General features: G+C 33.2%; 2 protein-coding genes across 3 annotated transcripts; both read right to left on the bottom strand.

Moving 5' to 3' along the window:
* Positions 1–21,428: 21,428 nt before the first annotated feature.
* LOC132254972 (uncharacterized) lies at positions 21,429–23,288 on the bottom strand. 2 transcript variants are annotated; one of them, XM_059742181.1, is made up of 3 exons: positions 23,167–23,288; positions 22,639–23,065; positions 21,429–22,154 (listed from the first exon to the last, which is right to left on the bottom strand). In XM_059742181.1, the coding sequence occupies exons 1-3, from the start codon at positions 23,255–23,257 to the stop codon at positions 22,148–22,150; spliced, it is 525 nt and encodes a 174-aa protein (XP_059598164.1). In that variant the 5' UTR covers positions 23,258–23,288; the 3' UTR covers positions 21,429–22,147. The 2 variants fall into 2 exon arrangements, with proteins under 2 accessions (XP_059598164.1, XP_059598163.1); XM_059742180.1 differs by having other exon boundaries at positions 21,429–23,065.
* A 21,545-nt stretch (positions 23,289–44,833) lies between these two features.
* Positions 44,834–57,127, bottom strand: LOC100255160 (uncharacterized). The gene is made up of 8 exons (XM_059742182.1): positions 56,233–57,127; positions 50,312–51,701; positions 49,186–49,674; positions 48,949–49,098; positions 48,232–48,330; positions 46,553–46,603; positions 46,021–46,451; positions 44,834–45,549 (listed from the first exon to the last, which is right to left on the bottom strand). The coding sequence occupies exons 2-7, from the start codon at positions 50,739–50,741 to the stop codon at positions 46,423–46,425; spliced, it is 1,248 nt and encodes a 415-aa protein (XP_059598165.1). The 5' UTR covers positions 50,742–51,701; positions 56,233–57,127; the 3' UTR covers positions 44,834–45,549; positions 46,021–46,422.
* Between the last annotated feature and the right edge of the window lie 14,962 nt (positions 57,128–72,089).

Here is a 72,089-nt window from a genome sequence, read left to right on the forward strand (position 1 = left end):
TGCTTTGGTGATCAAAAAGCTATCAAAACACCAAAACTTAACACAATTTGATTAGAATTGATTGCAAGGATCCTTAACATGCCAATTGAGTTAAAAGGTAATAACTACTACTCAAAAGTGTTTAAAAGAGTTAATTACAAGCTATCAAATAGCACTTTTTGAGTAGTAATCAGTATACTCAAGCTTCATACACTAGTGGTCCTATCTATGAATTGAACATAGATGGTATGACCGAGTATAACATACTAAGCTCCAAGAAATGACCATGGTTAGTACAACCTATAAGTTAAACAATAGACTACCTGACCATGCTGTAGCTCAGACAATTGTTGTTGGGTTCACAGGACAACTTAAGGGTTGGTGGGATAACTATCTCACTTTTGAGGATAGAAATGGCATCCTAAAAGCTTATAGGATTAATGAGAATAATGAAGTGGTTAAGAATGAAGATGGACAAGATATAGAGGATGTAGTGGCTACTCTAATTTATTCAATTTCAAAGCACTTCGTTGGTTTTCCTGCAAAAATCAAGGATAAGACTACAGATCTCTTAGCCAACCTTAAGTGTCTTAAGCTTCATGACTTTAGATGGTATAAGAAAGTTTTTCTAACCAAAGTCATGTTAAGATTAAATTGTAACCAATCTTTTTGGAAAGAAAAATTCATCTCAGGATTACCTAGGCTTTTCTTTGAAAGAATTAGAATTAAGATAAGAGAACAGTTTAATGGACAAATCCCTTATGATAAGTTAACTTATGGTGAAATTATAAGCATTTTCACTACTGAAGGAATTAAGTTACGCAATGAATTTAAGCTCAAACAACAAATGAAGAATGAGAAAAAGATCTACAAGAATGAATTTGGGTCATTCTGTAGTCAATTTGGTTTTAGTAAAAAAGAAACTAAGCCTCTCTCTAAGCAACAAACAAGAAGGAAGCCTAGCAAAGATAAGTTTTACCATAATAAAAGAGGAACTCATGCAAACTATAGGATGAATGAAACCAAGCATTCAAGACATGTCCAAATAAGGATAAACAAAGAAGCCCAAAAAAAGAAAGATGTCCCCTTAGATTCCAAGCCAATCATTTGTTTTAAATGTGGCAAGATTAGCCACTATAAGAAGGATTGTAGGGTTAAGCAAAAGATTAATAATCTTAATGTCCCAGAAGATTTAAAAAATATGCTTTGTGAGTTTTGTTAAAAACCTTAGAATCTGAATCAAGGATGATTCAGATAATGAAGATGATATTAATCAACTAGACAGTAGTGGTGAAGCCTCTAGCCAAATTTCTAGTGACCAAGAAGATTGTATTAAGGGTAATTGTAATTGTCGTCCTAAGACCATAAATGTCATAAGCCAAGATCAGGAACTTTTCCTAGATATTTTAAGAAAAATTGAAGATGAAAAGACTAAGCAAGATCTTTATGAAGTATTTAAAAAATTAGTTGTTAAGCCAAAAAGTAAGAAGATTGTAAATCCTTATAACCTTAATGATATATTAAGTAGGTTTGACCAACAGTCTCCCAAAGATATAAGCATTAAGGATCTTTATCATGAACTAAGGCAGTATAGGAAGGAAATTAAGGATTTAAGACAATTCACAAGTTTAGGTCTCTTTGACCTCCAAGGACAAATCAATAGAATTGTCAATAACCAGGAAAACCCAGTGGATGTTCCAGAATCTTCACAAGTTAATAATGACTAGATAGATGATTTTTTGAATACTGTTAATAGGGTTATCTTCTAGAAGTGGGAAGTCTCCCTTACTATAGTAGTCAAAGATAAATTTGTCTTTGATATTATTGCTTTAATTGATTCAGGTGCAGTTGAGAATTGCCTTTAAGAAGGTCTTGTACCTATTCCATTATGCGAAGAGACTAGTCAGTCTCTATTTGGTGCCAATGGAAAAAGGTTTGCCATTAAATATAAATTAACAGATGTTCATATCTGTAACCATGACATCTGTATTAAGCAAACCTTAAGGAGAAAGCCCTCCTAAGAATCCCCTTCTTAAGTTCTATTTATCCCATGTGGGTAGATAATCAGGGTATAAGAACAAAGTTTTTGGATAAGGAAATTCTTTTTTAATTTGCTAATCCTCTTGCTATAAACATCATTCCTTGTGATTAGGAAATTAATCTTGTTGGAATAGATCTTCCACCTAAGATAATAGGTATCCAACTCATTCATAACCTCATTAAAAATGATATTTTAAGCATTTCTTTTTGTATTTCAAAATTTCAAATTGATATTTTGAACTAAGGATTTTTATTCGTTTTCACATCTGAGAAAAAAATTAAGTACATAGCTTTTAAGCATGATTTAACTGATAGGTATTTTATTTTAAACTCTCATTTTCAAATTAAAGGAGAAAATTCCATTCTTAATCACTCAACTCGTGAAATTTGTAGGGTTCACGAGACCATGGCCCCTAAAAAGAATACCCAAGCTCCTAACCCACAAAAATCTCAATCCAGTCAAGCTTCTTCTCCCCATAAAATGCTTTGGAGTCAACAAGTTGAACTCGAAGAAGAAACAAGGTTTCATTCTTCTAACCCTATGCCCAACAAGATGATAACCTTGTACTATGATCCTACGGATCCTTCTAAGCCAATCAAAGCTACCCAATACCCAACTATTTCAGGGTCTCAAACCTTTAAGCAGGTTACTAAGGCTAATCCCTCTTAAAAGAAATTAGTAACAAGCTCCTCTTTTTCAAACAAACAAATCGTGGTGGCTGCCAACCCCACATATCTTTCAGCAAAATCAAGATATTGGCAAAAAGATTTAAATCAACCTCTTTTGGTTTTTGAAAGAGAGTTTTTCTCTGAAAATCCCAAAGAGATTGCAGCAAAAGATTTCATGAAAATTTTCATTATCCCTCTAGTGACCTTTTAAAAACAAGAGAATTTTATGAAGTTGTTCTTGTTGAAACTGGCTCTATTAAAATTAAGCATAACGTTGATAAATTTAGCAATTTAGATTTAGCATTTTCCACCTGCCATATCTATAAGATTCTTACTGTTAAATAGTAGAGTGGAAATCCCAATATTTCAAGGGAGTTCTCTGAACCTTCAAAACCAAGATTTTTTAACTATTGGGATTATCAGATAGCATGGTTCAATGTTTTTTTGATCCAAAATAGGGACTTCCATAATTCATGGATGTTATATTTTCCATCTAAGCATCAATTTTCCTCTTTCCCATTTTGGTTCCATAATTGGTAGACCTATTTGGGCCCATCCATTAAAATTCTTCCTAAGCCCGTTTTGGATGGCTTTGAGCTATTCAACAGTTCTTTTATTATCCCCAGGGAACTTTCAGCTTTTCCACCTTTACTATTCTTTTTCAGCAATTTTGGTCTTGCTTGGATTATCCAGTGGGATTACATCATCATTGCCGATGAATCAGCTGCATTTCCAACTCTTAGAAGGACTTTTAAGGCGAAATGGTGGGACGTGTTGAAAAATGATGCATCACTTAATGTAGTTAAGCAATATTTTCTCAAGCATCCCACACGAGTTTCAATTGGTAATGATATGTCACAATTTCTTCTTAAGAAACAGCAGCTCCAAGCCATGCGCGCAGCAGCAAAAACCCCTCAAGAATTCCGGAAAATCCTTGATGAAGGAAGCTCAAGTTTTTCCCAAGAAAACACTTATGCAGAGTCTGATAATTCAACAAGCTACCTTCCTAATAATGGTGATGACTGTGAAGGTATCCTTCCTCCAATAAGAAAATCCAAGTGATCATCAGCTTCATGACTTTCAAGAATATTTTTCCCAACAATTATAACATTGAAAGTAGTTTTGTCTTCCAGTATGTGACTCCACAGTTCAAGATTCAACCTGCTAGCTATTATTCCCGCCTAAAGCAAGATTCCTGGCCGAAAAGGCTAAAGTGCTACAGTAAAAATGTTATTGTTCACTTTTACTATTCATGCATGGGTTCACTATTCATAGTAGTTGGCCGAAAGCAAACAGTACTTTGTCGGCTACTTTGTACTGTTTTAAGATTCTTTTTCAACTATTTAAGGAGGCTTGATCCTCATTTGTAAGCATGTAAAAAAATTTCCATTTCTTATGCTCTCTCATCTTTCTTCATTCTCTCTCATCATGTAAGCCTTCAACCCAAAGCTTTCTTCAAAGCTTTCCTCCCTTCTCCCATTGTAAGATATTCATCTTCTTATATATAAGTATGTTTTTATTATACCTCCTATTATGGATGGTTTTTAATTGAAGTTTCATTTTTGTTTTATGTTCTTGTATGTCCAATCATGGATGGTTTTAAGTTTATGAACTAAAAGTTTGTGGTTCCTTCTCTTTAAATTTCTTTTTAAATATCTTGTGTATTTTCTGACTCCTCTTATTTGTTTTGAATTTTAGTATAATTCATGTTTTCATTGCATATGACCTTATCCTGGGTGTCCATGGTATAAGAGCCCTCGTCCTGATGTACCAAATTCAGGCGTGACACTAGTGGGAACTCTCACCCATGACCTAGAGATCATTGGAGCGAAGTGGGGCTCTCCGCCCACTGGTGACAGTAATTCCTCTGACAGGGTTTACCTAGGACTCTGATAGGTACCTAGATATGCTCTTGACGCACGATAACTCTCCCTTAGTGGTTGTATGGGCGATTGGATAAGCCAAGGGATGTGTGTGCAATAGTCTATTGGGTGTCTATGGTATCAAAGCCACGAGAAGGGAAGTCGGGTTTGTTTTGGGTGTTTTGAGCTATCCTAGGATAAGTAGTAGTGTGTTGAGGAGTGCAACACTACTGGTTGAGCCCTTTGTTAGCTGAGAATAGGCGTTTGTTAGGGCTATAAGAGGGTTGGGGTGACGTCTCATTAGGTTTTTCAATCTGCTATTAGGCTTTAGATTAAAACCCTAAAATGAGTTCGATTTTTAGAACCATGTTTAGGAGATCCATTGATTCTCAAGATACTGTTGTAAACAGTGAAGAGATCAATTATCCTAAGATCCAAAATGATTTAGATGATTGGAAGTTACCCAAGGTGTCTAATCAAGAAATTTATAAGAAATGAACCTTTAAGTTTTTCACAAACTACACCATTAGAACCTCTGAAATGTCAGTAAGTTTAGAACAAGATAATCAAATCATAAGACTCTTGGATAGTAAGTCCATTGAGAAGCATAAGAAAGACAAGTACAATTTCATACACTTTGGTATGATCCAAGTTGCAGTTAAGCCTTTGACAAGATTAGGTTTAAACACCTCTATTGTCATGTGTTTAAGAGATAAAAGACTTCTCGATTATCAAGATTCTATTATAGGAGCAGTCCAAGCTGGACTGAATGGTGGCTCTGTTTACTTCCAATGTTTCCCTAACTTCATAATTAGATTAAGAGATGCCGACATCTTAGATTCAGTTGTTCTTCATGTTAAGACCCATGACTTTAAGTTCAAGAAAGGAAACAATCCTGTTTCCATCATAAACAGGTTTGCCTATAAGAGCATAACCACAAGCGTTGGATCTGGAGCTCTTTGCACCAGTCTTAAAGGTGAGACTACTCTCTTCTAATCTGATGTGATAAATAAGTCCAACATCATTGTCCCCATGAAAATTAAGTGGGATGAAGTTGAGTTTCCAGAAATTTGACATTTTACTAATGCCGTTCTAGCCATAGAACAGAGATTTGAAAGGATTGAACAAATTGTTCAATATCCTGATGGATGAGGAGATCTAATTTTCTCCAACTCTTTCCGTCATTCTAGCAACCTTAGAATTTCAAACTATGAGCCCTCTCGAGCTTCAAGCTCATCTATCCCAGTGAGGACCACTAGGGAAGATGAAGGTACCAGTTCAGCAAACCCTAAGAACATTAAGCTAACAGGTGTTAGAATTCACACCAACTTGGCCAAACCCTTTTACACTGAGGAAAAGGAGTTTACATAGCAGTCACAACAGGATGAGTTCCCTCAAATGTCTCCTACATATTCCCAGATGATTAATACCATAAGCTATGGTGATGAGAACTTTGAGATCAACAAGGATCTCTAAAGAAAGGACTTTTATTCTGAAGTCAATAAGGAAAGAAAAGATTAGTTCCTTAGCACTATCCCTAAAGTCATTAGAACCATTTACCAAGAAGAATTCTATGCCTACTTAAGACAACAAAAGAAAAACATTAAGTTTTGGATCTGGTTTGAACTCTTCAAACAAGAGGAATATCTAGATTATCCCTGTAAGTATATTAACAACACCTTCACAAGAGCTAAGATATGGAAAACCAGTGATAACATTGTCATAGAATCCATTCATCCTCCTGAAGCTAAGATTGAGAAGGATATTAATGGTACCATTGTTAGTGCTTCACTTTTAAGACTAAGTTTGAAGATAAGGGAGCCAGTATAATTGATATTAGGAGAATCATGGAACAAAACAACTACACTAATATGTTTCTTATAACCCTTGGTAATCAACTCAATAGGGTTGAAGACCTTATGGAGACTCAAGGTCATAGTAAGAATTCTTTTGTTAAGAATGACAACAAGCCTTTGTTTAAGCCTTTTGAATTCTCTAAGAAATTCCAGGAAAACCCTCACATTGACCAAGCTTTCATTGATAGGATCAGCCAAAAGGTTAAAGACAACCTTATTATCCCTGAAACACCTCAACCTTCCCATAGAAGGATTAATTTGGTTAAGAAGAACTTTAGTCCTGAAACTAAAGATAACGGACTTATTAAGCCAACCAATGAACCTTCTAACCAAACAATTCCTAGAATTAAGAACCATTATGATAGCCAACCAAGCCAAAAATAGAAGATTGCCCATGATGCTTTAACCATCAAGGATCTTCAAGATGAAGTAGAACAATATAGGAAGGAAATTGAGGACTTAAGACAACCTGCAAGTCTAGGAATTTTTACCCTCTATGATCAAATTAATAGAATTGGTATTTACCATAGCAATCCTAATCAGGAAGACTTTAAAGAAATTCTTAAATCTTCACAAGTCAATAATAATGAGGAAAATGCATACTTAAATACTGTTAGTAGGATTATTTTCCAGAAGTGGGAAGTCTTCCTTACTATAGTAATTAAGAATAAATTTGCTATTAATATTATTGCTTTAATTGATTTGAGAGCAGCTTTACATTGTCTTTAAGAAGGACTTGTACCTACCCAGCTTTATGAAAAGACTATACAAACTCTTTTTGGAGCCAATGGTAAAAAACTTTCTATTAAGTATAAGTTATTAGATGCCCACATTTGCAACCAAGGCATTTGCATTAAGCAAACCTTCATTTTAGTTAAAGACCTTAAAGAAAAAGCTCTCCTTGGAGTTCTCTTTTTAAGCTCTATCTTTCCCACGTGGGTAGATGACCGAGGCATAAGAACTAGGCTCCTAGATAAGGAAATTTTCTTTGAATTTGCTAACCCTTCGGGGAAAAGAAGCATAAACACATTAAGGAATCAGGTGATTATGGCTAAGAAAAACCATGTTAATTTCTTAAAACAAGAAATTAATATGATTAGAATAGAAGATCAATTGAAAATTAAGAAAACCCAAGATGTGATAGAAAGCCTTAAGGATAAGATTATTAGGGAAGTTTGCTCTAACATCCCTAATGCATTTTGGCACAGGAAACAGCATGAGATAGAATTACCTTATGAACCAGACTTTAGTGAGAAAAATATTCCCACTAAGGCAAGATCGATCTAAATGAGCAAGGATTTGCTATGCTATTGTGAAAAGGAGATCCAGGATCTTCTTAACAAAAAGCTGATAAGGAAGTCCAAGTCCCCTTGGAGTTGTTCAACTTTCTATGTTTAGAAACAAGTTGAATTAGAAAGAGGAACTCTTAGATTAGTCATCAATTATAAGCCGCTTAATGATACTTTAAGATGGATTAGGTATCCTATTCCAAATAAGAAAGACCTCCTTCAAAGGTTAGTCAAATCCAGAGTTTTCTCCAAGTTTGACATGAAATCAGGATTTTGGCAAATCCAGATTGCATAAAAAGATAGGTATAAGACAACCTTTATGGTTCCATTTGTACATTATAAATGAAATGTAATGCCCTTTGGTCTTAAGAATGAACCCTTAGAATTCCAAAATATAATGAATGAAATCTTTAACCAGTTTTCCAATTTCATCATTGTCTACATTGATGATGTTTTGGTGTACTCTAATTATGTGGAACAACATTGGAAACATCTCAATAGGTTTATTGAGACTGTTAAAATTAATGGTCTAAGCTTGTCAGCCACTAAGATTAACCTTTTTTAGACTAAGGTAAGATTCCTTGGTCATCACATTCACCAAGGAACAATCAATCCCATTCAAAGATCTTTAGAGTTTGCTGATAAGTTTCCTAATGAGATCAAAGATAAGAAACAACTGCAACGTTTCTTAGGAAGTTTTAATTATGTGTCAGATTTCATACAGGATTTAAGCCAGCTTTGTGCTCCTCTAAGACAAAGACTTAAGAAAGATCCAGTTCCTTGGAATGAGGATCATACCCAGATTGTGAAAATCGTTAAGTTTAGAGTCAAGACCCTACCCTGTCTTGCCTTAGCTAACCCAAAAGCCTTTAAGATTGTTGAGACTGACGCCTCAGACATAAGTTATGGTGGAATTCTTAAGTAAAAAATTGATAGCCAAGAAAAGTTGGTTAGGTATACTTCAAGAACTTGGAATAATGCCCAACTCAACTACAGCACCATTAAAAAGGATATTTTAAGCACTGTTTTATGCATTTCAAAATTTCAAGATGATATTTTGAATCAAGAGTTTTTATTAAGAGTTGATTGTAAATCTGCAAAATCGGTTTTACAAAATGATGTTAAGAATATGGCTTATAAGCATATTTTTGCTAGATGGCAAGCTATTTTAAGCAATTTTGATTTTTGAATCGAATATATTAAAGGAGAATAACTCAATCCCTGATTTCTTAACTCGTGAATTTTTGTAGGATTCATAAGAGCATGACCCAAAAAAATAAAAAAAACATTTTAAGAAATCAACAGCTTACATGAAATCTCATTCAGCTTTATCCGAGAAATTCAAGCCTTTGTATTATGATCATATTGATGTCTCAGGATCTTGTAGCTCTGCCTGTGATCATATTTCTCTTAAGCATCCTTCTTCCCCTAACATGGATGAAGGAAACATTTCAGGTTCTCTACCTTTTGTGGACGATGCCTTTCCCATAAATCCATCTTCTATTGATACTAACCCCTTATCTATTTATAAAAGTCTTTGTGATTTGCAGGATAGATGTAGAGCTTTGGAAAGAAAACTAGAATTAGCTAACTTTCCTAAAACACATCCTAATAAGGATAAGCACCAAGCCTCTTTTTCCCCACTAGAGAATGGTGAGAATAAGCATTTCACCCCACTGGTGGATGTGAAAAAATTAAGCGAGGAAGAGTGGAGTTGCCTCAATGTAAGAATGTACTTTCATGAGAAACAAATTTTTTACTCTCTTAAGCAAGATGATGTTAGGCATCTAATCTGTGATAAAGCAAAAACTTTTACAGAGGAAAAGCAAGCCTTTATCTCTGCCTATCTTCAAGACCTTCACATCTATCTTTCGGCTATACCTAGTCTTAAGGTTCTGGGTTTAAAACTGGTCAAAGATATGAAGTTTGAAAACTCTAAGATGTGCAAAGACCTTAGTGAGTTTCTTCTTCGTCAGCAAGACAACAAGTAGTTTTGCAACTGCAACAAAAACTTTACTATCAACAAAGCGTGCATTGACCTTCAATATTACTAGCCAATCAGCCTTACTTTCAAGAACGAAGTTTTAACCCTAACCCCTGAACTTCTTCTTGACTATGGGTTGGTTCACCAGCTGATTTGTTCTGATCTTAGCCAGGCAAGCAATTTCGGAAGAAAAGTTAACTTAGGTTTAATTCAAGGTCTTAAGATGAACAAGAAGTTTGCGGATGCTATCATTATTAGTAAAGCTCATGAATGGACCTCTGATGGTAGTCTTCTCTCGTCTCAACATTATATTTCCCTCCATTACCAGAATAGGAGACCTACTCTTCTGTCTTATTAAGCAAATCAAGCATTGGAGAGCAAAGATTATTAGTAGGGATTTTGAGGCCTATCCTAAAAATATGGGATATATTATTGCTGCAGACTCCTTTCATCAGATCTTTTATAGTAAAAGGATTGATCCCCTGCCTACCAAATTCATCACTAACGATATGCAGCTACTAATGGAGCATAGTACAGATTATATGCTTCCCTAATACTCTCCACCGACAAGTCTTAAGCGTTTTTCAACACCAAAAGCAGTTTTGTCTTCCAGCATGTGCATCCACAGTTCAAGATTCGATTTCCCAGCCTTTATTCCCGTCGAAAGTAAGATTCCTAGCCGAAAAGTCTAAATTGCTACAGTAAACATGTTACTATTCATGCACAAGTTCACTATTCACAGCAGATGGTCGAAGGCAAATAGTTCCTTGTCGACTACTTTCTACTGTTTTAAGATTTTTTTCAATCTATTTAAGGAGGCTTGATCCTCATTTGTAAGCTTGTAAAAAATTTTCCATTTCTTATGCTCTCTCCTCTCTCTTCATTCTCTCTCATCATATAAGCCTTCAATCCAAAGCTTTTTTCAAAGCTTTCCTCCCTTATCCCATTGTAAGATATTCATCTCCTTATATATAAGCATATTTTGATTATACCTCCTATTATGGATGGTTTTTAATTGAAGTTTCATTTTTTTTTTTTTTATGTTCTTGTACCTCCTATCATGGATGGTTTTAAGTTTATGAACTAAAAATTTGTGGTTCCTTCTCTTTAAATTTCTTGTTAAATATTTTGGGTTTGTTCTGACTCATTTTCTTTGTTTAGTAATATACTAATATTGTAGTCCACTTGTATAATCTACACAATCTCAAGTCAAATTAGATGTTGTATGCTACATAATTTAGATTAGTAGTCCAACTATTACTAATATTGTAGTATATTAGCCCACGAATGTATATCAACTCCACTTGATCACATGAATGTAATTTGACTTGATATTGTGTAGATAATACAAGTGGATATATATGTATATTAAGTCCCCTTGTATAATCTACACAATCTCAAGACAAATTAGATGTGGTCCGCTACATAATATAAATTAATAGTCCAATTATTACTAATATTGTTACAAAACTACATGAAAGTTTTAGTTTTCCACTTTGTACCACATACATTTTGAACTATACTCATGTAATATATTTGTTGTACACATGACACACAATGAAGATGGCATATACATGACCTAGAATACACACATGCATACCAAAACTTGCTTAATATCAATAAAAAAACCTCACATTGTGCCGTTTGCAACCCATAATGAGAATGGGCTTTTTTTGTGGACTTAAAAAGCAGATATTAGACATATTCCATAAAGTGGTCACTTTTAAAAAAGTAATAAGTGAAAACAATGCAATAAAATCAATACATCTTTTTTTTTGTTTTTTTTATCTTTTATACGTAAGACTAATATTTAAAAAAAAAAAATCATTTTCATTTCCATTGTTGAAGCAAATAATAAAAATCATTGTCCAACAACAAAGATTGATGGGATGGGCTTTTAGTGGAAGTGGCATAAGCCCGTTGAACAAAAAAAGCCCGCTAGCTTTAGTGATGACACTAGAATTTTAAGAGAAAGAAAAACATGAAGAAGAGGGTCCATTACCCTTGTTTGCTTCCCTTACTAATTTAAAACATTAAGTCTTGCCTCTTTTGCTTATTCTCACCTCACTAATCACTATACTTGCATGATTTGGTAATCTTTTCTCCCTCTATAAACTTTTCCAATGCGTTCCAAACTCTTCCCATCAATTATCCATTGCCCAACCTACATAGGATTGTTTTTAGTAAGAAAGTGTAAAGGTTGAAGTCATCCTACATCGAAATGAGACAAAAAAAAAAGGAGAGTTTCCTTATGCTATAAAAGGAGGCCTCCACCCCCTATATCATTCATCCCAAAAACTAAAAGGCTTTTATCATTTTGTAAGTTTTTATGTTCTCTCCTCCTAATTGAGAAAGAGGTTATAATTTTGTTGGATATTTTTCGATCTTATCCTATAGAGGTTTCCTTCATAATTAAGAGAGTTTTACCACGTAAGTACTTTCACTGCTTATCTTATTTATTGTTTAATTTATTGCTCTATGTTTTCTTTTTGTGATTCTATTTTCAAATAATCAATGCAGGTATCATTTCATAATAGTGGTATCAAAGCCATGTTTAAGATAGTAGGTGGTTACTTGTGTGGTTAGTACATGTCTAGGAAAGTTATGTCAAAAGAACGATAAGAGCCTAGGGAAAGTGGGTTTTAAGTAGGACCATTGTGATCCCTCCACTTTCTTGGGGACTTTCTTAGTTTATTTAACACATACACTTACTACTATTTCGGGTTAATGTTTATTGTAAAAGTGAAACAAATGACAATGAAATTTGAAATAGAAAAATTCAATGAGAGTAATTTTTGGGTATTTGAAGCATTTACTACCTAGTTTACTTTTTGATTTCTCTATATCAGATTTTCAATGTGAAACCTGTATTTTGGCCAAAATCCACCGGGCAATTTATCCTTTACATAAGAATAAGAGTGATGTTCCTTTTAGCTTAATTCATTCTGATGTGTAGGGACCATCCCCAAAATCTACTATATTGGGTTATTGCTAGTTTGTTCTCTTTGTTGATGATTGCACTTGAATGATGTGGCTCTACTTACTGAAAAACAAAGATGAGGTTTTTACTGTCTTCTATTCTTCTCACATAATGATTCAAACCCAATTTTCTGCCAAACTCAGAGTCCTTCGCTTTGACAATGGTGGTGAATACATGAATCGACAATTCTAGGAGTACTTCCAACAACATGGGTTGATACATCAGACCTCGTATCCCCAAACTCCAGAGCAAAATAGTGTAGCAGAAGGTAAGAATCACCATATTCTCGAGACCACACATGTCCTCCTATTAGGTGCACATGTACCTAGCTCTCACTAGCCTGATGCAGTTATGACTGTCATGCATCTCATCAGTTGAATGCCATCCCAAATTCTGGGTTTCAAGACACCTCTACAGGCCTTAGTCGCAAGTATATCAGTGCTTCTAGCTACAATGCTTCCTTCTTGAACCTTCGAATGCGTTGTCTGCATTCATCTTCACCACAACTAGTGCACCAAACTTGACCCTTGTGCTCATCGTTGTCTCTTTCTAAGCTATGTCACCAATCAGAAAGGCTACAGATGCTATGATCCAACAAATAGGAAGCCCTATGTTACTATGGATGTCACCTTTCTTGAGTTTGAGATGTTTTATCATCCATCAAATTCTTCTTTTCAGGGGGAGACACATAATGAAAATTTAAATTGGTTCAAGAACATCCCACTGACTACAGAGCTACCAACTACCATGGATATGGACTAGACTATAGAGCCACCAACGTCGACTATTGAGACACCAACTCTAATTATTGAGACACTCCCTCATTCTACAGTACCTCATGACCCAACTTTTGAGAATATTCCTAAGGTAAGTTCTCCTCTTGTCACAAAACATTTAATTCATGATGGCTATTAGTTACCTTCCATCCACAATCATGGAAAACAACCAAAATGCTACTCTCTGGATATTGAGACACAAATCAAAGTACCTGATTGCCAATTATGTCTCAACAAAGAAGCTTTCAGAAACCTTTAAAGGGCTTTTCTCATGAATTATTAGCGCATCACATTCCTACAAGCGTAAAGGAGGCTCTGCAAAACCCTAAGTGGGTCCAAGAGATGAAGGTAGAAATTGAAGCATTTTTGAAAAACAAGACACGAATTCTTGTCTCTTTACCAGAAAACCACAAGACAATGGGGCGCAAATGGGTATTCTCCATCAGATACAAGGCGAATGGGTCGATTGAGCACTACAAAGTGAGACTTGTAGTGAAAGGATATACGCAGACTTAAGGAGTTGACTATATGGAGATCTTTTCACTTGTAGCCAAGGTGAACACTATAAGAGTCCTTCTATCCCTTGCAGCGAATCTTGACTAGCTGCTACTCCAATTTGATGTAGATAATGCGTTCCTCCACGGTGACCTTGAGGAAGAAATTTATATGGATATTCCCCCTGGGTACATTGAAATGTTTGGCAAGACGGTGTGTAAACTGCAACACATCATGTATGGCTTGAAACAGTCTCTACGAGCTTGGTTTAGATGCCTCAGTCTAGCAATGAGGAAGTAGGGTTTCAACAGAGCAATTCTAATCACACTCTATTTCTAAAGCGTCGGCAAGGTAAGGTAACAACACTAATAGTGTTTGTAGATGATATGATCATCATAGGAAATGATACCAAGGAAGTTGCAAAACTTCAAAAATAGTTGGCAGTAGAGTTTGAAATGAAGAGTTTGGGTGGGTTGAAATATTTCCTAGGAATTGAGGTGGCTCAATCTAAACGAGGCATCTTTCTTTCCCAACGAAAGTATACCCTCAATCTATTTTCAAAATTTGGATTTCTAGATTGTAAACCGACAAATGTTCCAATACAACAGAATCATAGGCTTGGAGAATACCCTTACCAGATCCCCACTAATAAAGGTAGATATTAAAGACTGATTGGAAAACTAATTTATCTTTCACATAACTAGCCTAATATTACCTATGCAGTCAGTGTAGTGAGTCAATTCATGCATTACCCAAGTGAAGACCATATGAATGCAATGACTCAAATTTTGAGATATCTTAAGGGAACCTCAAGAAAGGGAATTATGTTCTCAAAGAATGGGCACCTAGAAATTACAAGGTATACCAACGCTAACTGGCAAGAAATATCTCTGATAGGAAATCCACATTAGGCTATTTCACATTTGTTGGAGGAAACCTAGTAACATGGAGAAGTAAAAAACAAAAAGTAGTAGCACTATCTAGTGCAGAGGCAGAGTTTTGAGAAATGGCTAAGGGGTTGTGCGAGTTACTCTAGCTGAGAAGATTGTTGATAGAAATTGGCTTTCCTCCTAGTTACGAGATGAACTTGCTTTGTGATAACAAAGCAATCATTGATATTGCCCATAACCCAGTCCAACATGATCGAACTAAGCATGTAGAAGTAGACCGACATGTTATCAAGCAGAACTTTGAGGCTAAGATAATCCAATTCCCATTTGTCAAATCAGAATACCAACTAGCAGACATCCTCACTAAGGCGGTGTGCAGTAGATATTTCACAACTCACTTGACAAGTTGGGCATCAGCAACATCTATGCACCAACTTGAGGGGGGTGTGGACATGAGTTGTATAATCCCTACATTACAAGCATAAGTGAAGGGATTGGATCACTACAATCCCTCCACTCTACTGGGTCAACTTTCCTTAGGTATTTCTAGACAAATTTAGATCATATATGGGCTCTATATATTAAGCTCCTTTGTAACCATTTTGATATTGCAATTGAATATATAGACCCCATTATACGAAATTCCCTTTCTCGTCAACATCTCAATCTTTGAGCATGGGGTTAGGATCATTGCTAGCGTTGGTAAAAAAGAACCAATCTGAGGTGATGAGATTGTGTGGCTATTGAGCTTGCATCAAAAACCAATTTCTGATATTGCTAAACCAGAGCACTCTCTTTACTTTCAATGGAAAACTAATCAGTAATTTCAATGTACAACTTCATCACAGATTCAGCATTCTGCTTCCACTTAAAATTAGAATTATGACCATAGGTTTCCTATTCTTCATGATTAAGCTTGAACTCATGCCTTTGAAGACAATAAAATTTTTACAAGCAATCTTGTCAAAGAATTTCTAGTTTCAGCATTTGTTTCTGGTTGTGAAATGCTTTCAAGCTTGGAGCTTTAGAATCAAAGCAGTTCCCAAGATTTTTATGCTTCAAGATTTGTCTTCCAAATAGCTTCTCATACTTGGTAGAGCCATTGGTTTGGTTAGATCAAAGAATCTCCAACAATCCATGTGATCATAGCATCTCCTAACTTAAGGAAGTGAGGATCAACCTTTCCAAACTTAGCCTTGACCTGCTTAGAGAGTTCAAGGTAGCATTGTTGAACAATGGTATGTTTTTTTGGAAGAGTTGCAGATTGGAAGAATGGGATCAACTCTTCTTGCTAGTATGGTCTTGTATTTGAAATTGAAGAATATACCTAGAGTCACAATCATCAATAGACTGATCATACCTCTCATATCGCCATTTCCCATCTCCATTGTTTATAACCTTTTTGTTTCATTGACAATCACCAATCACAATGGGGCATGTTGTATACCAAAAAATTTCAACTTTTATGAAAGAAACAGTTGCATAGACAGTAACCCAATCTAGCTTTTCAAAAGTTCCTTGCCTCTCATCTCTAATTTAAGAAATAATCTTTCGAACATCTGTTCTACCCATAGTTATTACTTCTCTAGAAATAGAGACAGAAAGGGTGTTCCTTCATTTCTTGTCAAACCATTCTTTAAGCTTGTGAGCCTATAGAAAATCTGTCTCTATGAATAGTTGGCTGGTAGAAATAGTCCTCATTGCCTTCCCATTGTGAATAGCAAGGATTTCAGTGTCACTAGCATCAACCACTGGTATACTTGTGGCATTTTTGGATCCCTTTTCGGACTCATTTCTCCTATGATTTCCATACCCAATACATTAGAATATTAGAGAATTCATTACAATATATTTTCTTTCTATTTTCAAATTCTTGTAATAAGTTGTAACTTCCTATTTTTGTTGTAATCCCCTAATTCTAGGATTGTTTCCTATTCTTGTGTTTTAGGTTTTGTGTATAGTTATTCATTCTTAATCAATGGAAAAGTTAAGTCATTGTTTCTCAATAATCCTCTCTCTACTTCAACATGGTATCAAGAGCCTAATCTTCTTAGGCGTATTTTCTTTCTTCTGTTTTTTCCTTCTCCTCGATGGCTTTCGGTACATCATTTTCTTCCACCAACGATCCTATCACCATCCAAAACTCCCAAAATCCTCAACATCCCCTCCTTACAATGAATCTCTCAAATATCACCCAATTGTCATCCACCAATTATCTCACATGGAGCCTTCAAATCCAATCTTTTCTTGAAGGTTATGGTCTTCATCACTTCATTAATGGCACTCATACTCCACCACCATCCACTGTCACCATCATTGGTGTTGCATCCTCAAATCCGGCATACACAACCTAGAAGCTTCAGGATCGTCTCATCTTTGACGCTCTCTTCGGTGCTATCTCCGTTTCACTACAACCGCTTATTACCTAGACCACCACTTCCCTTGATGCATGGCAAACCTTAGCCAATACCTATGCCAAACCATCTCGTGGTCATATTAAACAATTAAAGCGGTGTACCAAGGGCTTAAAATCAATTAGTGAATATATGCAGGCGACAAAAACTCGTGTCGATGAACTTGCCCTTTTGGGGAAGCCAATTGATGATGAGGATCTTATTGATCGAGTTCTTGAAGGACTAAGTGATGAGTACAAACCCTTCATTGATGCAATTAGTGGTCATGATATGTCAATTTCTTTTGATGAGCTCCATAAGAAACTTCTCAACAAAGAAGCATCTCTTCAGACCACTCAACCACTTCCTCTATCACTACCAGCAACGAAAAATCCTACAACCTTTCAGAATAGTCCAAATTGGCATCCACCAGCCACCACTCCACAACAACTAGGCCTTACCACTGCGTTTTCTCTTCATGATCAATGCCAACCCAAACTTATTTGGGTCATTGTCAAGCATGCAGTATTCAAGGACACACTACCAAGCGATGCCCGATGTTTCGGCTTGTCACTAATCAACAATCTCCGACACCTCGTCCTCAAGGCACTCATGGATTATTTCTTCATAAGGCAAATACACTTTCTCTTCATGCCTTGTCAGATGCAGATTGTGCAAGCAACAAAGACGATTATACCTCTACAAGTGCCTAAATTATTTATCTTGGTCGTCATCCAATTTCTTGGTCATCCAAGAAACAATGTATAGTTGCTCGGTGATCCACAAAGGTTGAGTATTGATCAATTGCCACTACTACTTCAGAAATCAATTGGATTTGTTCCCTTCTCATAGAGCTTGGTGTCACTTTACCTATACATCGCCTATTATCTATTGTGACAATGTTGGTGCCACCTATCTCTATTATAATCCAGTCTTTCATTCGCGCATGAAACATGTGGCAATTGACTATCACTTTATTTGGGATCAAGTTCAATCAGGTGCTCTTGGTGTTACTCATGTTTCCTCAGCAGATCAACTTGTTGACGCTCTTACTAAACCGCTTCCACGAAGCCGCTTTCAAGAATTACGGATCAAGATTGGCGTCTCCTCGGGAGCTCCATCTTAAGGGGGCATATTAGAGAATTCATTACAATATATTTTATTTCTATTTTCAAATTCTTGTAATTAGTTGTAACTTCCTATTTTTGTTGTAATCCCCTAATTTTAAGATTGTTTCCTATTTTTGTGTTTTAGGTTTTGTGTATATATTGTCATTCTTAATCATTGGAAAAGTTAAGCCATTGTTTCTCAATAATCCTCTCTCTACTTCAACATAGAAAAGGAGCACTCAGTAGTGTCATCTACGTCAGTCTTCATGGAAGCTGAACCAAATTCCATATTTGATTTTGATAACAACAATTCAGATTCTTCAAGGTTTTCAGAGTAGTAACTCTCTTCACCAGCAGCTTATCGGCCATAAATATCGAGCTTTTTCAGAATTGAAGAAGACTTCTGGCTAATTGGCCCATATCCCAATTCTCCATATTGAGCAAGGTCACAACTGATGCAGGAGGAATCAGCACCAACAAAATGGTGTACATTGCCTGAATCCATGCAATTTAGATGCTAACCACTTAAATTCATGAGAGGCTTAGGATACATCCAGTCTCACCTGAAATCTTTATTTTGCCTCACATGCACATCTCCCCTCCAATAGCAGTACACGAGGAGTGAACAGACCAGCTGAAATCACTGTATCAGGAGGTAGAACATTCTGTCTAAAATACCTCAAGACGATGAGGAAACCACTCATCCTTCTACTTCTGATCTTTCTCAGGAGAGTTGTGGTATAAATCAGAATTAGCATTTGCCTTTCCTAGGGAACGTTGGTTTTCTTTGAGCCGTGCCAGTAAGTCTTGACAAGTCAAGCTAACATCTCGCAGGGTCTCTCAGGGTAAAAGAATTGGGTATGATATATAAATCCTTATTGAAAATTTTTAAATCATCCTTTCACCCTCCTCTGGTATTTCCTATTGGAATTTTGGTTTTCCAGGCTCTACCTAATTGAAATTATAAATAGCTAAGTTACTCTGATCCTCTCCCATTTGTAGAGAACAAGTGATATAAGGCATTCTCATTTTCAAAGTGTTATCTCCCTTTCTCTATTGCATCTAGTGGGCGGCTTCTCAATTGTGGGTACATGTGATTGGCTCTTGCAGTCTTTCACTATCATGGCATGATTGTCTAGAACATTGTGAGAGAACCTTTCGAGATCGTCAATTTTTTTTCTTCAAACCTCATATCAAGTATGTAAGTGTTTTTAATTCAATAAAATTACATGCTTGGACGTGATTGGTAGAAAATGCATAATTGACGTTGTAATTTTCCCAGTATGCAAGAGTTTTTGTAAACTCTAAACAAGATTTTTATAATGTCTAGTTTAATATAATGGTTGAATTGTGGTCCAACCAACTATTGAACTCACAGCTCTTAACCTAACAACTTTTCTTATTAAGTGGCCAATTGGGTTGGAAAAGTTTGTATGGATGTTGCTTGTAAGGTTAGTTATGGAACATACAGCCACCTTGCCCAAGCTGAAATGCTAAGAGTTCATTGAACAGTTGAAAAAAAAAAAAAAATCATGTCTTTGGTAAAATTTAGAAAATAGTTTTAAAAATATAAAAAATCACTTTATAGTATTTCTTGAAAAAACACTTTTATTAAAAAAATACTTTGAATAAAAATACAATCAGATGGACACTAAGTACATTAAATAGGGAAAGGGTAAATTTAAAGTGTTTTTCATCTTATTTATATTTTGTGAGGTTGACATCAAAATTGGGAAAGACTTTTCATCTGCTATCCATTTTGTTGCATTGAAGGTGGCAAGGGACCTAATTTTTTCAAGAATTTTTTCTTTCTTTCTTTTTGTGTTCAACCAAAAGTTGTATTCTGCTATAAGATGTTCCTAATTGAATCTAACGTGAAGTATAAATTTTACTTTATATTTGTATTTGAATAACCGTATCTACAGTATCTATGACTGCGGTTTTTTGAATAATATTAATTTCCACTTAATATTTTATTTAGAATGCGTTTGAGAATTATTCTAGAAAATATTTCTAGCATTTCTAATACTTAAATGACAAAAAAATCTCTAAGTATTAAAAAAATTAAAAGCGTTTTCTAGAATCACTATCAAGTAAGTTCTTAGTATGATGGATTGATTCCTTTTGTCCACACATGATTTAGCCAAATCATCTCAAACATCGTCACTTGTTGTTTCTCTTTCTTTTTTTAGAAAAAAATTGACATTGCTATCCCTTGAATAATACTAGATTTGGTTTTTCTTCTATCGAAATACTAAACAATATTTGATTCCCGAGAAATTTGAGAGAAAATTGTGAGAAAGAAAATAGAAAGAAAAAGTGTAAGAAAAAAATTAAAGAAAAATAAAAACTATATTTAAAGTTAATAAATTATTTTTATATACTTCTTTAAATTTGTTTCACTTATTTTTCTCCATTATATAAAGATTAAATAATTTTAAAATATATAAATTTTCAACTCATTTTAATTATATTTAATTTTCTTTATTAATTTCTATAATAAGACCAAAAATAAATATAAAAAAATCATTTTCTCAATTTTTTTTTTCTTACTACTTTCTAGAAACCAAAAGGATTGATGATCTTCATGATGGTTTGATTTCATGAATACCTTGGACAATGTCATATGTGAGTTTGGTGTTCTATGTTTTTGGGCCATAGATTATTGGCAATGCATTGATGTCACTGGAGTATAGGTGATTAGCAACTTATTACCAGCTTCTAGAAATTACATATTCAGATTAGAAAAGTGCACTGTAAAACTGTGGCAGCCTTTCCGGCTTCAAGCAAGCCCGAAGCTATGCTGACAACATATAAGACAATAATAATGACTATTGCTAGCAGCTAGCATGCTTGCTAAATTAAAATTGTATTAGTTTCTCCATAGGACTTGTTAATGGTTCACCGTCTGTCCGGAGGGTTGATTTGGTGGTGCATACTGTCACTTTTCAGGTGGGTAGGGTGAATTGCTGCAAGTTGAGAAAATTCAAAAGTCCATCTGGTTTTCTTTAGCATCTATGTGTCCATAAATTTTATAACTAAAAGTTTTAATCACAGAATTTCACTACAAACCTCAACATTACAAAATATATGACAATGCATAAAATCGAGGTAATATAGAATCATATAGGCATCAATAGAACTGGTGTGTTTCTTACATGCGCCTTAAAATAAAACATATTATTGAACAGACTAATAAAGGGCATGCGTTATGTTATAACACATTGAAGGGACACAGCTAGCTAGTACAAACGTTGTACATTCCTATCGAAGATGCCTGGCCCATAATGTGGAAATGAAAATATTAACAAGAAGGGGAAATTGCAATAATGCGAATAGGATCACCGGAACACAGGCAAGTAAAATAATCGGGATCATAACCACTTTGGTTGAGCTTTCCTTTAGCAAAACAGCAAGGGCGGCACAGAAGGCTATCATCATGGCTGCAATAGAGATGAAAAGGGCGGAAAGGCCTATTATTAGCTTTGTTTTCTGCATATACTGATGTCAGGATTCCCAGGAACATCAACATTGAAGTAGTACCAGAAAAGAGTGAGATTGAATCGGATATTATAAAAACCATGAACAAGGTGTCGTCCAAGAATATGGGAGCGCCTTTGTCATTGTTACCCCCAGGAATAGTGAAGGCTGCAGCAAACATAATGGTAACAATGAGAGCAGCTACAACTGAACTAGATGTTGCTATCTCCTTCATCCATTTCTCCCCTTCTTTTACCAAGTCTGCATGCTGCTGAGAGAACACCTCACTGGCCTTTTTTCCATCTGAGTTTGTAAGGTCCTTGAATATTGGTGGCACAATGTTTTTCACCTCCTATAGTAACATCATGAAAAATTTGAAAAGCATGCTACTAAGATGTAGGTGAATACTTGATTGGTTGTCTAAATTCCAGGAAAAAAAAAGGTAGGGGGTTGGAGGTATAAAGACATGAGAAGCTTAGATATTCACCTTAGCTTATTGGGAAAATAATTGTAGGCTACTAACATTAATATTTGTAGAAACCAATCGATTAAATATCAATGAGAAAAATGAAAAGGCGAAATATTTCTTTCTTTCTTTTCTCTATTTTCATTCTCTTACACCCAAAGCACACTAATAATAGACACAGTTCTTGAAAATTCCTAGGAAGTAGGGACTAAGGCTTACATGGAACTTGCCATATTAAGGGGTAAGTTTTAGAGTAGCTCCTAAAAGGGAATGTGAAGACCACAGATGGGATCTTAGTGTTTCAAATTGAATGTATAGATAGAGAAAATATGTATTATGTTATGAGAGGTGTAGGTGAAAAGAAGCTGACCTTAAACCATTGTAGTTCTCTTTCTGCAGAGCGGCACCTGAAATACCATCAAGCTGTTCCGATGGTGCTAACATCGCAACCAAATGTAGCATGCTATTTCCAAACCTATCCAAAGGAGATATCACTTTCATCTTCTGTGCGTCAGTAAGCCCATGTAAAAGGTTGAAAATCTTTTCCTGACGGTTCAAAATAGCAATAAAAAATATGTTTCTTCCATTAATATCACGGCTCCACGCTAACTCAGGAATAGACTTAATCATCTCAGTGTCAAACTCAACATTCCCTCGCTTGACAGCCTGGAAGACTGCTTGGTGCACTTGAAAACCAAGGACGTCAACTTTCATATTTTGTAGTTCAATACAAATGCTCCCAAGAATTTTGATGGCTTGAGCATGCCTCAACTTTTGATCATGTATGTTCTTGATTCCTGGGTCATTGATCCAAATAGATTTAATTAAGATTGAATAAGATTGAGTGGTCAGGAGCAAGGAACCCAAATAAACATTTAATTGAACAATTGTATCATACCAGGAAGTTTTTGTGGATATGAAACCAGCCCATGCATTAATTGACCTAGTCCTGCAATAAAAATTAGAAATATTAGGGGCTTGATATACATTATAAAAATTCCTTAATAATCCTTTATGCTAGTTTATTATAATTTAAGTGAAACCTTAGTAAAGCCACTTACACTAAATCGTTGTCTCTATTCACAAGGTTTTTAGTGCCTTGTGTCACCACAAATTTGCTCTACACGAATGCACCTTGGTATAGCACACTACCCCTTATAATGAACGCCCACCATCATAGATGCAAAGGCAGTGCACCTATCACCTCCAAATGGAAAGGTGTTTTTAAGAAGGGTAGTGTTTTTCCTCATGCATAAGAAAGGTAGGAGCCAATATGGGTGACTCTTGCATGGATGCTGTTAAGACACACCTCCTCCTTCAATTTTTTGGAGGGGCTCCTCCAAATATTGTATCCTCCATGAAGTCTCCACTTCATCTTTACCTCCGTACAAAACATCTTTCTTAGGGTGTGAGACCTTATTGCTACCACATTTGCATAAGTTCAAACCGGAGTTCTAAAAGTCCTATGCAGACTTCATCTACCTCAGTGTTGGGTTTTTAAAATAAGTTCAAGGCCTTGGTTTGGTGTTGGATTGAAAGCTTGTCAGTCGCAACAAAATATACAGTCTATATGCATTGAATCCACTTTAATGAATTAAAAGGGGAACATATCCTTATTAAGGGACCTGTAACCATCTAAAGTCATGATTCACCACAAGAATTGAAATTTAAATTCGAAGACTGACTGATATAGGTCTATGCATGGCTGCCTGCTATTGGTTAGGCTTGATTGATCAATATGATTCACCCTTGTCTCCTTTTATAGTGGGTCCATTGATTTATCTATGCACAACATCCAAAAGAGTAGGCTTGGGTCAACAATTAACTTAAGCAATTTTTAAAATATGCTTATATACTTTATCCAGAAATCTCACCTAGCAATGACTTTACAAAGATGGCTAATGTTACATAACATGATAATTCAGGGACCTTATCCATGAAATTATTAATAAACATTAACTCTATCCACAAAAATTTATAGCTTCAAGAATAAGAGACTTTTTAAAAATCTTTGTGTTAATGGACTAAAGCTCGAATACGGGATGGTTAATTCTGAGATATTACAACGGGTTGATGAGGAAAAGAACAGATTTGCCAAGACTTGATAAAATTATGAACCTTGTGATCCCTAAAGATAGCAATGGACTGGGAATCTGCATGTCAGGCAATGGTCAAGAAGTGATTTAGTGCTCAGGAGGGTTGTGAAACGCCCTTGGAATTATTACTTACAGGTGGTTCGTTGAATGATTGTGCTGAACATAACGAGTGCAAGGCTGACATGAGTGTGAATGGCTTTTGTGGGGAGATCAAGGAGGTTGTGGAAGAGAAAAGTGACGTTTTTTTATGGAACAGATGAGCAAACACTACCTTCACAAGGTTGTGAAATGCCTTTGGAATTACCCGTTACAGGTGGTTCTTTGAGTAGTTGCGCCAAAGATGATGAATGCAAGGTTAATTTGAGTATTAATGACTCTTGTTGCAAACAGATTAGGGAGGTTGTAGAAGAGAAAAGTAACATCTTACTTATGATAAATGAGTAAACATTTCCATCTCAGGGCTGTGGAAGGCCATTGGAATCACCGAGTAATTTTGCAGAATAGAATAAGCAAAAGGATTCTGGGGTTGCTGGCTGTCCCTCTGATGTTAGGGCAACTGAGTTTGTGGATGATATTTTAGCTGGATCGCCGAACAACAAGATCAAGCAAATTTTGCCCTCGCAGGATTGTAAGATTCCCTTAGAGCATTTTTCTATGGCTAGTTCACCTACTGATTGTGCTGAAGGGAATGTGCAGAAGGTTACTGCAAGATTCGATGGTTCCTCTGTAGAGACAGTGACTGAGGTTGTGGAAAAGAAAAGTGATATTTTTCTGGGAAGCAATTGGAATGAGGGAAGGAATCCAGTTACTCGTATCATTCCTAAGCTTATCCAGTGAAGAACATCAAGAGTATGTTGTTTAGTTGCTGGCAATCTTGACTGACCATGTTGATGACAGCAAGTGGGCTATCACTGCTGCTGGTGGGATTCCTCCTCTGGTGCAGCTACTAGAGATTGGATCTCAGAAGGCAAGGAGGATGCAACACATGTTTTGTGGAACTTGTACTGTCACAGTGAAGACATCCGTGCCTGTGTTGAGAGTGCAGGAGCTATCACAACATTCTTATGGCTCCTAAAAAGTGGTGGATTGAAAGGACATAAAGTCTCAGCCATGGCGCTAGGAAAGCTTGTTTCGCATATTTGATTCTGCCACCATTAACCAATTATTAGCATTGCTCCTGGGAGATTCTCCAAGCTCTAAGGCCCACATAATCAAAGTTTTGGGTCATGTACAGACAGTGGCATCACATGAAGATCTTGCGCATAAGGGTTCTGCTGCCAGTAAAGGGCTGACATCTCCTATCCAGGTTCTCAACTCCTCAAATGAAGGAACCTAAGAGTGTGCAGCTTTTGTGTTAGCCAATCTATTCAGCACTAGACAAGATATCTGTGATAGTCTTGCAACTGATGAGATTGTGCATATTTGCCTAAAGAAGCCATTAATGTGATAATCTATGGCTATTGAAGATCAATCAGAATGAGGATGTTGAATGTTGCTTTAAAGTTGTCATTGAGTTGAGTGAATGGCCAAGACCTAAATGACCAAAGTATTCACCTGAGTTATGCAAATCAAAGAACTCCAGGCCCTATAATTGGTGGTTTTGGAAGTGGTTATTATCATGGGAATGGACAGTGATCTAATGAGCAGAGTTTTGCTATTGGAGGTCAAGAGAGGGGCCTAGTAGATTAAATGGTTACCTTTCAGAATTGGCTGCTGCCTTATGTTCATCTTTTGGTTCCACGCTGAGAAGATAGGGTACCATTGAACCAGTTCTTCCTTTATAAACATGGGTACGGATTTACTCATCCCCCTTAAAGATCAAAAAGGAAAGCAGAGTTTTTTTCGCAGAGGTCATTAATACAGAAAAACTGTTGTGGTCATTAATCCATTCCAAAGGTTTTTTGCATTCTGATAGTCAAGACTTGTACCAAAAGGTTCGTTCTAGTTATGTGAAAATCATCCTGAATGAACAAGAAAAGAACAACCTCAAGATGTTGAATATTCTTTGTGGAAGCTTCACTATAAGCATATTGATGAGTTTCGTAAAAGAATACGCCAAATTTCTACTAATGGAGAGAGCAAGAAATCCACAATGCCTCAACAATGGCAAATATTGAGAAGGATTTAAATTGTTTTTGTTGGAAGCTACTGAATTTTACCAAGACTTGATCAAGAAAATAAGATGTAATGGGCTTCCAGAGGAGCCATTGTTCTATAGAAAGTCGGGGATCTATAGTTCTGTTCTACCAACAAAAATGCATGATTGACAATTTTCTTGCCATCTTTTTTCTTTTTATTTTGTCTTGGGAATCTTGCTAGATACAGAGAGCTTTGTGAAAAACCTGATGTTCAAAGTTGCAACTGGTCAGTTGCTGCTACCTATTACTTAGAAGCAACAATGATTTGGCCAGGTAGTGGAAATCCCCAAAATCAGTTGATTGTATTGGCAATATATGTTGGTGCTGAGTTCTTTGCTCTGTACCACTGTGTAAGAAGTTTAGCTGTTAAAGAACCTTTCCTCGATGCTTGGGAGAACCTCTATTTACTGTTTGAAAAGAACAGATTATCCAATCCACTGGCAGAGTTTGAGGCTACTGAGGGTATATGGATTAGGCTTCATAGAAAGGAATTATTTACATTGATGGCTCTAGACCAACATATGCTACTGTCACTACTTTCCAGGAATCACTACTTGCAGCTGGAGCAGGAATTACCTTAGTTGATTCAATGGTAATGCCTCGACCTCGCACGTAGCAGCATCAAAGAGCAGCCAAGACCCACCAATGGGTTTTGCATTGATAAGACCTCCAGGTCATCATGCTATTTCAAAAGGTCCTATGGACTTCTGTGTTTTTGGAAATATGGCCATTGCAGCTCGTTATGCCCAACGCATACATGAATTAAAGCGTGTGTTTATCATTGATTTTGATGTTCATCATGGCAATGGAACAAATGATGCATTCTATGATGACCCAGATATATTCTTCCTTTCAGCTCATCAAGATGGAAGCTACCCTGGTACTGGTAAGATTGATGAGGTAGGTCATGGCAGTGGCGAAGGACGACGACACCAATTGTTAAATGAGATATGCAGTGAAAGCGGTAACAATGGGGATGGTGATCTTTGTCATGATAAGGGTTTTGAAGGTCACGATTCATGCTTCAAATGCTCAGAAGAATGTGATAGTTTTGAAGTGAACCAGAAGTCATTGTCAAGGAGAAAAGGTGAAAGTTCTGGAGTTGGGCATCCAGGTGATAAGATCTTATTTCAAACCATCTATGTTATTATCAGTTCTCTGTTAATTAACGGTCTCTTTCATATTTTCAAAGAGCAAGTGCACATGGCTACCCTATTAGAAAGCACTTTGCAGCGGTGCCTTACCCTAGTGTAGAGATTGGTACAAGAAAGCAGGGTCGTATTGCCTCACTTCTTCCTACTTATGAAGATGGATTATGCCCACTCCTACAAAGAGCAATTCTGAACAAAACAGGAACCTATGTTCAGATCTCTTCTAAAGCAGAGTCTATTATCTGGCGTGCTCTGAGGCTTTTCTTCCTTAATGGAGAGCAGGATCTACCAGCATTTCTACTAGTTGATTTAGGAATAGTCAAGTATCCAACTTATAACCGCATAAATTCAGATCATATCTTCCCAGGCTTGAATGATTTACTTGCTTATGAAGAGGCCATTGAAGTTGCACAAATAATGGATGAAGTTCTTGATGACAATAACAGTGGATTGGTGTTAAGATGCATTAGTATATCCAACTCCCGCCTATTCATTTCCTGTTCAAAATCAACTCAAGCTTCAGTTTCTAAATCAGCAGCTACATTCCTTTCATGCCTTTTAGCATCAGGGGTATACTTGAAAGCGGTCTTGTTGGGAATTTCCTTTCTCAAACGTGAGCACGGCTAGTTGTGTTATTTAATGTCTAAAATTATCAAATTGTTGTGCTAAGGTATGATGATGCAGTACATTTACTGAAGCATCTGCTGGATGGTTTTATTTGCGATGGAAGAAGAGGATATTGGACCTTGAGATTGTCAGTTGATTTGGAGCATTTAGGACGTCTCAATGACAGACTTTCAGTTACTGAGGATAGACTTAATCAGACTGACATTGCTAGCTAACAATGGAGCTTGATATCATTTTCAGACAGATCTGTTCCTAAAATGTATAATATTTTAATTGGCAATACAAAATATCAAGCAGCCTTGGAATTTGTTGTTCGCTATGGACTGGATACAAATGAAGTTTTAAGTCACAATGGTTGCATTCTGGCCAAGGAATAAATGAAATAAACACGCTTTTGACAAATATTAAAGATCAAGATTTTGTATTATTTGAATGTGTTAATAAAGTTGGACCAACGGAAGATGCTGTGGAGACTTTACTTGCCTATGGGCTCCATCTAACTAGTCGGTATAGGTTTTCTAAATCAGATGATCATAGGAATGGCTAAATTTGGGATTTCCGTCAAGTAAGACTACAGTTATTGCAGTTTAGAGACAGGCTGGAGACATTTTTTGGGATGTACATGTCAGGTTCTCTGTGCAGGAATACAACAAATTTCGCATTATGCCCATCAATGAAGCTGCTGTTGCATTTGCTGAAAGTGGAAAAATTGGGGCCTTACACCACCTTTTCAACCATCATCTTTATACACTCACTCTTTCAATTCCATGCTAGAAATTTTAGCTGTTGTCCCTGAAACAATTCCAATTCAAACATATGGGTAGCTCCTTCCTGGGAGGTCTCCTCCTACTAGTTTTGCTCTGAGGGAAGAAGATTGGGTTGAATGTGAAAGGATGGTAAGCTTTATCAACAGATTACTTGAGGATAAAGACACTACAAGGAAAAAGGTATGTGGTGACATTTATAACGAGTCACCATAAACATAGGGTGTCACTACAACATAACGTCACCTTCTCCACTGACACCATAGAGGGTACCAATTGGTGACGTATTTGGAAGTGACACCAAAGTAGATAAATGGTGACCCATTCGGAAGTGACATCATATATTTCTAGTGATGATAGGGTGTCACATTAAATACATCATCTTTGAGTTATGATGTCACATTAAATGCATCACCTTTGAGTTATGGTATCACATCATTGTAAATTATTGTGGAAGATATAATTGGTTTTAGTTGTTGATTTTTGTAATGCTTATGAATTAATAAGATTAACATGTTTATATTTTGTCCATAAATATAACAACCATATTATATTTAACTCATTTTTCTGTAATGTTTCTGGAATAACTCATAATACATTAATCATCTAATAATATTTGTATATCAAATGTTCACAAAATGATAGTACATCCAACATATCAAACCCATCAAAACTAAAAAAAGAAGAGTGAATACATACCAAAACATGATTCAGAAATGTTAAAGATCCCAAGATTCATGTATACCTCCATTTCATAAGCATAAAACCGGCTAACCATAAAATGACATAAAAGTCTCATCTAAAAATCTAAATTTTTCAGTTGCAATTAAAGTAACGTTTATGTCCTATAACGTATGACATAAGAGTTGCATTTAAAAACACAAAATCTTGTTGCCTTCTTCTTTTTTTTTATTCTCCATTTCACCATCCCAAGAGTGTATACCTGCATTTCAAAATTTAATGAGTTTTAGAGATTTTTATTGAAGAAAATAAACATGGATCAATGTTATCATAAATGAACAAATCTAATAACTATTTTTTTTTCAAATAGAAACATTATTCAAAGAATAAGCATTACTATACAATACCTATGGAAAAATTCATGTAGTAGCTAAGAGACTCACCATGCATGGTGATCATGATGCATCAACATGATTCATGATTAGTTGTAGCACAAAAGTAGCCCATTCTCCTCTAATTTCATCGAATTCTACTTAAGAATATGTTTTTTTTTTTATCACCAAACTGAAATCAAATAAGAAAATAACATTAAAATGCATAACATTTGGAGGCCTAAAACTATGTACAATTCATTAAATAAGTAATACCTTTGAAGCAATAATTGTAGGATAAAAAATTATCTCTTTAATGAATCTCATAACAAAGTAGCCACATTTGAACCCTCCTTCTTGTCTTGGACACTAATCGATCAATTATAAAATAACATTAGTACTCACATATATAAATGGTGCAAATGCATAAGCTAATGTGTAAAGAAAAATTTTTGGATGTCACCTGCACTAGTTGCTAAGATAGCTCCCTCTTAGATGTTTTCTTTGCAAATATTCGAAGAGCCCTATGTAAATAAGTTCAATGGGTACATTTTTAAAATAGGTAAATGTTATATGTTTTAATATATATAAATAATAAAAAAAATGTGTTTGAGGTGAATGTATTTTTTTATTTAAAAATAATACTATGAAAAATAATAGGAAGAACTTACATGTTTACGATGTCATTTAAGTCCTCACATGGTTTGTGATGCATAGGGTCAAGATAGTGGACTATCATTTTCCTTGGCTCAAGCACTACCTAAATATAAACCCTTTAAGTCCTCATATCTATTTCTATTAACAAAATATAAAAACTTTCCAAAACTCAACTACTTAAATATAAAAACAAAATCAAATAAAATATCTAGCTAATTGGATTTTAGAAACTAAATAAACTATAAATAAACTAAATATAAAAACTAAATAAAATATCTATGCCCAAGAATTAATTGAATAGGATAGAAAGACACAGAGAGAACATGGTTATGGTTATGATTTCCATCTTATCATCTCCTGTCAATACCACACATGCCCATTTTAAGGTTGGACACTACTTTTGTTGCTAGACTTGGAAAGGGAATTTCAAAATTGAAAACATAAATAAACCCTTATGTAAAAAAAAAATAACATTAAAATATAATTGAGCATTAAAATATTTACTCTCTTTCATCACTTTCATTTGAATATTAATAATCTCTTATTGAGATAGATACTTACAATTTAACAAAATAGAAATTCCTAATAAAAAAATATATAAAAATTTCTATTTCTATTAACAAAATATAAAAACTTTCCAAAACTCAACTACTTAAATATAAAAACAAAATCAAATAAAATATCTAGCTAATTGGATTTTAGAAACTAAATAAACTATAAATAAATTAAATATAAAAACTAAATAAAATATCTATGCCCATGAATTAATTGAAGAAGATAGAAAGACACAGAGAGAACATGGCTATGGTTATGATTTCCATCTTATCATCTCCCGTCAATACCACACATGCCTTCCCGGATTGGTCCTTTTGGGGTTGGATACTCTCAACGAAATTCTATATCTCATTCCCACTTAGATACAAACAGAAAAATCATTCCTTTTTTTTTCCTCTCTCCTTTTTTAGAAATGATGAAGATTATGTGATAATAAATCTCAAAAAAAATTTGTACCTGTCATTCTCACACAAATACATATTAAAAATCATTCATTTTTTTTCCTGTTTTTCACTTTTTTTTAAGGACTTGATCATGTGTTTGGTTTAGATTAAAAAATCAATTAATCTACAGTTTTTTCTTCTATGCTAGAAGATTAAACCTAAATTTTTCTTCCCTACAACTCAAGAAAACACAATTCACAAAAACCATAATACAAAGATGTTGAAACAATTAATATAATGACATTAATAAAAGAAAAAAATGATAGATCCAAGAGATTTTGGGTTACCTGGGAGTCCACAAAGTGAAGAATGTCCATTGTGAGCGTGTTGACTATGGATGGGTGAGAGAAAAGGTTGAAGAAGATCATGATTTTATATATAGGATTTATATATTGAGATTTTTTGGATTGTGGGTGAGATATGGAAACAATGGGATTTTTATATAGTATCCATCATTATTAATTCTAAAAGTGGGCTCATTAAGTTATAATACCTAAAAAAAATTATTTTATATGATGTCACTTCCCAAAAAATGACACTATAAATATAAAATTAATATCATCTAACTACCTCAATTGAAGATTTTTTATATGATGTGTCACCTTTATTAATTATAAACCCTATGGTGTCATTATTTTAAAAGTGACACCGTAAATAGTGACACCATAAACTATTTTTGTAGTAGTGAGAGAGCGGCATTCGCATCAGAACTGAACCCATTGTGAGGTAGATCTTGGGATTCTCTTGGCCATCAGCTGATGAACTTTCTAGTTGATACAAGTGTTGAAGTTTTTATTGGTCAAATTGTTGACCTCAAAGAACAACAAAATGTTCTTGAAATCAGTCAAGAACACATCGAAATCACTACATCACTGGAGGATTATTATGTTGCCTTGAACCCAGTCAAACGTGTCACCCATGTTTCCTATACAATTGACAACTCCAACGGATGGATTCTGACTGCAAATCCTCAAGAGTTCAATGGGACGAACCTTCATCCATCTTGGAGCCATAAATGAAAGCCCCTATACCATTCACCAAATCTTTATTGAATGTGACAGTCCTCTTTGATTCAGTATTCAGTTCCAAGCATCCCTATTATGAAGAAAGAGATAGAGAAGTGATGAAACCTTGGCATTGAGCAGTTAGTATGGAATACAGAAAACCTATCAATGCAGAAAATTGGGAATTTTGAATTTTTCGTTCAGTGTCGACTACTGTTGGAGAGAATCCAGTTGAGCTTACAAATCAGGTTGCCTCTTAAATTGAAGCATTTGATAGTTGAACATCTTTACAATGAATTGGTTTCTTCTATCTAAAATCTCCTAGCTCTACTCCTTAAGCCACCTTGGTGCACACCTCTTCCTCTATTTGATTCTTGGATTGAAGATTTACATTTTTGAATTGGATTTTCAAATCATTTTCAACTGAATAATTCTAGCTTTAAAAATCCATCTCTAGATTTCTTCTAGGCAATAAAATCCAGATTTTAATAATCCTTTGCTGCCATTTTTTCCTTTTGACATGCATTTTCACAATTTTCTTTGACTTTCAACCATTTTCTTGATTTTCTCAATTTTCAACAAGCATGAATAAACTCTATGATTCCAAACAATGAAATTCATAGAATCAATTCATGCAAGATTTATTAGGGCTTTGGAGGGACCCGAAATTCATGATATTCTCTTCAATATTGTTTGCTTGATATCTGATTGATTTTTTATTCCTCTTGATGATATACATTTATGAATTTGTTTTATATTTATTGTTGAGCTACCCTTGTTTCCCATGAAGGTGTTGATGCCCGCTAACCAGGTACACTCTTTTTGCCCCCCAACTTTAAAATTTCTCTGAATGTGTATGTTATCATGAGCCATGTCCATGTTTGATGTCATACTTGATTGCCTTGATGCTCATTTGATTATCTCCGATAGAATGCATGTTGTGTGTCATATTTCTATACTAACTTTGATGTTTTATGATAGCACTTGAGAAGCAGTTCAGGTACACACTTTAACTCTCTTTTATGATCATGATTTGACTTTCTGGCTTCATATATTAACTTTGAAATCACCTAACTTACCTAGGTATCTATGATCAACCAATTAATTGTCACATTTCCCTCAGCTTAGTCAGTAGAGACCTTTATAGGGCTTAAAGGGGTTCTACCTTTAGAGGTACCTTCCCAATAGGTAATCTGATTCCCCGACCTAGACTTGGGTTTTTCAAATACATGTTTTTCCAAAAACTATGGAGTCATTTTTCAGGGTTTTATTTCTTGTTTTATTTTCCCTTTAAAATAAAATAAAATAAGTGGCAACTTCAACTTTTTCAAAACTATTTTTTTCACAAATAAAAGCGAGTTTCACCGATTGGGTGAGGACACACGTGAAAAATGCGGGTCCACAATCCATTTGATTCTTTCACCTTGATCACAATTTGAAAGACGATGATAAAAATTTTTATTTTATTTTAGAGATCAATCAAGTGCCACGAGTGGCTTGTTCCCAAATGAACTCATTGAAAGGCAAAAATAGTATGTAGTACTTCTATCGTTTCTTAAACTTGCAGGAAGATTTTTTAAAACTTTTTTTTCTTTATTAAGCCTCATTTCCTATATATAGTCATTTTGTCAATCTTAAGAAGCCCCTTCCTTGAAGGAAGTCACCTCTATCTATAAGTGAAATTAGGGAATTAAGTTTTGAAATCCCCAAGATTTAGTTGATTGATTCAAATAATTTTAGTTCTTTGATTTTAGCAATTTGTCTTCTTCATTAAGGAAAGTTGCCAACAAGAGAATATTTATTTATTCTTTATTCTCTTTTGACTTCAATTGGAATATTTGTTTCCTTTAGAAATTTGTAAATGAGAGAATACTTTATTTTATTTTATTTTAATTCTCTTTTGGTAGCAATTCGAAGTTTTGAATTTATTTGTAAGACTAAATTTTGTGGTCTTCCAAATTTCGTCACATGTCATCTTTTTAATACATGCCACATGTCAAATGTGTATAGGACCTATCACTTATTAATTCCAAATTTTGTCGAATTGGGGAGTTATATTTTTTTTAAGACTAATTTAGTGATAATTTATTTCACTAAAAATTTTGATTTTTGAAAATGACGATTACATTATCAAGTTGTATAATTTTGTCCCCATTACAACATTCAACTTTCTTAGCTTTCTAAAAGAATTTTAGTGTTGACAAATTTGATTATTTATGTAGGAATAAAAATTCTCTACAAGTCTCCAAGAAAAATGTTATATATTTGATCCTTATAAGGCTCATTAAATACCTATCAGGAGGGTTTAATTTATGTGTGAATCCCTCAACTAGATTGTAACATGAGTTAGTAGGCTTCACTCTTTTGAGAATCAAATGTGAAAGAATGTGAATATTTTTTAAAAAGTGTTAAGATATAAATTTGGAAGCATAACTATTTTGGATATTTAGTTTGCTTTTGTGTATTTTCTCGATCATTAAATCAGTTTTCAAGTTTTATCTTAGTTAGCTTCTTTGAGTTTCAACAATAGTTCATTAATTTAACATAGAAAATTGAATTATCAAACCCCTAAATTCTATTGAGATTGACCAAACTATTATATCTATAATTGGTTTTTCTTTATTTGGACTTTTAATATGGGAAACAATAACCTACAACCTTACAACCATGTGAATAAAAAATAGTCTATTTTTTAAAATAGAAAACTGTTTTTAAAAAGTCATAGCTTATTTTTTGTTTTTAATTTTTAAAAATAAAGTGAAATAGATAACCGTTTTTAGAGAACGATTTAGAAATTGTTTTTATCAATTTTTAAAAACAAAAGGGAAAGTCTTTAAAAAAAACAAATAAAATTGAATTAGATACCATTCTTTTTCTCTCCCTATGATTTAATATAAATACTAAAAACTTCATATATTCCTTTAAATTTCATCTGTTTTTTAAAATTTCTTTTAACTTCTTTAAAATATTTTATCAAACAGATAAATTCTAAATCAAACTATACTTGGTACATAGAATTTATTAATTTTTAAAAACAATTTGAAACTCAAAAATTGATTTAATTAATGCTAAAGCGTTATGAAATTGAATAACATTATAAAGTCATAACCCAAAATTTATATTAAATGACTTGGTTATTTTCTTCTTTAAATATATCATATCTTTATGAAAATTTTAATTAGGCAAATGAACTCCAAATTAAGAAATAATTAATGCGTTAGATTTATTCATGAATCTAGTAATTTATAAAAATAACTTAAAACTCAAATAGTGATCCAATTAATAACAAAAAGGGATCTAAAATGACTTTATTATTTCTAATTTAGGTAGAATAATTATTTTTTGATTTTTTTTCATTAGGCAAATGAATTACAAATTAAACAAGACTTAATGCATAAGATCATTATTGATTCTAGTGATTTTGAAAAATAATTTAAAACTCAAATAATAAATTCATTAATAACATAAATTTATAGATAAAAATTAGTTCATAATAACTATATTATTTCTTTTAGGCACATAATTATATTTTTATAAATGTTTTTACTAGAAAAATGAATTCCAAATCAAACAATACTTTGTATTAAATTTATGAATGGGTTTAAATATTTTATAAATACTTTAAAACTCAAAAAATAGATCTAAGAACTAAAAATAATAATAATAATAGAACAAAACTAACATATAACTAGTCCTGACTTTATTGTTTCCTCTTATGCACAAACTATATTTTTTGAATTTTCTCACTAGGTAAATAGATTATAATAATAATAATTTAATTTTTTATTTATTTTTGAGAATAATTTGGAATTCAAAAAATTGATCCAATTAATTGCATAATAAATCAAAGAATTTTAGAATATTATAATCATAATTGAGTACTAAATATATGCATGTAATGAAAATTTTGACTTATTTACATGTTAAAAAATAAACTTTATTCATTATTCATTTTTAATAAAATATCATTAATAATTAATATTTTTAAATTATCATTATTCATTTAAAAATAAAAAATAAATAAGAAGATGCTAATATTCTTATATTTTTAACATATACTAAAATGGTATATATTTTTAATAAAAAAATACAATTTATAATTTTATTATACTATTACCATTCATCATTTACTAAACTATTTATTTTTTAATTTATTTATAATAAAAATATATATTCATTTCTAATAAGACTTGAATTAAATTTAATTTATATTATATTTAATTTTCAATATTTTACAACATCAAAACAAAATAATTATTTTTAAAAACAAATTATCCAAACAAGTTTTTTATTTTTATTTTTAATTTTTAAAAACTGTTTTTAAAAACAACTTTTCAAACACCTTTATTTTTATAAAACATTAAAAAAAAACTTTTATTTTTATTCTTTAACTTAAAATTAGTTTTTAAAAAAACATAAAAAAAATCCCAAATGCGCCCTTAATTTACAAAAATCATGTTTTTATTAAAAAAACCCCAAGGCAAACCGATGAGTAATGGTGGGCTTAACTAATGAGACGTGAAATGTCATAAAATTTTTCTATGGTTATCCGTTCAAAAGAATTATTATAAGAGAAAAATTGAATTTACTAGTAAAAGGGGAAAATATTAATATTTTCTTTTTCTTTTTCTTTTTTTAGTTTTGCATGTAAAAAAATATAAATAATGAAAATTTAAAAAATATCATAAAAGAATAATAGGAAGGGAGTGCTTTTAGCTATAAGCCCTTCTAGAATTGAGTAATAAATGTTTTTAATGATTCAAAATATAACATGGATTAAAAGGCAAGGAAATGATTCCATTCAATCACAGAAAGTTGGATACCAATTGGCATTTTGTCTTTGATGGAAAAGTAAAATAGCACAAAGATGTACACTAGGGGATATTTGGCCCTCCAGCTTGATCGTAGAGAGTGGATCCTAATCATCCGATAAGATATGGCCACAAAAATTGTACTATCTTCAAACCAAAAGTTTTGAATCAGAAGGTGGTACCAAAGTTAAAAGGGCATGGATGATTTATCAATGGGGTAAAGTCTAATGAAAAGTCTACCTCTCCCTTTGATGAAAGAGATAACAACTTTTAACTTAAAAAAAAAATGATAAAGTTTATTTTTAAATTGTTGTTAATAATACAATTTTAAATCGTTCAACACTAAATACAAAACGATTTAATTTCTAGAAGCATTTAACTAACAATTTGTAAAAATAATTTTTTATTCCATATTTATTTTTCTTATTAAATGATTTTTTTATTATTAAATAATTTTGTACTAAAATATATCTTTATTATAAGTTCCTTATTGTAATACAGGTAGTATGCTAGAAAGAACCTATTTTAGTCGATTTATGATAATTATATTAAAATATTAAAAACTATTTGAATTAATTTATGTTGAAATTGAATTTCTTTCAAAATAAAAACATTTTTTTAGTTATTTAATTGAATAAAATTGAAAACTGAAATAAACTATAATGTAATTCATTATAAGAAACTCAATTTTTATTAAAGGGTTGATGAGAAATTTGGAAATTATGATTATGTTTCATTAAATGATTTTCATAAAAACGAAAAAATGATGAAATAAATTATGTAATACAATTTTTTATTTGTTATGAACAAGGTTTAAAATATCGGTAAATACGGATACATTGGTATTTAGATTTTACGGACATTTAAGAAATATTGGAGAAATATCGGTAAATCTTTTACAAAAATATCAGTAAAATAAAAATTATTTAAAATTCATGAAAATATTTGAAAAAAAAACTCTAAAAAATTATAAAATAAATAAAAATACACATTTTAAAGTTATTTGGTAAATGTAATTAACATAGATATTGTTATGAAGAAAAATATTCATATGCAAGGATATAAGCGTTTTAATATATAATTTATTATTTATCTTATCAGATTAATTTTAATTTATAAAATATTACAACTTTATTATTTATATTTTTAATATTTTAAAATAAAAACATTCAAAATTAAAAAGATAAATATAAAAAAAAAAAAAAAGTGAAGTGATAGTAATTTTTTAGAATATAATTAATGAGATAAATGATGATACATTTAATATTAAAACTATAATTTATTTAATTTAAATGCATTTAATAGTATGAAATAAATTATGATACATATATGATTTTTGTTAATATTCATATTTTTTACATTTAATTATCATATAAATAATATATAAAAAAGACTTATTAAAAAAATTATAATATTGATTTTATATTTTTATTAATCAATTAAATATAATTTAAAATAAAATAATTAGAATTAGGTTTTTTTTTCTTTTTTAATGATAAACTTTAACAAATTTAAATTGAACATATATTATCAATGAACATCTTAGTCCCCCCGTAGCCAAGGCTTACACTCAAACCTTTTGGTCTGGGTTCGAATCCCCTAGGCTACAAAATAATGATGCATGGTGGGTGTGCAGGCTTGCGTGACTCGCTCTTTATTGTGAAAAAAATCAATTTTTAGAAAAGGACTTGGAGTTGTTACTTATTTTTTGTCTATTTGTAAAAGGCAAAACAAAATAAGAAATAAAATCATAACTGTGATTCTTGAAAGGAAAAACGGGTCTATGAAAACGAGTTTGGGACTGAAGGTTAGGTTACCTATTAGAAAGGTATAACAATGAGCTATAACACTCCTCTAAGTCCTAAAATTAGGTCTTTACTAATCAAGTGAAGACATGTATGACAATTAACTAGTTAATCGATGGATATTGAGAATGATAAGTCATATAATAAAAACAAGTCATACATGAAGAATAAATGAACAAGGCAAGAATGGGAGTGTACCTTAGCATCGAGCAATAATGTGCTTTCATAAGAAAACAAGGTTAGTGCACCATAGTAACTATGAAATATCTTATATATCACAACAGCAAGTTCAGATCATGGTCAATTAACATCAAACAAGTATTTACTTGCATTATTATTAAAGAAAATATCATGGATGTTGGCCCCACTAAGACCTAATTTATTTTTGTATGAATTAATTTCATAAATTCCATTTTTTTGGAATCATAAAATTTAATTAATCATGTTTTTTAAAAATCGAGAAAATCATGAAAATTATTATAAAAGACAAAGAAAATGCATGCCAGAAGAAAATTTGGCAGCAAAAAGTTTATTGAAAATAAGGATTTTATTGCCTACAAGTGTCTGAGAATGGACTTTTAAAGTTGGGATTATTTGAATGGAAAAAGGACTTGAAAATTTAGTTCAAAACTGTAAGTTCCCGATCAAACAAACAAATGGAGGAGGAGAGTGTGCACCAAGGTGGCCATGGTGGAGTGGGGGCCTGGGGGTGCAATTAAGACTGCATTGCTGATGTTGGTGGTTGAAGTTCCAGGAGATACAACTGAAGCGGCTCTGGTAGTGGTTGGAGATGCATTTGGATCGAGTTCCTTATTTGCATATTTGATTCGGGGAGCTTCAGAGTCAGCCACCATTTCCAGCTGGATTTTGAGATTCTGGATCCCATGCAACTCCACATCACGAAACCATGTACAGTCAATATTGGTCGAAGATCCTGCTCTGCTTCTGCTGAACCACGCATAGGCAGCACTTGGACAACCCTACTGCTTGTAGCAGAGTGCATGCTCCTCTCACTTGAGTGGTCTCCTGACCATCTAGCTCCCGTGGCCCAAATGCACACATACAGGACTTCAATGACCTTTACCCCAAGTATAGACGAATTTACTGGAATCAAGTACCACCATACAGGACTTCATTGATCTGCAGTAGCTCACAACTTACCCTACTGATGCTGGAATTGGCTTAGAACTACTGATTTATCAATACCAATCTCTTTTGATCGTTGCTTATGCATAAAACCATCTCTGTTAAGTGTTCTTCAAGTTGTTTCCATTTCAGGTTAAGTGTCAAAGCCCAGTGACTTTCAAGTTCAGCGAATGATTTCCGGAACTGTTGAATCTTCAGGTTGTACGTACACTTGGCAATGACTTCATTAAGGACCCAATGATCTTTTTCTCCTCATTGCCAACTATTCTGGCTACTGGAACATCAGAGACTTCTTTGCATTTTGAGCTCCCTTTCTGTGACTTGGGCTTTAGAAGTTCCTTAAGGGTACGATGCTACAAGGCCTGATGAAGAGTTGGTATGACACTTTTCAGAAGCCTTTCTCAGAGCATTTTTATTTGACAAGAGAATGAGAAGTTCCTTGAGCGTTCCTTTTGCAACCAAAATCACCGAGGCTAGGGACGAGCAAGAACAGGCTATCCGAGCAGTAACTCCACACTGCACTCGTGTCCTTCAAATGTTCCAATCCAATCTCTAGTCTCTCAATCTCAGAGCATGGGGTTAGGACCATTGCTGGCGCTGGTAAGAAAGAACCCATCTGAGGTGATGGGACTGTGGGGCTATTGAGCCTGCATCCAAAACGAATTTCTGATATTGCCAAACCAGAGCACTCTCTTTACTTTCAATGGAATACTGATCAGTAATTTCAATGTACAACTTCATCACAGATTCAGCATTCTGCTTCCACCCAAAATCAGAATTCTCACCACAGGTTTTCCATTCTTCATGATTAAGCTTGAACTCATGCCTTCGAAGACAGTATAATTTTTTCAAGCGATCTTGTCAAAGAATTTCTGGTTTCAGCATTTGTTTTCTGGTTGTGAAATGCTTTCAAGCTTGGAGCTTTAGAATCAAAGCAGTTCCCAAGATTTTTACGCTTCAGGATTTGTCTTCCAAACAGCTTCTCATACTTGGCAGAGCCGTTGGTTTGGTTAGATCGAAGAATCTCCGGCAGATGGGTTGAGCTCATCCTAAGCATCAAATCCATGCGATCATAGCATCTCCTAACTTAAGGAAGTGAGGATCAACCTTTCCAAACTTAGCCTTGACCTGCTTGGAGAGTTCAAGGTAGCCTTGTTGAACAGTGGTACGTTCTTTTGGAAGTGCTGCGGATTGGAAGAATGGGATCAGCTCTTCTTGCCAGTATGGTCCTGTATCTGAAACTGAAGAATATACCTGTAGTCACAATCATCAACAGACTGATCACACCTCTCACATCGCCATTTCCCATCTCCATTGTTCATAACCTTTTTGTTGCATTGACGATCACCAATCATAATGGAGCATGCTGCATAACAAAAATTTTCAACTTTTATGAAAGAAACAGTTGCACAGACAGTAATCTAATCTGGCTTCTCAGAAGTCCCTTGCCTCTCATCTCTGATTTGAGAAATAGTCTTTCGAACATCTGTTCTGCCAATAGTTATTACTTCTCTGGAAATAGAGACAGAAGGGGTGTTCCTTCCTTCCTTGTCAAACCATTCTTTAAGCTTGCAGCCTTCAGAAAATATGGCTCTATGAACAGCTGGCTGGTACAAATAGTCCCCACTGCCTTCATTGTGAAATGTGAATAGCAAGGATTTCAGTGTCACTAGCATGAACCACTGGTACATGAAGCTTAGAATGCATCCAGTCTCACCTGAAATCTTTATTTTGCCTCACATGCACAACTCCCCTCCAATAGCAGTACATGAGGAGTGAACAAACCAGCTGAAATCACTGTATCAGGAGTAGAACATTCTGTCTAAAATACCTCAAGACGATAAGGAAACCACTCATCCTTCTACTTCTGCTTGTCTGAATTTTCCTCTAGAACTTCTGATCTTTCTCAGGAGCGTTGTGGTATAAATCAGAATTAGCATTTGCCTTTCCTGAGGAACGTTGGTTTTCTCTGACCCGTGCCAGTAAGTCTTGACAAGTCAAGCTAACAACTCGCAGGGTAAAAGAATTGGGTATGAAATATAAAATCTTCCTCTGGTATTTCCTATTGGATTTTTGGTTTTTGCAGGCTCTACCTAATTGAAATTATAAATAGCTAAGTTACTCCGATCCTCTCCCATCTGTAGAGAACAAGTGATATAAGGCATTCTCATTTTCAAAGTGTTATCTCCCTTTCTCTATTGCATCTAGTGTGCGGCTTCTCAATTGTGGATACATGTGATTGGCTCTTGTAGTCTTTCACTATCATGGCATGATTGTCTAGAGCATTGTGAGAGAACCTTTCGAGATCGTCAATTTTTTTTCTTCAAACCTCATATAAAGTATGGAAGTGTTTTTAATTCAATAAAATTACATGCTTGGACGTGATTTGTAGAAAATGCTTAATTGACGTTGTACTTTTCCCAGTATGCAAGAGTTTTTGTAAACTCTAAACAAGATTTTTATAATGTCTAGTTTAATATAATGGTTGAACTGTGGTCCAACCAACTATTGAACTCACAGCTCTTAACCTAACAACTTTTCTTATTAAGTGGCCAATTGGGTTGGAAAACTTTGTATGGATGTTGCTTGCAAGCTTAGTTATGGAACATACAGCCACCTTGCCCAGGCTGAAATGCTAAGAGTTCATTGAACAGTATTGAAAAAAAAAATTAACTTAAAAAGTGTTTCTTAAATTAAAAAAAAAAAAAAGAAAAGAAAATCATGTTTTGGTAAAATTTAGAAAATAATTTTAAAAATCACTTGTAGTGTTTCTTGAAAAAACACTTCAATAAGTGATTTTAAAAAAAAAAAACACTTTTATTAAAAAAATATTTCGTATAAAAATACAATTGACACTAAGTACATTAAATTGGGAAAGGGTAAATTGAAAATGTTTTTCATCTTATTTATATTTTGTGAGGTTGACATCAAAATTGGGAAAGACTTTTCATCTGCTATCCATTTTGTTACATTGAATTTACCAGGTGGCAAGGACCTAAATTTTTTTTTCTTTTTTTTTGTGCTCAACTATAAGTTGTATTATGCTATAAGATGTTCCTACTTGAATCTAACGTGAAGTATAAATTTTACTTTATATTTGTATGTGAATAACCGTATCTGTAGTATCTATGACTGTGGTTCTCTGAACAATATTTTGTTTCCACTTAATATTTTATTTAGAGTGCATTTGGGAATGATTCTAGAAAATATTTCTAGCATTCTTAATACTTAAATAATAAAAAAATTTCAAGTATTAAAAAAATTAAAAACTTTTTCTAGAATTACTGTCAAATGGACTCTTAGTATGATAGATTGATTCCTTTCGTCCACCATCAGTGCACATGATTTAGCCAGATCATCTCAAACATTGTCACTTGTTTTTCTTTTCTTTTTTAGAAAAAATTGGCACTGCTATCCCTTGAATAATACTAGATTTGGTTTTTCTTCTATTGAAATACTAAACTATATTTGATTCCCATGAAATTTGAGAGAAAAATGTGAGAAAGAAAATAAAAAGAAAAAATATAAAAAAAAAATTAAAGAAAAATAAAAATATATTTGAAGTTAATAAATTATTTTTATATACTTTTTTAAACTTATTCCACTTATTTTTTTCCATTATATAAAGATTAAATAATTTTAAAATACATAATTTTTAACTCATTTTAATTATATTTAATTTTCTTTATTAATTTCTATAATAAAACCAAAAATAAAAAAATCATTTTCTCGTTTTTTTTTCTTACTACTAGAAACCAAAAGGATTGATGATCTTCATGATGGTTTGATTTCATGAATACCTTGGACAATGTCATATGTGAGTTTGTGTTCTATGTTTTTGGGCCATAGATTATTGGCAATGCATTGATGTCACTGGAGTATAGGTGATTAGCAACTTATTACCAGCTTCTAAAAATTACATATTGGAAGATTAGAAAAGTGCACTGTAAAACTGTGACAGCCTTTCCGGCTTCAAGCAAGCCCGAAGCTATGCTGACAACATATAAGACAATAATAATGAGTATTGATAGCAGCTAGCATGTTTGCTAAATTAAAATTGTATTAGTTTCTCCATAGGACTTGTTAATGGTTCACCGTCTGTCCGGAGGGTTGATTTGGTGGTGCATACTGTCACTTTTCAGGTGGGTAGGGTGAATTGCTGCAAGTTGAGAAAAGTCAAAAGTCCATCTGGTTTATAAGAGCACTTGCAGAGTAACTTCAAAAATTGATAATAATTTGTACAAAACTCCATAAATTTTATAACTAAAAGTTTTAATCACAGAATTTCACACCAAACCTCAACATTACAAAAGATATGACAATGCATAAAATCGAGGTAATATAGAATCATATAGGCATCAACAGAACTGGTGTGTTTCTTACATGCACCTTAAAATAAAACAAATTATTGAACAGGCTAATAAAGGACTTGTTGTATTTTCCTGTTGGAGATGCCTGGCCGATATGTGAACTTGAAAATGTTATGAAGGAGAGGAAATTGCAGTAATGCGAATGTGATCACTGGAACGGAAGCAAGTGAAATAATCGGGATCATAACCCCTTCGATTGAGCTATTCTTTAGCAAAATAGCAATGGCAGAACAGAAGGCTATCATCATGGCCGCAATAGAGATAAAAAGGAGGGATAGGCCAAATATCAGCTTTTTGGGCAACCGTGTAAGGAATTTGTACTCTGCATATTGTGAGGTCAAGATTCCCAGGAACATCAACACTGAAGTAGTAGCAAAAAAGAGTGAGATTGAATCTGACATTATAAAAACTACGAAAAAGGTATCGTCCAAGAATATGGGAGCGCCTTTGTCATTGTTACCCCCAGGAATAGTGAAGGCTGCAGCAAACATAATGGTAACAATAAGAGCAGCTACAAATGAACTAGCTGTTGATATGTCCTTCATCCATTTCTCCCCTTCTTTTATCAAGTCTGCATGCTGCTGAGAGAACACCTCACTGGCCTTTTTTCCATCTGAGTTTTTAAGGTCCTTGAATAGTGGTGGCACAATGCTTTCCACCTCCTATGGTAACATCATGAAAAATTTGAAAAGCACGCTACTAAGATGTAGGTGAATGATTGATTGGTTGTCTAAATTCCAGGCAAAAAAAATAGGGTAGGGGGTTGGAGGTATAAAGACATGAGAAGCTTAGATAGTCACCTTATCTTATTGGGAAAATAATTGTAGGCTACGAACATTAATATTTGTAGAAACCAATCGATTAAATATCAATGAGAAAAATAAAAAGGCGAAATATTTCTTTCTTTTCTCTATTCTCTTTCTCTTACACCCAAAGCACAAGAGTTCTTGAAAATTCATAGGAAGTAGGGACTAAGGCTTACATGGAACTTGCCATATTAAGGGGTAAGTGTTAGAGTAGTTCCTAAAAGGGAATGTGGAGACCACAGATGGGATCTTGGTGTTTCAAATAGAATGTATAGATAGAGAAAATATGTATTATGTTATGAGAGGTGTAGGTGAAAAGAAGCTGACCTGAAACCATTGTAGTTCTCTTTGCATCTGCAGGGCGGCACCTGGAATACCATCAAGCTGTTCCGATGGTGCTAACATCGCAACCAAATGTAGCATGCTATTTCCAAACCTATCCAAAGGAGATATCACTTTCATCTTCCGTGCGTCAGTAAGCCCATGTAAAAGGTTGAAAATCTTTTCCTGACGGTTCAAAATTGCAATAAAAAATATGTTTCTTCCATTAATATCACGGCTCCACGCTAACTCAGGAATAGATTTAATCATCTCAGTGACAAACTCAACATTCCCTCGCTTGACAGCCTCGAAGACTGCTTGGTGCACTTGAAAACCAAGGTCGTCAACTTTCATATTTTGTAGTTCAATACAAATGCTCCCAAGAAGTTTGATGGCTTGAGTATGCCTCTACTTTTGATCATGGAAGTTCTTGATTCCTGGGTCATTAATCCAAATAGACTTTATTAAGATTGAATAAGATTGAGTGGTCAGGAGCAAGGAACCCAAATAAACATTTAATTGAACAATTGTATCATACCAGGAAGTTTTTGTGGATATGAAACCAGCCCATGAATTAATTGACGTAGTCCTGCAATAAAAATTAGAAATATTAGGGGCTATCCATACATAATAAAAATTTCTTAATAATCCTTTATGCTAGTTTATTGTAATTTACGTGGAACCTTAGTAAAGCCACTTGTGCTAAATCATTGTCTCTATTCACAAGGTTTTGAGTGCCTTGTATCACCACAAATTTGCTATACATGGATGCACCTTGGTATAGGGCACTACCCCTTATAATGAACGCCCACCATCATAGATGCAAAGGGAGTGCACCTATCACCTCCAAATGGAAAGGTGTTTTTAAGAAGGGTAGTGTTTTTCCTCATGCATAAGATGTTCTAAGGGTATCAAACAAAGGACTAGCCCAAAACACACAAGCAAAAAACAAAATGAGGAACTGGAAACACCTTCCTCGAAGATGAACTCGGTGCACTAGGGTACCAGTGTCTATCTCTAGGATCTAAAAGCTAGTGAATCTCGCCTTGAGTGCATTCTATAGGCTAGACGCATTTGGGAATTTTGGCCCAACCAACCCGAAGCCCACTTGAATAAGCTTTGGCTCCTTCACGAGGCTCTTCTACACCTCTCCACAAGCCCATTAGACCAAGGAAAGTAGGCTAGTTAATAAACCCACTAAAAGTGTTCCTCTTTTTCCCATGTGGGACAAGCTAAAACACTTAAAGCACTTTTTCAAATTTATACTCTTCCTACATAAGAAATGTAGGAGCCAATATGGGTGACTCTTGCAAGGATGCTGTTAAGACACACCTCCTCCTTCAATTTTTGGGGGGGCTCCTCCAAATATTTTATCCTCCATGACGTCTCCACTTCATCTTTACCTCCGTAGAAAACATCTTAGGGTGTGAGACCTTAGTGCTACCACATTTGCCTAAGTTCAAACCGGAGTTCTAAAAGTCCTATGCAGACTTCATCTACCTCAATGTTGGGCTTGGGCCTACTACTTAGGTTTTTAAAATAAGTTTAAGGCCTTGGTTTGTTGTTGGATTGAAAGCTTGTCAATGGCAACAAAATATAGAGTCTATATGCATTGAACGCACTTTAATGAATTAAGAGGGGAACATATCCTTATTAAGGGACCTGTAACCATCTAAAGTCATGTATCACCACAAGAATTGAGATTTAAATTCGAAGACTGACTGATATAGGTCTATGCATGGGTGCCTGCTATTCGTTAGGCTTGATTGATCAATATGATTCACCCCTGGCTTCTTTTATAGTGGGTCCAACTGTTTATCTATACACAAAATCCAAAAGAGTAGGCTTGGGTCAACAATTAACTTAAGAAATTTTTAGAATATGCTTATTTACTTTATCTTGAAATCTTGCTTAGCAATGACTTTACAAAGATGGCTAATGTTACATAACATGATAATTCAGGGACCTTCTCCATGAAATTATTAATAAACATTAACTCTATCCACAAAAATTTGTAGCTTCAAGAATAAGAGACTTTTTAAAAATCTTTGTGAAGAGACTCTCGAAAGTTCTTGAAGTAACCTTCAAAAACTATCCAGCTTAGTTTCACAGTACAAAATTAGCATGTGGAACATAATTTATAGTTTCATGATACACCATTACGAAGTGAGATCACAAATACAACTTTAAAATTATCAATTTGTAGTAGCGACATACCTTTCTCAGTATTATTCCTGTCATCTCGTCCTTGTCCAATGTCGTCAACAACATTTATTTGAACCCAATCTGAGGCACGATCTACGTTTACAGATATGCCTTACATGAAAGATGCGCAAATCAGTACAAGTTACCATGCATGTCCCGAAAATCAAACTAATGAACTAAGATCTTTCTTGTGCCATGGTGATGGAGTCATTTAAAATGTTGGAAACTTAAATTAGCTTGATATAAGAAGTTTCTAAAAAAAATATATTTTATTTTGAGTGGTTGGTTTAGTGTTTATATTTAAGTACTTGAATATTAGAAGACTTCTAGATTTTATTATTAGAACTTTCTAGGAGTCTTTATTTTATTTTGTTAAGTGTTAGTATTTATAAATAAAATATGTTATAATATTTGAACAAGAGTGAGGGAAAAATAAATAAATTTTTAATTTTATTCGATTATTTTTCTTCCTTTATATAATTGTTGATATATTTTTTCAACCCTATACTCCAACATAAACTAAGGTGAATAATTCAAAATTTAATACATAAAGGGAAAATGATATATATCTTGTTTTAAGATATTAAAAAAAAAATGGTTTATGTTTTGAAGAATGTACCTTTTTAATTTTTCCAAAAATTTAATTGGCGAAACTCTATTGAGAGAATAACAATAGTACTTGTATGCATCTATATCTTTTTCGAGAAAATAAGTTGAAGATGTACTCACATGAGTATATCCAACCCTGCCAAAACCAAAGCCGAGTTCCACTCTTGAACAAAGAAGGCATTTGACCCAATATATACAGGGGGGAAATTCCATCCTCATTCAAAGTAACAGCCAAACTTGGGTGCTTCTCGAGGATATCCAAAGCAAGATCTGTTGAATTGGAGGGTAAGATAATTATGTAGGGTAAAGACAGATTTCTCATCTCAAAAATGGTTGGAATATTTCATTCTCTCCTACCTAAGAATTTGGTAGCAATACAATAACCAAGAAGCCTTGCACCATTTTTGCCTTCGCCTTTTTTAGGACCTAGCTCCTTTGGTGGAGTGTAATTGTAGAGAAGACGTATCACTCCTTTTTTGCCTCGATTACAAGCACGCACAACTGGGAGGATTCCTTCATTATCTAAAATACTAGTCAATTCCGTGTTCTTTTTAATCATGCACCGCGCTATTTCTTTAAATCCATTCAATGCAGCCAAATCAAGTGGCGTGTGCCCTCCATTATTCTCTTTTTGTTTTAAGTCCTCTGGACTCAGTTTTTTCACCAACTCCTCTACAACCTTTACATGTCCAGCACGAGCTGCGATATGAAGCGCGGTCTCGCCTTTCGGTGAAATTTTTGCTCTCACTGCACCCGGGTTTTCATTAAAGAAGGATTCGATATCGTTCCACTTACCACGGTTCAATGCCTTGATTAAGCCCTGATACTGAGAGTAGTCAACGTTCCCTGCAGGCAGTTTTCTTCTTGTTAATTGCTATCAATCTGTTCAGCATTGTAGAGCGAGAAATTAGTTGACAATCCAGCCAAGAATCTACTCTATTGTTTGTCTGGTACAACTGCTCAGGCCCATCTATGGCCTCAGTTGCATATTCTCAATGGATGAATGGTAGGGGAGCCTGGATACTGCGTGTTGGGCTCTGGGGGCTACTGGAAATGAAGCCCAAATGGAAGGTGGTTCTAGGGCAAAGAGTTGGTGGGTAATTTAAATAGACGAAGTCCAAATACTTCTGAAGATTTTACAAGGTTGAAGAAGTTACTTAGAATCACAAATCAAGAAATCAAATTTAAGGGAGATTGTTGCAAAATTAAGCTTGATTTAGAAACTTTTTAAATATTAAAATAAGATTTAATTAGTCAAATTTTAAAATGTTTCTATATTTCATATATTATCAGAATTTTCTTCTTAACTAGTGAGTATGTATAAATAAAAGAGATGTAATATTTGAAAAATAAAAAGCGGTTAGGAAAATGTTCGTGACAACATTTTCTCCCTAAGCACGTAACTTGCACGTAATCCCCACCCAATCGCGTTCGTATAGAGAAATTATTACTTTCAAGTTGAGGAAGAGGGAAGACAGTTTACCAGTTGGGGCTGAGGCAGCAGGTGACCGTTCGTCTATGCCACTGACTTTTGGGTCGAAACAGAAGGTTGGTTTGGCCCGTTTCTGCAAAAAGTCCCACACGTAACTTGCACTAGTTTCCTCCCTAATCTGAGAAAGCTTCTCCCCACTGCATGAAATTTGAATAGCATGTAAAGCCATGGCATTCTTCTTTTCCCAAACTGAAAATGCTTCTGGATCTTTTGCTTCATCAGGAATGTTGTCTTTCGTCTGGCAAACTTCCCATAGATCTTGACCCACCAAATACCATTTTACACAAGTGCTCCAATTTTCATAGTTGTTTTCTGTAAGAACTTCACGAACTATTGTAGTTGGCACTACAGTTGGGGTCATACGGGGAAAACCATCACCGCTGTTATTCGGGACTATAGTTGCGGGACCAAATCGCATCATATTTGGGGCAACACCTTCAACTGCCGTACTTGCTCTGCAGCATAAGCTTAAAATTAATTTAAAGATGCTAAAATTTTAGAGACAGGATGAGAAGAGAGAAACAATGTGATGACAAATTTTGCCTTCGGGACTTCACTCTGCCTCTTGTTCTTCTAACAGTCAAAAGGGCATGGGACAACTGATAGAACACAAAGGTTAACAATAATTGTGAGAGTGGTACCTTTTTTGTCGATCGGCGGTGGGCAATTGTATGGTTTTCATATTCAAATTTTAGTGAAATCAGAATTTAGAAGATTACGCATGTAACCAATCAAAGAGTAAATGCAGAGGAGGTATTGAATGTTGTTTCTGGGTTAGCATTTCAGAACTGAAAGATGTTACCAAATCATCTAACAATTACATATTTGTTGAGTTTTAAGTATTTTATGACATTAAAGAAGATGTTTAAAGGGAAAGAGATTCCTTGAATCAATAAGAATCAAAGGTAGGCCGCACAAGACGTCTTAAAAGACTTAAAAATGACAGAGTTTCAATTATTTTGAATTTGTTTGGAAAGTATTTTCAAAAAGAGTTTAGAAAATCAATTTTTGAGAACAATATTTTAATGTTTTATAAAATAAAAATATATTTAAGAATTCTAAGTGTTTCTAACTTATTTTCTATATTTTAAAAATAATTTTTATATATAACATTTTATTCATAATCATTCAAAAATTAAAAAAAAATGTTTTTTAAAAACACTACATTTTTACATGTGGAAATGTTTTTACTCAAAAATATTTTTAGTACAAGTGTTTTCTCATAAAATGTTTAAAAAAAAATTATATATCAAGTGTTTTTCAAGAAAACACTATAAGTGATTTTTATAAGTGATTTTTTAAAATTTAAAAAAAATCTAAATTTTGGCAAACACCTAATAATTTTTTCAAAAATACTTTTTAAACTAAAATCACTATCAAACTAACTTGTGGACCCTGCATTTCGGCTCATGCGTTTCCCACTCGATGGTGAGCTCGATTCTTTATTTTGAAAAATGATTTAATTTGATTAAAAAGATGACTTGGAGTCGCCACTCATTTTTGTTTTATATTTAAAAGGGTAAACAAAATAAGAAAGAAAAACCCTAAGTGTGACTCCTTGTTTTGGAAAAGGTGGTCTATGAAAAACCTAATCGGGCTCGGGGGTCAGGTTACTTATCGGGAAGGTACGATATGGACCGTAGCACCCCTCTAAGTCCCTAAAGTCGGGTCTCTACTGTTAGAATGAAGCCGACGTGACAATTAATAAGAAAGTCAATGGATGCCTAAGTCAAATCATGCACATATGAAAATCAGAATATGTATAAGGAATGATCAGAATGAGTGAATACGTACCTGGGTCACGAGCCGCAATGCGCTTAGCAAAAAAAATGGAGTTAGTGAACAAATACAGAATGATTATATGCATATCAAGGGACAGAGTAAATCAATCACGCGTGGCAAACAAATCAACTAATCAGTCAATCAATTATGAAATCAAGTATGTGGGGCTCCCACCAAAGCCCAATTCATTCCTGTATGGATTAATCCCATAAATTTCCATCGTTCGAAATTGCGGGAATAAATTCATACTTATTTTAAAATATTTTTAAAAAATATGAAAATTTGGAACATTGCATGCCGAGCGAATTTTATTGAAAAAAAAACGGATTTTTGAAGCCTAAGGAAAGCTAAGGATGAAAAGTTTAGAGGTTTGAAATTATTTAAATCCTGAAATTTTGAGAAGCTATTTACGAGAATAGATTAGGAAAATTATTTTCAGAGTCAAAAGATGACGGAATGGGGGGGTGGCGCGTGACATGAGAGTGGCCAATGAACCATAAAATTAGATGTACGCATGTGTGGGCCCAGGGTAGAGTGATGAGATGGAGCATGAAATACCCAATGAAAACGGGGCAGCTGGAGACATCAAATGCAAACATCTTAATAAGACCTTCTTTTGGCATATCAACTTCTCTTTCCTCGTTTGCAATCTCTCCGGAAACATCTTCTGTAACCAGATACTGCACTTGATGACAAGTAATAGCTGGCATGGCCAGGTCATTAACTACCCATTTAAAAATATCGTCTTAGGCAACAAAAATCAGTCTCACGATCCACCGCTATCAGAATATTGATTTAGCCATCATGAACGTAAGAACCAATTCTTCTTTCAGCATGGACTCTACAAGCCTGATATTCTCATTAAACCCGCTGATCAAGGGTGATTTCAATTATGGGACCAAATACAAGCAACGGTGCTGTAGGATTCACGTAACAGAGGCTTCCCAGGTTAAATAAATCAGCATTGCGACCCACAGCTGCCACTTGCTCTTCTCTCCGTCGCCGTTTTCCGCAGCCAAACCACCGTCGGGAAGGTCGATCTTGGCGTCACCTTCAGGCTCGGACATGGACCTTTCGATGTCAACGTGTGTGCAGGGGTGATCATCCTTGGATTCCGTTTCTTCTCAGCCTGCAGAGGGAACGCCGAAGGGGCCTCTTTGCACTGCTCAACCTGGGAATAGCATTCTCATCATCTTCAGTTTCTGGCACTTTTCCAAACAGCCGTGCGCATTTGCTTAGATCGCAACTGTCAAACACTCCGAGCATTGAGCTATGTGCTTACAAATATGACATGAGGGAAATTCCGCCACCATCCATACATGTACTAGCAGCAATCAGTGGCATCCTCGGTGACCATACATTAATACTTGACCATCAAATCTGAAGGATATTCTGAATATGAAGCGGATTGTTTCCCTATGAGCTTTCCAGTCTCCTCATGCCATGAAGAAGAATTTTTTAAATGACGGCCAGGGAAATGAGTTCATGGGGTGATGAAATAAATGGGTGAATGAGGAACGGGCTAGATGGCATTGGGTTTGGTGGATGAAGCATGGAAGATGAGATGGTGTACGATAGATAGTTGTGCATGCGGGAGACTCCACATACATGACAAGATAGATGGCAAGCAGGTGATGAGAGAATGGTACAAAGGGTAGTGGAAAGTGATGAAGGAAAGCGGGTTCATTGATAAAGCGGCTGCAGCAATGGGCATATTGAGTGAGTGAGAGGAACGACATAGTGCATGGCGGGGTAGAGAGAGAAAAATATGAATGAGTATGAATGAGTGATGATATGTATGAAGGTGGGGAATGGAGATGCAGGGTAGAAGAGCAGTGGGCACGTGAGTATAGGGAGATAGGATATGAGGGTGATTGCCACGGGTATGGGGTTAATGGGACGGACTTGCATGGATATAGGCATATGGAGGGAATGGATTTTAAAATGCACTTGGGAAACCGATGAGTGGTATGGTGAACACGTTAAATAGGCTAAAAAAAAAAAATGGGCATGAGGGCAATGATCATGAGAGATAGAATTAAAAGCCAAAAACTAGTGAGAGAAAATGGGTAAAGGAGAGGTGACCAAGTTCACACAGTCCACTATGCATGTGAGTGAGTGATTTGGAAGGGTTTCGGTCTACCATGCTTGGTGCATGAGATGGATCATGGGTTGGTGTGATGGGTGATTGGTTTGAAAGTGTCTATGCATGGCCATGATGGCCACGCAACATGCAAGGGTAGAGAGGAATGGGTTCAATAGCCTTGAGAAGAAATGGGTATATGGTGGGCTTAGAGAGAGAAAAGGTGGTGGAAAGAAATGGGTATATTGCATGGGGTTATGAAACATGTAGTGTTAAAGAGAAATGAGTATGAAGGAGTGAGCCATGGGCATGGAGGTTTGGAAGGATGGGTATGAAAAGCTAGTGAGACAAGGTGGCAAACATAGAATGGGTTTAAGGGCATTAACATGAAATGGGTGTATGGTGGGGTTTAGAGAGAGAAAGGTAGGAACGGGTTGGGTAGTAGACAAGTGGTGAGGTGGCCAGATTTGCATGGTTGTTATGGAAGAGAAGTGTATGGAGATTGATGGGAATGAGCATAGAAATGATGGCATGTCTTGCAGGAAGAGTGAACTCATCAACATTGAGCGGAGAGTAGCAGCTTTCTCGATGGTTATTTAGGTGCTGTCCATTTTATCCCGCGGTCAGTTAATGCATTAGAGATGGAGGTGTCATGTTGATTGTACCCATAACGTGCACTTTATACCAGCTCTCTTAACTTTTATCCGTTGCTTTTTATGATGACTTTACACATACTGACTGAGTCTTTTCGTGAGCTTCATGGTTCAAGTCTGTATATATCCCACCAGATTCTTCAATCTGTTCTAGCTTCATAACGCCCAGATTAAGCACCTATTTATTGCTTTCAGATAAATCAAACTGCAATGACCAGATTTCTTCTTATAATATCCATTGATCCGGCAACATGAAATGACGGTAAAGCTTTTCGAAGCATTAAGATTTTTCCAGAGATGAAATAAGGCTCTTCTGCTATGGTTATTCTTCCTTTATTGCTGATGGGTGGCTCCGTATGGCATAGTTAACAGCAAGCTCCAGTCCACGCTCCCAGTTGCTTTCAACGTGAGAATATATCCCTGGCGATTTCTTACTCTCTCAGGCAGAGGTGAGAAGGTTGATATGTGCCATGGATGTAATTCCCAAAACAGGGGAATGGCAGCAAAACAAGGCACAAACAGTAGAGAATGGAATGAGTTCATTCAGGCCTCATATGATGTATCCAACAATGAGCTCGGGTGCAAGATCAGTCCAAGAAAGATTTCAAAATGAGTTTTAAAACAAAAGCAAAGGTGGGAATCTCATGAGAGATCTCAAAACAGGGTATATAAAACCGGTTAGAAATCAAACATGAGGCAGAAGCAAGCAAACCTAAATACAAGAAAAACAAACTGAAAAACCCAACAAACACATTCGAACACCAAACTAGAGACTCATGAATATCCAGAAGCAAGATGAAAAAGATATTGAACATAGACCATACCTGAAAAACCTCCTTACAAGCGAGAACTTGCCTGACTTCAAACTCTGTTTTTATCACCTCTCTGGAAGATGTTCAGCTCAAAAACATCTTTCAAAAGACCACCCTTCGAACCCTCCTCATAACCGGCAATGGAAACCTCACTCTCCTTAGCCTCTTGCCCAAGCTAGCCACCCTCTCCAAAATCCTTCACAATCGTCAAATGGAGACCTCCCCAAGCCAGAGGAATCCCCCTCACCCTCCTTCTCGGTCCGTTTTTCTTTTTTCCAAGATCCCCCCTGGCACCCTCAAAAGGATCCTCCTAAAATCCTCTCCCCTTCAGTCAAAGCTTTTCCCGCAAGCTATTAACTACTATACTGTTCACCGCTCAGCAACCTGGAGCCCCAACCACCACCATGGCTGTGGCCAACTGCTCCACCACGTGTTCCACACAGCTCATCTCTCCAAGCAGCCAGGTCCCCCCCACTCGTTCAAGGCACTAACATCTCTTCCAGGTACTTCCGCAATGACTAAAACAAACATAACATATGTAGAGGGAAAAAAAGAAACGAGACCCAAAAGAAGGGGGTCTACATAACTATAAAAGTGTTTTTTATAGTATTTTTACACAGAAGTGTTTTTAATAGAAATGTTTTTTCTCCAAGTGTTTTTAAAACTATATTCGGTTATGCGAAAGTACCAAGAGAAGAAAAAAAATTATTAAGAAAAAAAAAATTTTCATGGAAAAATATGAAAGAAAATTAAATATAATTAAAATTAATTGAAAATTTATGTATTTTAAAATTATTTAATCTTTATATAATAAAAAAAATAAATAAAATGAGTTTAAAAAAACATTTAAAAATAATTATTGACTTTTAATCTATTTTTTATTTTCCTTCACTTTTTTTTTTCTTTCTAATTTTTTTCCTTTATATTTTCCCTTAAAATTTATTAGAACTAAATATACCCTATGAGAATCATCCATAAAGAGTTTTTCTAGATACAAGTAATTTTTCAATATTACAAATTAATAATTTTCTAAATTTAAAAGTGTTTTATAAATTTTATCAATCACTTAAAATTTATTTTACAGTGATTTTACAAAATGTTTTAAGGATAAGAAAAAAGTTTTAAAAAAAATTAAAATAGGTGTTTGATGAAATTTAAGAAACAGTATTAAAAATCTAAAAAATCATTTATAATATTAAAAAAATCACTTATAATATTTTCAAAAGAAATATTTTTATTAAAAATACTTCAAGAATAAATACTAACAAATAATCTTTAATTTAAAAATAAAAAAAAAATAAAAACCCAGATTTTTAGGCTAAAATTATTTTCAAAAATTAAAAAATAAATAAAAACTGCAAAACCGACGTACTACCAAATAACTTAAACGTATACATGAGGAGAGGAAAAAAAAAAAAAAAACCCTGTATTTCACTAGTACTAATGCATGGGGAGTAGGACATACCAGACCTCTGAATGGTGTGGACGGAGAGAGCATGGAGCTAATTATGGGCACACAAGGACATATATATAGAGAGGTTGCGGCTCTGGCAAGTCTCCGTGAATTTGACTGCAAAATATTTTCATTAGGTGGGGTTTCAAGATTTTTTAAAAATTATTTCAAATTATAAAATTAATTTAATAATTGAAAATGACTTTTAGACGTGTGTGGATTAAGAATGCATAGAGAAATATGATTTTGAAAATTTATAAAAATAAGATATCGTACAAAGTTTCAAAATCATTTTTAGAAGACTTAAAAGAAATTGACTTTTGGAATTACATTTTTTAAATATCTGTTCAAAACATCATTTAATTTTATTAAAAAGTGACTTTTGGTTGTGAGAAAGTACTAAAAAAAAGAAAAAATATATATAAAAGAAATAAAATTTTCATATTTAATTTTATTATAAAAAATACGTAAAAAAAAAAAATATAATTCAAATCAATTTAAAATTTATATATTTTAAAATTATTTAATCTTTGTAAAATAAAAAAATAAATAAATGAGTTTGAAGAAACTTATAATAAAAATTTATTGGTTTTAAACCTAGTTTTTAATTTTTAAATTTTTTTTTAAAAAAATCAATTTTATTTTCTGCATATTTTCTTTCAAAATTTCTGATAAAAGTATAGTTATTGAAAGAAAGATAAATAATATAAAATGATTAAAAATTAATGAGAGAGGACTTTCAGCCATATTCCCTTTTAGAATTCAGGATAAAATGTGACAATTCCACGCTTTGACATGATCTTATATAAGTTAAAAATATTAATATCTTGAGCTGACTCATCAACCTCATCCTTTCCCTCTATCACACTTTCAATGGCTGGTATGTTTTTCTAATATTATAATAAAAAGCTTAAAATGGTGTCATGATATTCAACTTTACAACCGCTACACCCACCTCAATTTTTTAAATTATATTTAATAATTTTTCAACAATAAAAAAAAATATTACTCTATAAAATATTAAATGATATTTTTAGGGTTTGTTACACTGGTCGTCATAATTCTAAAATAAATAAAAAATTATTTGAACTGATAATAGGAAAAAAAATTATAAATCATTTTTAAAAATAAAAATAAATTTATATGTGAATTTTAGTTTTTATTCAATATAATAAACTTAAAAATAAAAATAAAATAAAATATTAAATTATTGATATTTTCTGAATTTTATCACTTAAATTATGATAGAGAAGCTTAACCGTTTATACGACTTTAAGAATAAATTTTAAACGCAACATCACGTCATCACCCACGTGCGTCACACATATTCGACCACCGGTGATAATAAAAATCTTCTAACTTGACAAGCAGTTCAACTAGTTCAAATGTTCAATCATCTGGCCTCTCAGGATGGTGAACGGAGGGAAAATGGAGCACATGGGGACAAGTGTTGATTAAAGCAGTAGATCAGCTGTCAGCATTTTCCTTGCAAGAAACACATAAGGGTTGATCTTTGGTACCCGCTCCTCATTTCGGATACCTTCCCACATTTGACCCAATAATAAAATGACATGTGTAAAAATACATATTATTAATAAATTTATAAAAATTTATCAAATCGGTAAAGATGACTTGTTGATGAGAAATAATCACATGCATTTCATACATATCTAAATATTACAATTTTTTTATAATTTATTATTAAATATCAAATATTATTTTCTTATTTAATGTATTACCTAATTCTATTTAAAAAAAAAAAAAACAAAACCCTATCGACTACTCTTATACTCTCATTATTCATATATAAAAAAAGGGATAGTAATTTAATATGAAAATTAAATAATTTCAATTACCAAATTACAAAATATGTAAGATGCATTTTGATGAATCAAATTTCAATATCAAGTTTAAAACTTTTTGAGAGAGAAAATTTAAAATTTGTATTATATGAAGAAGATGAAGGATTTCAAGTGATTACAAGTGTCAAAGGTAATATTTGATATTTTTTTTATTCAAATATAATTGTTGTAGGAAGAACTGTGATGTTAAATAACGATTTTAGAATTTTTTTTGAGTTTATTATAAAAATTTGTTATCAAATTGTTATTAATATTTTTATATAATTTTTTTTTGTTTATAAATTAAATTTGAAGATGAAGTTTTATATGTCTTGAAGAAGACATTATACGAAGGATGTCAAGTGTTTACAAGCGTTAAAAGGTAACATTTGATTTTTTTTATTTTTTATCAATTTACATATAACTGATGTAGGTAGAAATATCATGTTAAATGACATTTAAATATGTAATGATTTATAACATCTAGATTTTTAAATTTTTTTTTCTGAGTTATTATTAATCAAATTGAGAGTATTTAGTCATTTGTTATGAAATTGTCATTAATATTTTTATATTATTATTTTGTGTATTCATAGACTAAATTTGAAGATGAAGTTTTATATATTGAGAGGAGGTACAAAAATTGTGAGAGGGGTTATGAACTTTGTAAGAGAGGGTACGAACTTTCTAAGAGATGGTAGGAACTTTCTAAGAGATGGTATAAACTTTGTAAGAGAGGGTACGAACTTTTTAAGAGAGTATACGAACTTTTTAATAGAGGGTACGAACTTTGTAACATAAGGTACGAACTTTCTAAGAGAGGGTATGAACTTTGTAAAATATGGTAGGAACTTTCTAAGAGAATGTACGAACTTTGTAAGAGAGGGTACGAACTTTGTAAGAGAGGGTACGAACTTTGTAAGAGATGATACGAACTTTATAAGAGAAGGTACGAACTTTGTAAGAGAATGTACGAACTTTGTAAGAGAGGGTATGAATTTTGTAAGAGATGGTACGAACTTTCTAAGAGAGGGTACGAACTTTCTAAGAGAGGGTACGAACTTTCTAAGAGAGGGTACGAACTTTCTAAGAGAAGGTATGAACTTTGTAAGAAAGGGTATGAACCTTCTAAGAGAGTGTACGAACTTTCTAAGAGAAGATACAAACTTTCTAAGAAATGGTACAAACTTTCTAAGAGATGGTACGAACTTTCTAAGAGATGGTACGAACTTTCTAAGAGATGGTACGAACTTTCTAAGAGATTGTACGAACTTTATAAGAAAATGATACGAACTTTCTAAGATATGGTACGAACTTTCTAAGAAGTGGTACAAACTTTCTAAGAGATGATACGAACTTTGTGAGAAGGGGTATGAACTTTCATCATTTCTTTAAGAGTAATTTTTAAAATTTCTTTTAAGAGTAATTCCCATCATTTCTAACTTAATTAGTATCAATAAATAATATTATTGTATTTCTATGTGGAAAAAAAATTTGAAAAGTTTGAAAATTTGTAAAATTTTTTAGGATAAAGAGAATGTGATGAAGGGTGCTAAGAATGTGAGGATTCCTCACATTCTTTGTACCATTCTTCACATTATTCGTACCTTATACAATTACTTAGTGTTTTAATTTTTTAAATTTTCTTGAAAATAATTTTCATCATTTCTAAGCTTGATTAGTATCAATAAACAATATTATTTGTATTTTTAAGTGGAAAAAGAAATAAAAAAAATCGAAAATTTGTTAAATTTCAGGGTATGGAGAATGTGAGGTAAGGTATGAAGAATGTGAGGATTTCTCATAATCTTCATACCTTTTCTCACATTTTTCATATCCTCTCTAATTTTTTAGTGTTTTAATTTTCTACTTTTTTAAGGATAATTTACAATATTTCCAATTTTAAAATTTTTTAATTCTTTTTTTTTTTTAAACAATTCTATCAATAATAACTCAAAATAATATTATTAAACTATGTTATTGTTATTTCAAGTTAAAAAGTAAATCTAAAATTTTAAAAATATAAATAATTTAGGGTACGAAAAATATGAGAACATACGAAAAATGTGATAAATACATGTTTGGTACTTTCATCACATTTTTCATATTGATTTTTAGTTTAAAAATTTTTGAAATTACAAATTTATTTTCGAAAATACTATCATTAGTAACTCAAAAGAGTATTAGTAATTTATTTTATTGTAATTTAACTTTAAAAACCTTAAATTCAAAAAATGTAAAATTTGGAGAGTACGGAAAAAAATTAGGACGATCTAATTACCTAAGCTTTACATATGATTATCAAAATATTGAATTTTAATGAAAATACTCATTTCATATTAAAATATTACCATATTTATTTTTATGTTGAATTTAAATGTTTAATAATTTGTTAAAAATCAACTAATGTAATTATGATATATGATGATTTTTTTTTGTTAATAAATATGTTTTCAAATTTGATATTATTTTTATTTTTATTTTTTTTCCAATTCTATTTTTATCTCATATTTATTTTATTTAAACCCAAAATTGTTGAGAATGGAGGAAGAAAGAAGGCCACAACCGGTTCTTCCCTTAACTGGTTAAGTGGAATTTTTATTTCAAATTTAAAATGGATGGCCAAGATGTAATCTTGGACATCCAATGGCTTGAAAAACTTTTTCGATAGGTACCCTAGAATTTTCCAACACATAATTATTGATGGAGAAGGAAAGGTGGGGGAGGCAGGGAACAATATAAATCTTATCTATTGCTGAGAACCACGCGCGCAGTAGTGGGGGTGAGTTCCCATGTCTTCGGGCTTTGAGGTTTGAGTAATGTTTTCAGAAATGTAGGAAGACGGTAAATAATTTCTATTTTTATTTTTAAAAATTAATTTTAATTTATTTTATTTTATTCTATTCTATTAGTCTTATATATTTTTGGGAAGTTTCCTATTAAGAATTATATTTTATTTTATTATATTTTATTTTATTCTATTAGTGTTATATTTTTGGGAAGAGTCCTATTGGGATTGTGCTAGTGGAGTCTCATTCCTTGTATAAGTAAATTTCCCTTTCACTTTGTGTCATCTCCTAATTACAAGTAGATTCTCATTGGGATTGTGTTAGTGGCCTATAAAAGTAGGTTCAAAGAATTTTTAAAAGAGTTTTCAAAGAGTTTTTTTTTTTCATACATCATTTTAGAGGAATTTATTCAAAACCCGAGTTGTACACATCTTACTTTTAGAGTGCACCCAAAGTGAGATTTGGCTGTTGAATCTTGGAGGTAGATCACTGGTACCCTAGTGCACCGAGTTCGTCTTCGAGCAAGGTGGATCTATTTCAAGGACAGTTTTTGTCACGCTTTAGCCTATAAGTTTTTCTTTTTATTCATTATGTTATTTGTTTGTGTCTTTTAGGCTAGTCTTTTTTTCCATACCCTTAAAATCAAACAAGAACCAAATCGATCATTAAACTAGAAAAGTTACCAGTTCACAGTTCACTAGTCAGATCGACGGTCGAATTACGGTCGAATCAGTGACATCATAAATATATATTTTATTATTTTATATATTATTAAAAATTAATAAATTCTATCTAAATTTTGACAACATCTACTTTGTTTATTGAGTTTTTTCACAAAATTTTTTACCTGTCGAAGTCATTAATCATCATATATGATATCTATAACACAATATAAGATGTTATACATTCATAATGTCAATACACCTAATATTTATCAAATAATCAAACCATTGCTATCTTATAATAATCAAATTATCAAAGAGTTGTTAATTTAACACATTGTCCATAATAGATAATACAAATGTCAACCACAACACGTAAAATAGTTACTTAAAATATAACATGTCAATGTTTGAATATTCATGAAGATTTTTGCATACTAATAAATATAAAATTCATGTATTCATTTATTTTGGAAATTGGAATATAGAGATTGAAAATTAGTATCTGGAAAACCAAAGTTCTCCACATCAAGCCCTTCTATAGCCACATCACCACCATCCTCATCATCTACAAAAATATTGAATATATATTAACAAGTAATCATTTTTTAAGAAAAAAAAAATATAATTATTGAACTTTTATAAGTTTAAATATTCTACTAACCAATGTGAGAACTTGAACCTTCCACTTCATTTATTGGAATTGACCCTTCTTCATATAGAAGATTTTTCAATTCTTCAACATCTAGCTCTGTTGGCTGATTCTCATCAACTATCCAAAAATCGGTCTCATCAATGCATGCATAGTCAATGGGATCATAGATTCTTTTCTTGTTATAGAACTTAAAAAAGAAAAACATATAATTATTCATAATTGTGAATAAAAGAATTTAAATTCAAAACAACTAAGAAAACATTTATACCCATTTTTTAGCCGCAAATTGTAATGGAAGATATACAAGATCATTAAGCCTTTGATGTTCCAATCTATTCCTTCTTTTGGTATGTATATGTTCAAAGACACTCCAATTCCTCTCACATCCAAAAGACGATGCAGTTTGGCTTAATATTTGAATGACCAACTTTTGCAAATGTGGTGCACTGTATCCATGTAGCCTCCACCATTCATCTAGTTACCATTTCACATTAAAAATAAGAAAAAAAACATTAGCAAGTTTAAAATATTAAATCGTAAGTAGGTTACTAATGAAAAAGAACAAACACACTAATAAATGAAAATAATCTTTTGCCAGGTTGAAGTACTTCACGTGAAGAATAAGCAAGGTCTCTTCTAAAACTTCCTAATCGATCACGAAACAACTTCATTTCCATCATTGTATCAAACTAGCCTTTCAGAACTTTTTTATCAATAACATCCATGACACCTCTAATAATAGTTGACTTATTATAAAATTTTTTCTGATCATATTAGAAACATGGATTCAACTAATAAACTGCTGAATGAATGTTTTTCTTTAGTTGTTGATCCCAACGTTGTTTTATGATCTCTGTATAAGGCTTGTATAGTATTTTGTTGTAGTTAAATAATTTCTTAATGCCCAAACGAACCCTATACATGCCTTCATACACATATTCCATCAAAGACCTTTCATCACAATCAACAATATGTAATAAGCGCATTAGTGGAGACATAAGATTCACAACAATCAAACAATCATTCCAAAATCTATTATCCAAGATAATGAAAACTACAACTTTGCTTTTATTATCCTTTGAATATCTAGAGTCCACAAAGAACTTACTAGTCACCAAAGCTTACAAGTCATGTTTATGATCATGAAGACTCTTGAGTGCAATGAATGTAGTAGCAAAGCGAGTTGCACCAGGTTGGAGAATCTCCCTCCATCCGTCTTTTTTTCTCAACCAACTTAACAAAGCAACCTGATTATACACAAAAATTGTCACCTTTAATGTGATTGGAGCCAAAATATGTGCTCTAATGTCACATATTCGATATGATTTGTGCACCAAAGGACATTCAAATCACCCAACTTGACCTAAATCAATGCTAAGGCCCTAGCCATGAGTTTAATTTTTACTTTGGAGACTTATCTCAGGTTCAAGGGAAGAAAATGGTACAAATTGAATGACTTTAGATTTTGAAAGATCAAGAAAGGGCTAAATGAGGAAATAAGTGAGTCAAGACTCATTGAACGTAAGGAAAGGCAAAACAAGGATATCATGAGGTTGGAAGATGATAAATGACCATTATGGAGTAAGAAAGAAGGCAAGAAAGCATGGGAAATGAGGCATGAAGCAAGATTTAGCTGCATGGAAATTTAGAACTCAAAATCTGATGGCATTATATACTCTGACTTTGAGGACAAATTTGGAGCACTTTTTGGAGTCCATTATATACATACTATATATCGTTTCGAAGCTTGGGAAGTCAGGAGTCCAACGCTTCAAACATTTTGAAAATCGGAGCTGAAATGAAGAAGTTATAGCCATTTGAAGAAAACTATACCAAGCTGGAGGGTCATTTCGAAATGATTTCGAAATTCAACTTATGAATTCGAAATCCACTTCGAAATGACACCAATTTCGAATTCACCCACTGCCACTTTGATGTTCTGCCTCCTTTACCCTTGGAATTGCATCTATTCAACTTATGAATTCGAAATCCACTTCGAAATGACACCAATTTCGAATTCACCCACTGCCACTTTGATGTTCCGCCTCCTCTACCTCGGGAATTGCATCTAAAGCACTCCATCCGCCCTAGGTGGACCCCACAAGACTAGAAATCACCATTTTATTATTTTTTAATCATTTTTAGGAAATTATTTTGTATTAAGTGGCCAATGAGAGTGTGCCACATGTTAGGTAATTGAGGATATTATATAAACTCTCTCAATTCTAGGTTTGAGGGATCTTGGATTTTATTTCTAGAGAGTTTGACATTGAAGGTGGAAGAAGACAAGAACTTTGGTTTGTTTTCTTTTTCTTCTTTATTGAATATATTTTTTTTTAGTTTCTTTTGGTTCAAATTATGGATTTCTACCCTATTATGGATTGTGATGTGACATCACCCCCATGAGAGGCTAAGAGCCAACTTGGGGCTTGAAGCATGAAAACCTAAGGGCTAGGAAACCTATAGGGACAATCGGTAAATTATTATAATAATGAGATTAATTATTGGTTGGGTGACAATTTATCATTTTTTTATCCTATCCTTGTGAGTTCGTTTAGGGAATGATACGGTAGGTTATTACTTGATACTAGTGATTCTTGGTAATTCTTGATCATTAGTTATCCTCGTCTTACCTACCGTTATTTTTCCCCTAAACAAAGCTATAAGGAGTAGGAAGGGTTAAAAAGTCAAATATTAAATTGATAATCAATCTCATTCATTTGATGGTTTTAGGAATCTGTTTTAAAAAGGAAAAATTAGGTTTCGGATGCAATTTTGAGTTATAGAACTCAACTTGATTGCGAGTGGCCAAGGATCCCAAAAACCCTAAGATCATATTACTTAAAATACCCTTATTTTCTCTAATTTCTATACCCTAGGTTGGATTGTGGAAAACCCCAAACTTGAATCAATTGAATTTAAAATCAATATTCATTTTCTCTTATTAATTTAATTTCTTTTACTTAGTTTCACATTATTCACATATTGTTTTTCACTTAAGGATTTAAACAAAAACAATTCATTTATTTTAGTATTGACAATTTTCATAAGCCAGTCCTTGAGAACGATACCCGGAATACTACAAAAGCCGTAGTGACTCTTTCTCTAGTTTTTCTTGACCAGAGTTACTACGTAAAAAGGCTAAGTATTTTGGTACAATAGAGAATTTTCAGTCATAATGCACGTCTTACAAGTTCAGCAACATGGTCCATCTTACCACTATCCTTAAAGACCAAATTAAGACAATGAGCTACATAAGGTGACCAATTGATGTGTTTATGTTTATGAGAAATCAATCTCCCTGCGGCCACATAATTTGTTGCATTATCAGTCACTATATGAATTACATTGAGTGGACCTACCCATTCAATCACCTCATCAAATAACAGAAACAAATTAGTTGCATTCTTGACAATGTCTGAAGCATCAACAGATTTCACAAACGATATTCCTTTAGGACAATGCACAAGGAAGTTGATGAGTGTTCTTTGTCTATTATCTATCTAAGTGTCACCCATTATTGTACACCCAACTTTTACCCAAATTGCACGATAAGAGTCCACAAGTAACTGAACTTCCTTCTTAGCATCCTTTAAAAGATTTAACTCACAACTAATGGTAATTTGGACCCTTACATCCAAGACCAATTACAAATATAGCATCCAACATTGACTTGAAATAGAAGGAATTCACAACATTAGTAGGAGTGCATGCATCGTAAAAGAATCTCCCAACTGCCATATCTGCTCTACAAATAGCTTCTTTCCCAGATAATACACTCTTCATGGAAGGTTGAACTCCTTGAGTATTTCTTGGCATAAAATACTTATCCACTGTTAATTTTTTTTTTCTTTTTCCACTACTTGCTGCCATAGGACATTGCATTTCTTGAACCTCTTCTTCACCTTCTACCATATCCTTTTCAAATTGTGACATATTAGGACCATAAGGATTTCTATATTCATATGCTTATTGGGTTGCTTTCTTGGAATTCACAAACTCTTGCAAAGAATTTTTCATTTGAAATATGATATTAGGAGGAACCGATTTACATGGACCAATATCTCCTTTCACTCTATGAAGATGTTGTTTCATTCTATGAATACCCCCACCTTTTGCAATCTTTTTACAATACAAACAAATAAGAGCTTTTCTTCCATTTACATATCTTTCTTTAGAAACATGCTCTCATGGAGGGTTGGTCTTACTTCTAGTTGTTTGTGAATTGGTAGTTGAATCTTGACCAGATGATCGAGTCAAGTTTGATTCCATTTTTTTTATTTCTTTATCAAATTAAAAACAAAAATCCCGCATTAATCTAGAGAATGAAAATCATCAACAATTTAATGATTTATAATCAAGTCATCAACAATTTATAAAAATCACATATTAATCTAGAAAATAAAAGTCATCAACAATTGAAAAAAAATGAGAAATTTACTTTCAAACCAAACATTTATCTAAAATTTATATTGTTGCCACCACAATTGGGGGGAGTGGGGACTTTGTGAACATTTGAAAATTGAAAATTCATATTTTGCCACCATAGCCCACATGCTCAATCAAATCTCACACTCTCTTTACTTCATCTCAAAAATATTAAAATAGTTTATCAAACAGGGGTTGCATACATCATGAGTTTAAAATTTCATCAGATAAAATTTGTTTTTAAACACAAATTTCAAATGGGACCAATCAGGCAGACTTGAGTCGGAGGAATCATGATTTATGACTAAATATACCAAGCAAGTTTCGATCTCAGGTGTCCAAATCATCTTATAGTTGGATCAAGGTATTAATCGACTATACCATACCACGTACCATAAGGGATTAAGTAAATAACCAAACTGAGATAAAGCCAATTATAAATGTTGGCCTCAATATCATATAATATATAGTTGGCTGGTTGTAAACTGAATGTAATTGGCAAAAATTGAATATTAATTATTAAATCTAAAAAATAAATTTCAAAACATTAAATAATAAATAATTAAATATCATACCTTGATTTATAGGTTGTAGCTACTGGTCGGACTCTGAAATGGGGGCTTACAGTAGGGGGGAGGAGAGGGGGGGTTTACAATGGTAGGGGGTGGCTTGCCGGCTTGCAACGACGCAGCGGGGAAGAGACGATTCAAGCAACGGTGTTACGGCCGGTGGAAAGAGATTTTGCATAGTAAAATGCTCGACAGTGGGAGCCTGTCGCGGCGCGTTGAGGGCGAGCGGTAGCTACGGTTTGGAAAGGAAGGGTTTGGAAGGAGATTTTATATCCTCCAAAACGAGGTCGTTTTGATGATGAAAAAAAAATTTAATCGAACCGTTCGGTTTGAAGTGAACCGTCCAATTCATTTGGTTCAACCTGTTTTCGGTCTAATTGATCGGCTGGACCGACATGTCTGATTTGGTTTTTAAAACCATGGGTTTGAGGGTTGTCTAACTAGTATTTTGTTTTCCACAACAAAAAATAAAAAATTATATTTAATAATTAAAAAGTAGAAAATATATTATTTTATCTTAAAAACAAAAAAGATAACATATTTTCTAAGAATATCTTTTCATTATTTTAAAATATAGTTATATAAATATAAATATAATTAAAAATAAAGTAATATGTATAAATGCTATTTTTAAAATATAGGAAATAGGTAAAAAAAAAAATTCAAATTTTCAAATAAACTTTTATTTCCTTTCTATAACTACATTTTGGAATTTCTATATAATTGTTTAGTAAAATATTTTATTTACTTTTAGGAGGTGTTTGGTATGTGAAAATGAGGAGTGAAAATAATTATTTCATTCTTTTTATCCTTTATTCACATATTTGAATAACTTTAAGGGGGTGTTTTGAACGTGGAAATAAGGAGTTAGAATAGACATCTCATTTATTCCCTTCCTTATTCTTATGTTTGGATAAATTTTATGAATGTATGAATAGAATAAAAAATGATTACCATAAAAATTAAATTCTACTTATAAGTGGGATTTTCATGCATCGCAAGTAGGTGCCAATTTGATTTATTCATCTTATAAGAAAATATAAAATAGTCTAAAATTTATATTTTACACTTCAATTTCATTCATCAAGCCCTTATGTCTCTTCATATCATAACAATACTATTTTTTTTAGTCTTATTATTTAGTAACAAAAAAAAAACTCTCAAAATTTATTGTTTTAAAATGAAAATAAAATTTCATTTTAAACTATGTGTAATGGTATTATTTTTAATTTATTTCTTTTACATTCTCATTCCTATTATTACTAAACATTATAATGGAAACAAATAATCATTCAAATATTGAATTCTTAGGTTCATCCAAATACTAAAAATGGAATCACCAAAAAATAAGAATGGAAACAAAATATTCATTTTCATTCCTTATTCTCGTGTACCAAACAACCCCTAAATGAGGAATAAGAGCGTGGGCAGACATATGTGGGGTGTTTAAAAATAAAGTAATAAATGATGATAAGAATGAAATAAAAAGTGATTTGAATAAAAATAAAACCTACTTATAAGTGAGATTTCAATTTATTCAAATTAAAAAGTATTTTGATTCTTTAGTGCAAATTATTTTTAAAAAATTGAAAAACTAAACACTGTTATAAAATATGATAATTTATTAGATTATGGGAACTTGTGGATGATCATCCATATTGATGTATATCTATTTGTGACTTCATATAAAAGGGAGATATCTCTAATGAAAATTATTCTATTCTCTTCCTACATTTGAATTTCTCTTTCTTGTTTTATTCTCTTTTCACTTTATAATTTTATAACATGTTATTAGCAAGAATAGTCTCTACAAAAGAAATAAAAAGATTTTTCTCTATTTAGAGAAATAGAAAGACCTTCTTCTATTAAGAGAAATAGAAAGACGTTATTCCCTTTAGAGAAATAGAAAGATGTTATTCCCTTTAGAAAAATGGAAAGATCTTCTCTCTTCTTTCTCATAAAAAGGTATGTGATAAACTTATATCATGATTTTTTTATTTTATTACGTACCCTTTGATCTCTATTTTCATTTATTTTATTTGAATATATAAATATGTATAATCCCTATAACCAGAAGTTATGGGATAAATTACAAATTATGGGGTAAATTCATAACCAGAAGTTGTGAAAAATATGTGCAATTCCTATAACCAAAAGTTATGGGAAAAATTATAAAATTACAAATACATGACTAGAAATTATGTATATGATCCCTAATTATTTATTTTTAATTATACGATATAACTAGAAGTTATACCAAACAATATTATGGCTAGAAGCTATAAAATAAATAAATAAATAAATGTTCATAGCCTGAAGCTATATACAAATTTATATAAAAAAAAAACAGTTCATAGCCTGAAGTTATGTACAAATTTAAATATTTTCTTGTTCTTACAAAATAATCATGGCTTGAAGCGATGAAAGATATTAACTTTTAATTTCTTTAATTTATTTTAATTATATTGTGTAACTAGAAGGTATACATAAATAATTCATAACCTGAAGTTATGTACAAATTTCCACATTTTCTTGTTTTGACAAAATAATCATAACTCAAAGTTATGAAAAATATTGCTTTTTTATTTATATTTCGTACTCACTTATTTTTCACAATAGGAATTATGGAAAACAATTTTTATTTACAATTGTTTCATAGCCAGAAGCTATGCATACAATTTCTAATTCTCTTATATAACCAGAAGTTATACGAAACAAAATTGTCAATGAATCTTGGAGCTATGATCAAAGAAGGAAATCAAGTATCCTTGTAGGATCGTACAAAAACATTGATTTTCCTTCATCATCATTTCCATGAAGGTTTAACAAAAAAATGAGCTTTTGATGAGAAATCACTAGTCTCGTCTAACTAGATCTGAATCATTCCCTGAAGTGAATGCAATATTATCCCAAACTCGTGGATAATGATGAGAACGTGGTCGTGGTTATGGAAGAAATCCCTGATACCATGGTTCTTAAAGTAATAATTCACCAAATTCTTAGAAAATGAAAACCTCATTGCACCACCAAAAGTGGAATAATACTGAGGTAAAACAAGAAAATGGGAAGTGTTTACAAGATAAACCTCCTAAGAACCTTGAGAATAAGTATTATAGATGTGGTATGAAGGGACATTGGTCATGTACCTGTCGTACACCCAAACATTTGGTCGACCTTTACCAAACATCAATAAAAGGAAAGGAAGTTGAAATGAACTTCATTGATAGTGATGGCCAAGTGGATCTAACCCATTTAGATGTTTCAGATTTCTTTGAGAATCCTAATAGGAAAATTGACCATCTAATTGGTGATGACAATGTTATGATTAAACGTTATGTTTTTATTTAGTTATTTGCAAATAGGTTTATTTTGTTATCATCTTTGAACACATTGTTTATTGTTCATATTTTATAGTTTATTTCACATTTTATTATTTATCATTTAAATTATTTTCTTTATTTATACTTGAAGATACATGGATCTCTCTCATACCTTGATCCATCACTACAATTAGTTTGATTATTGAAATACTTCTTAGTTATTTCATGTATAAATTGCTCCACACTTACAAAATCAAATGTGTGAGATATTTAAGAAATATATAACTTTAAATTATCTTTTCATATTTGTTTTATTGTGTTATATATGCTCTCGTTGCTTTTACACAACTTATTAAGTTAAGTTATCATCGATGACTAATATTTTTCCATTGATTTTAACTTTTTTGCTATGATAATATTTATTCAACTCTATAAAGACGAGGTCTTTATAACAATTTTTTATGACTTGTTACTTTGATAAAACTCTTGTCTCATTCATTGCACAACATTGATGACAAACAATGTTAATACTATATCAGGTGATAAAAACCTGATTAAAGTCTCTAGAAGAGCTTATACTATGTCACTAGTAGTGTTTGATTCCATATGAATGACACTTTATACGATGATAGATCCAAAAGAATCTTGTAAGACTAACTTGGTCCCCCGGGGTAAAAGGTCATATGGATGTACATTACAAAACCAGAAGTTTTTATTTAGTG

This window comes from Vitis vinifera, chromosome 13, assembly GCF_030704535.1.
Source record: "Vitis vinifera cultivar Pinot Noir 40024 chromosome 13, ASM3070453v1".
NCBI classification, from domain to species: Eukaryota; Viridiplantae; Streptophyta; class Magnoliopsida; order Vitales; family Vitaceae; genus Vitis; species Vitis vinifera.

What these genes read in the sequence shown, in the direction of transcription:
- LOC132254972 (XM_059742180.1), bottom strand. Translation starts at nt 23,257, where the DNA reads ATGTATATCAAGCCCCTAATATTTCTAATTTTTATTGCAGGACTAGGT. An exon ending in ATATCCACAAAAACTTCCTG is followed by an intron (nt 23,066 to 23,166) that starts GTATGATACAAT and finishes TCAATGACCCAG; the next exon opens with GAATCAAGAACATACATGAT.
- LOC100255160 (XM_059742182.1), bottom strand. Translation starts at nt 50,741, where the DNA reads ATGATGCGATTTGGTCCCGCAACTATAGTCCCGAATAACAGCGGTGAT. An exon ending in GCAGGGTTGGATATACTCAT is followed by an intron (nt 48,331 to 48,948) that starts GTGAGTACATCT and finishes CTTTCATGTAAG; the next exon opens with GCATATCTGTAAACGTAGAT. An exon ending in ATATCCACAAAAACTTCCTG is followed by an intron (nt 46,452 to 46,552) that starts GTATGATACAAT and finishes TTAATGACCCAG; the next exon opens with GAATCAAGAACTTCCATGAT.